Consider the following 64,719-nt stretch of genomic DNA (forward strand, 5'->3'; position numbering starts at 1 on the left):
TTTTAGATTTGTGTGTGACGTTTATTTAGCTAAACTATTATACATTATTGTTGAGGGACCATCTACCCCCCACCTTTTTTTACGGATGCGGTCTTATATCGATTCGCTCAGTGTATTGATGGCTGTGTTCTGCTCTCAATACCTCCACACATTTGAAGGGCCTTTTCAAAAATAACCATCTTTACACAACTTCAAAACTACCATGAACGAAAAAAACAAACCTATCACATATCATTTCGTCTTAGTAGAGTGATGCATCAATAAGTAAGTAAGTAAGTAATGACTTTATTTAAAGAGGGTGACTCAATTAGCTTTCGCTAATCTACCTTGAGGCCCTCAATCTATGATCAAATCCACAAAAAGAGGGAAAAAGCCGGCTTCTGTTGAACTTGACCATGTTGAAGAAAAAACCAAGACAACGTGACCAGTGGTCTCGGCCAGTGGTAGATTCAGAACTTTTCATAAAGTGGGGGGGGGGGGGGGCACGCCCGCTCCAATCATGCTTCAGTGATTCCTTGTATAAGCAACCAATTTTAATACACGAAAAAGGGACGGCCCCACCCCCTTTGGTCCGTCTATATACAAATATATCACTATAAATACTAGAACTGTGACCGTGAGATGATTACAGTAAAGTTTCTTCTTCATGATTTTAATGTATATTTCAACAAAATACTTTATCCACAGATTTTATAGGTTTTCATATGGACACCAATAGCTCACCTTTAATAGCAGTCTTATTCTTAGAAGTATTTTTTTTCCTAAGTTGTTATTGGATTTTAACTTCTGCTGTCAGTAACTGCGAGTATTCCCATACTTGTACTTTGCCAGTGACAGTGTCAGTTTTTGTTGTGTAATTTATGCTGAATATCCATGATATAATGTCCATCTGATATAACGAATTGTGTCATTTGGTCTCTTGTGAAGAGTTGTCTCATTGCAGAAACCCGGCATACCGTGACTTATTATTATAATGTGTAATAATGTTACGAATCATGGAACATATGATGCTTTAATTAATCAACCATTCTGAAAATTATTCTGGGGAAAAATTATAATCTGGGACAGAAATTCATGTCTTTTTTTCTTCTTTTTTATATAGATTTTGTCCCTTTAGTTTCAAACATGATATCCATTAATAAATTATCAGTATTACATTAGTTTTGATATGGCAAAGAAAAAAGACTCACTGGGTGACTTCAATTTTGACAAAAGATATTTTCCCCGGAAAGACAACGTGTCTCATTCCAATAATGTTTTTTAGTAACTGGTACCCATAGTAGATATTAGTTGAACCAGTTGTTATAAAGTCAATTATTTTTTACAGAATACAGAATTATTTTTTAAAATATTATTTTGTAACTATGTAAAATACTTAATTTTTTTTTCAATATTTGTCTGGCTCAAAATAATCCGTTTTGTGAAGATAAGGGAAAACTGGTAAACTTTCAAATCTCGCGAGATGCAATATGGCGGCTAGGTTTCAAAATTTGGCAAATCAATAATGTATAATTAATATTTATTGAAACAATAAATTCCCAGAATGTCCAAACAGGTACAGAGATACCTATGATGATAAAATACCAATAGTCTATACGTAGAGTCTTAAATTGATGTTAAATAAATAACATTTCCATCAAAATACACCTTTCTGCTGACCTGTCTGTTTGTTTACATTTTGACAGTTCAAAACATGTTGTAACATGTTGCCCGCCGACCGCTAGTAAAATGTCTTACATACCTGGAAAATAAGGTTAATTATTTAAGCATGTTTTGATTATGTTTGGTAAGATCGTATACAATTAATTTATTTTTATGTGCCATCATGGGCATCACTGTCATTTGACTTATTAATTTGTAGAAAAATATACTAAACTCACAGAAGAAATTATTAAGTAGATTAGTAAATAATGAATTGGACACTTTGATAATCTTTAGCAAAACAAATGGCCTGACCCAGTGTCCGGATGCATGGCTGTCAAGTGTTTATGAAGCAAAAGCATGATATTTTGCTTAAATTGTAAAGATCAAAGAGAAAAAAACAATAGATCAAAGGGAAATGCTGCCAAATAAGCATGAAAATGTGTGAGACTTTTTTTTACTAAAATTGTAAAAAAAAGCTTAAACACTGTCATGACTGTAATGCTTTGAAACATTACTTTCCCAAATTGTAAATTAGCAGAACAAATACATGTTACAAAATCATCAAGGTGCATGTACATTTGATGTCTGTTCCTCAAATCTACATCCATATATAAATATTGTCTATTGTCTATAAAAATGTGTATCTGCATACCCTGGGAAAGATTGATGTCTTGTCTCTATCAAATATAATCTGTGTCCAATGTAAATTCACATTCTTATATCAATGTTTGATAATGTTATTCTTTGAATCCAAGATAAATCACCCCACATCTAATCGCCCCACTTTTTCACAAACTGGCCTCACTCTTGTTTACCAACTCGCCCCACTTATATGCAAAAGAGTAAACTCCCATTGCAAATAGGTAGATGTATGATAGCATGTCCCACATAAATGAAAAGGTTTAAAATCCTGCTGAAATACAGTATGTCAACCCGCCCCTCTCATGTCACTCATGACAACTACATGTAGATAAATCAAGAGGAATTTATTAGTGCCAACTTGCCCCACTTATAAAAAGATGCAATCCCGTTGTATATCTATGTCCCTGCCCCATGTCAATACTTTAGTTATGAAAACCTTAGTCATGTTAGTGAAGTGCTTTAAAATCAAATAATTGAAATCCTTCAATTGTATGATTATGATACATTTGTACAATTAACAGGTTTCTTTTCAATTGTTATACAAATAACTAAGCTTACATGTATAAAGTTATTCTCCAAAAATGTATTTGCAATTTTATTTTAAGACTGTTAAAAAGGTTAAATGAATTTCTTGTTTTTTTTGTGTATTCTGTGTAGATTAGTTTTCATTTAAGTGCGGCTAGTTGGTGGAGCTGACAAATTATATATAGAAGTAGATTTTACCTTTTTTCAATAAATGGGGTGAGTTGACAGGGGACAATTAATTGGATTTAACCTTTTTCACAAATGAGGCGATTTTTTTAAAAAGTGGAGGAGTTGGTTAACCAGTTTAGGGTGATTTTTTGGGGAAAGACGGCTTCAAGCCGTCAATCCCCTATGGGATTGACCAGAGTGACACTCCCTCACATCATTCATTTTGATTTTATACATGTTATAGTGTGGAAAAACCCCCAACAAATCTTACTTAGATTGAAGAGAAGGAGACCCAGAAATGAATAGTTTGACTTTAAACACTTTTTTACACATTTCCCTTCTGTTTCTCACAAAATTATCGTATCTTGAACTCTCTTTTACACTATAAACGCTTATTTTACAATCCGGAAAAATTAGTATGACGAGATATTCTAAATATATCCAACCTACATTGCATTTTATAGTGACGTCATTCTTGGAAGAAGCAGGGATATCCTTCACCAGTTCACTGGTTTAATATTTCAATCATTTTTAGAGATCGTGCACTAATTACAAATTTGTATTTGTTAAATCTAAACATAATATTGTTTACTGTAGATGATTTAAACATCAACATACAATACTTTAATTTGTAGGTCAACAACTTTCAAAATCAACAAAGATCGTTGGGTTACATGAGACACGGGAAAGAAACGATTTTATTACTTTTTTTCGAGTCCTACTAATCAGAGACAAGTAGCGTCAAAAAGCGACAAGAAGCGTCAAGAAGACTATTTAGCGACAAGAAAAAAATATTCTTCTTGTCGCTTCTTGTCGCTAAAATTCTTCTTGTCGCTAATTAGTGAGACCACTTTTTCTGTAAAAATTCTGAGAATCTTCCTCCAATTCAGGAGCACCTCAATTGATGAGTAATTATCCACTAAAATAAAAGTTAATGTATTTAAACACTTCAAATGTAACATTTCATTGGATAAGTAGTCTTCTATTAAAACTAAATTTTTGTGTACCTACATTATCATTGTAATGGTAAAAAAAAAAATAATAAAAATTTGCATTTTGTAGTTTAAACATATTTATTATTTACAAATATTTCAAAATTAAGATTTGGAAACAAGCTTCACACAGTTTACATCTCTCATATTGTTTTTTTTTATTAGTACCTGATTCCCTGTGATGAGAGTTATAACTCCGAACTTCATAAAATTCATTGGAAATTTAAAACTGAATAGATTTTTCAGTCCACACTTTCTAAAGAAAAAACCTAAAAATCCAAGAGAACTGTCACAAAAAATGGAAAATGGCCCGAGCCTGCAGTTCAGTAGTACATAATCAAGATTTCAGAAAATATTGTAGTTGTTGTGAAATGACAGAATTCAGTTGAGTTTTATAATTAGCTATCAACTTTAATCAAATGTTTAGATTTAGAAGATGCAGATCTCTTTCATTGGTCCAAATTGAATCCTAAACTAAGGAAATGAAATTACATAAACAACAATTGATTTCAATATTGTCAACCTTTCTACATGTTCTAGCTGTTCTCTTTTTCATTCTTCATATGAAAACTATCAAAAGATACCCCCCCTTTCCAAAAACATAATTAAATAGAAACAAGGGCCGTCTTTCCCCTCAGAGCTATTCAGCTCTTTGATTTAATAGTGGGGCGAGTTGGTGAATAAGTGTGGCGATTTGTTGTGGGACGTTTTGTCAGTAGGCCGATTTGTCCTGCTTCCTTACCCTTTATCACTGTCCAATATGATGTCATGTTATACCAAAAGGAGGTCTAATTTAATAGAAGGCTCCTCTCATTCATTGTCATTAATGTCCTATAACATTCATTTATTTATCAATTACGGTATATTGTTTTATTCCTTTCATATATATTCATAAAAAATAATGTAGATATATGACAATGAGGCAACAACTCAACGATAATGATAATCAAACAGTATCTTTTGGGCAATATACATCATTGTTCATACAGTCTCAAACCATTCAAACGGGCTTTTGACATTTAAATTATATCCTTGTTTTAAAAATTCCCATAGGGAACATAGATATAGGAAGATGTGGTGTGAGTGCCAATGAGACAACTCTCCATCAAAATAACAATTTAAAAAAAAAGTAATCCATTTATATAGGTCAATGTACGGCCTTCAACACAGAGCCTTGGCTCACACCGAACAACAAGCTAAAAAGGGCCCCATACTTTACATTATTGTAGTATTAAACCAATTTTTAAGACATTTTGGCCATTGGCCTTCTTCAGTTTCTTTAGTTTTCTTCTCAACTACATGGCGTACATTTTTTGCCCCTTAATCTGTCCCTGAATAAAATAACCAACTAGCATCTTAAAACATGTAAGAACAATAAATTTTGATTTGCATGTACAAAATGTATGATTTAAAATGTTTTAAATTCATTGTGATACAAATGTTGAAGGAACCTGCATGACCTGCTTAAATTTATAAATAATCATGGTAATGGAGAACATACATGACATATGTGTATCCATATGTGTATCATGTGTAAATCTGTCAATTGTCATGATCGTGTTATGAACTGATATTCAAACACATTATTTTCATCATATGAGACATTCAGTAGATTTTAAAAGAATATTAATGTTTCCTATAACCATGATAACAGGTTTTGTAAATATATTTTTTATGTGAAATATTTATATTCAAATTAATATTTTTACATATTGACTTGTACTACCCATTTTGATCATCAATTTTTTGTGTTTGCTATATTTTCGTGTGTTTAACTTTGGCACTTTCATATTGGAGGCACTAAATAAACCAAAAATAAAACTACCACCAAAATTACCCAACTTACGGTATATCACCATGATCACAGAAAATAATATAGAAAATTTCTTTTAAACAGAAATTTTAAGTGTCAGTTGTATGTAATATTTGTTAAAATTTATGCCATCATATCTACATTAAATGTTACTTGACCTTTTGATTATTTTTACCTTTGCAGGTCTGGTTTCTTTTACCTGAACAGGAAACATTAGAAGATGATCTAACGACTGTAACTTCATTCTCACTTCAATCACAAGAAAGCATGTCTGACAATAGTCCACAAAATAGTCAAGTTGTTCCAAGGCTAGACCTCAATAATCAAGTAGGTACAAGTATTTTTGATAAATTACTGTAAATTCAGAAATTATTGCAAGGTTTTTATTATTGCGAATAATGCGACTGAGTTGTAAACGCAATAATTAAAACTCGCATTTTGTAATATTTTAACTGAATTAAGCATGACTTTTCTCAAAATCGTAAAAATTAAAATCGCATTCAAGTGTAAAATGACAAAATCGCAATAATAAAATCACGCAATATATTCTAAATTTACAGTATTCATGTGTTTTATCATTCCTTTGCAATATAGACAGCATTGGTGTGGAAATTCTAGGCTCAATTTTTAATATTTAAAGAGCTCTCATGCTATAACAATTATGTATTGAGTTCATAAACATTCACATGTATGATGTGTATATGAAAAGTAAGTGTAGACATGCATTATGTCAGAAGTTAGAAATTCAAAAAAAAATTCTAAGTGATGCCCTTGGAAATATAAAAAATAGTCACAATGTGTAAAATGTAAACAATTATAGGTCAAAGAACACCTTCAACATGCGCACACTAGACACGTCACAGCAAGATATAAAGGGCCCCAACATGACTAGTGTAAAACAATTTATACAAGAAAAACCAAGTCAAATCTATATAAGAAATGAGAAACACTTATGAACCACTTCAACAAATGATACTGTTTACTTTGTTCCAGATAACAAATCATGTATATGTGTGCCATTTTAAGTACATGTATAAAATATTGATGGAAAACAAACGTTTGTGAAACTAGAAAAGAATCTCTTATTTAACATTTTGGCATGTTGTTCCCAACCATCTTAAGGCAGAACAATAAGAGATTTAACCCCAAATAATCTGTTTTGTATAAAAAATTACATCACCATTTTATCAACATGATAACATGGATAATGAGTTGGCTTATGGATCGATGAAAAAAAATGTTCAAAGACACTGATTTGACAGTAATACTTTATACAAATGCATGGTTATATGAAACAATGATTTAAAGTGTATCTTTGAAAATTGACATCCTTTCCTACAACATATACTTTATAACATACACTTGATTTGCATTTTTTACAATTTTTTATCATCAACATTTCATTTGATCAGCATACAGTTGTGCATTGTACATTTATTTCACATGTCATTCCATGTAAATTATGTTTACTTTAGAATTTGTCCTAATCTGATACATGTAGATAGACCAAATGTGTATGTGCTAATTATTTTTTAATTAAATAATGTAAAATTGAATACTTTCAGTGGTAATCAAGTAGGCAATATACTGGACCATTGATTTCTATAAGAACTATTAAGATGGTTAAAAAGATTAACATTGTTATTCATATGTTGAAAAAACATTTATATCAAATTTATTCATATTGAAAAAGCATCAATTAACCTTTTTGATTTGATATTTCGGATTCAGGACTGTCAGTTATAAATTGGTTTACACAATAACTGTTGACAACACTATTATAACACATATTTTCTTTACAGATATAAGAGGGGGGATAGGACCTTTATCGGGACTCCGGGTTCCAGTGTTTTTAAGCTCCAGATTTTTGGATTGACCCTTTCGGAATCCAGGAATTCTTAATTTCGAATTTCTGGCCTTCAGAATATCATGTTTTAAAGCCCGGCATTTCAGGATCAGGACCCCTCCTACCCCCTCTCATATAAGTTATGTCTGTCATGCCTTATGTAGATGCTAATTTTTTTCAGACAAATTCTCCAAGTGATAGTAGAGAGTCTACACAAAATGACATCTCCTCCCCATCCATGCACAGAGGATTTTCTTCTGATGATAATTCTGGTTGGAAGTCGGAAACCACAGAAACTTCAGAAGGTAATTTTTATTGTTCATAATTTTATTAGGATCTAGTTTTTATGATTCTATTTTACAAATGTACTTTGAATTATGATATTAAAATTGAGACTCAGTCTTGCTAAGTTTTGAAAAAAAGATGGATAATTTAAAAATTTAAAGCTATGAGCCATTTCAATATTAAAAAAGAATTTCACTTCCAACTTTAGATTAATGCATGTTCTTCAAAGAATTTGAAATGTACATTTTCTTATAGACATATATATATACATGATGTTTTTGCAGGAAACTTGAGTTTGTCTCAGTACCCGTTAGATGATCCATCATGTGGTGAGGAGTCTCCTCAAGAGAATAATAGTCTTCATGAGGAAGCTTTGACATCAGCAATAACAGAGGTTTCCAAAGATTTTATTTCTGGCAATTTTTCTCCTGGAAAATATCCACCAGTAGAAAGTGACAGTTCTGACGGGGATCATCATTTAGATGGACATACTGGAGCTGTTTACGCCAGATATCCAGAGTCAGCTACTGGAATGTCAGATTGTGAATGGAATCCCTATGGCACAGATAATGATAACGAGACACCTAGGTCTTCTGCTAGTGATTCAGAGTTTAGAAATATTCAGGCTTTTACTGCAACAAGCTCAATGAGACAAAAAGACTCTGAGATAAGGATACCAACAGCTTCTATGAATAATGGGGAATTAAATAGAATGATTTCAAACCCCACAGTAACAAGGGATTTTGTCAGGATACCAACTGACACAGTAAATGAAGATAAAACGAGGGATACAAATGTTGAAGATATCAATAGAGATTTTATGAGGATATCCATTGATAAAGATGGTATACCCACTATGAGTTCATTGGAAGGGAGACAATTCAATAGATATGAAATTCCTTCTACCTCTGATAACAGAGAAAATGCACAATATAGACCAGCGGGTATTTCAAAATCAGAAGGACAGCAAAGTAAAACTAATAAGGAGACATCTAATGTCCTTCCTGCTTCACGTAGACTAGCAGCTGATATTGTCAAAGATTCCTATGCAATGTATTCACCAGAAAAAGAATTTGATGCAAGATCGTCTGTAAAGACAGACAAGACATCTACAACATCTAGTACCTTACTAGGATCAGGTGACAGGACATCCCAGCTAACAGCTAACCAGTATATACCAGGTAGTCATAGAGAAATGTATGGTACACAATCCTACAACCAGCTCTCTCGAAACACTGAATCAATGCCCAAAGCATCTACCTCTGAAATAAAAGGAAATGTTTTGTCAGGTAGTTCAAGCACTACAATTGTTCCTGATAGTCAGGACACAGTAGAAACTTTGGTATCTAGCAGCATGTCTTCAGTTGACACTGCTAGAAGAGAAAGTGCAAGTAAATATGGTTCTTCAAGTTCTTCTAAACCTTCTGAGGCTCCTTATGTGCCTGTTGGTGATAGAGCCAAACTTTTAGGACTACCTGAAGATTTCTTGGATCAGCCTAAACCTTCTGCATCTTCAGATTTTGCTGTGCCCAGGATAAGAGACCTCCCTCTGCTATCCAGGGTTCAGATTCCAGAGAAGGATACAGATTTACCCAGCAACTCAAAACAAGAAAGCATGTCTCAAAGAGTTTCTAAACTTTTAGAAGATGCAAGTAATTTAGGAACCACTCTTCATCATCATCTATACAGCAGAGAAGCACTGGGACTTGAAGGTGATAGAGAACCTACAGTTCTAAGATCTTACTCACCCTTGAGAAAAAGTGACAATTTTGTACAAAAGTCAGCAGAAACTCTAAGGTCTCCAGGATCTGCTCTTCTCATTAAATCTGGTGAACAGAGTGTAAGGTCTTCACTAGGTGATGAGGTTGCTAAATTAATGACCAAAAGTAATGAAGGAACTGTAAATGATTTAACAAATGTCCCATCAAATTCATCTTATGTTCCTTTGAAAATCAATACCATTTCATCAAGTGAGAGCATGAATGTAATAAGTGCACAGTCTTATCCATCACTTGCTACTGCTACTGTAGGAGGGGGACCTGGTTCTACTGATAGTCAAGAATCCGCAGACTCTTTAAGTCAGAGAGTCAAGAAAATCTTATCTGACACTGCATATGCTGATAGAAGTAGGCAGAGTACAGCAGCACCAGTTGGTTCAGTACCAACCAATTTTGATTACTCCCGTCTTCAAAGAGATCTACAAGAAATTCAGAGCAACTTAGATCCTGGAATTGATTACAATATGAGAATTTCAAATCCATCTCCAGACTTTTCAAAAGCAAGTGATAAATCTACTGAAAGTTCTAAAGCCCATAAACTTCTATGGGACCATGGGGCTGATTTAGGATACGATGATAGTTTATCAGGGAGATTTTTTGGGACGATGAAAACTGACACAGAAACAGAATGTGACAGTACATACTCTGGAAAGGGCTACAATGGGTTATCAGATACATTAGAGCTGGTTAACAAACCTCAAAAGGATACTGCAGAAGTTGTGTCAGATCAAGTAGAGTCTGACTTCGAAGACAGATCTTTGAAAGTCGCACCAGATGTGGAAGAGATTATTCGTAGGTATCAAACAGAGAAACCAGATAAGTTGATGGATTCAGGAGATAGTTCTGGTTTAGCATCAAAAGTAATGAAAATTCTATCACAGGAACCTCCCAGAAAACAGGCAATCAGTATTTTAAAATCTGCAAAACAGGAAGAGCGAGAAATGATAAAACGTATGGCTGACAAGCCAAAGCTAGAGACAAGTTATGATAGTAGCCAAGAATCAACTAACAGCAGCTTTGTCATTCAAGATAAAGATGTAAGAAAGCAGCTAGAATGGTCTCAAATGAGTGGAATAGACAAGTCCATTAATAATTCTTATCTTAGTGGACTTAAAACAGAACCATTCAGTGCTCTTGGTAATGCTAAAACATTCTTATCTTCTCAACTGGCTAAGAATGCAGATCGGACATTCAACCATAGCATTGACATAAAGACACCTTATAGACATGTACTTGACTGTTATCCTGTTTATGGTGTAGAGCGTACCAGGGGAGCTGCAGAGGTGGACCAGTTTGGTAGGACAGAGCCTGATGGAGTAAAAGAAGCATGGGCTGATGGTGCCTCTAGTCAGGAGGTTCCAGCAGAATTACTGTTTGGTGCAACAAGGTATTTAAATCTATAGCATTTCTGTTTTTAAATATACACTTGGTACATACATGTTCAGCAGTGTTTAGCTAAGATTTTTTTAGGGCAAAGGGACACAGTTTTCAGATGAAGGACATGTTAACACAAATTCTATTTGGGAAAGGGGCAACTTGATTATTTCAATAGATTTTTTAAGTAAACATATTTGATTCCGCCTTTTAACATGTAAATTTTCTAAATTATGCTAAAATGAAAATGTCATTGCGATTAATTCTAATATGCCTTTTAATACTGTGAACTAATTTATGGAGATCAATGGAAAATTAAAAAAAAAAACAAGAAAATAATGTGTTGATAATTGATGAAGAAATATTTATCTTTGATTGACTGAAATAATAAATTCACATTATTTTCCATTTATAATATCTGCACAGTCGCATGTTTCTTACTTTCAGTTCTGACACAGCTAATGTGAGACCAGGGTCCAGAGATCATCAGAGGACCTATAGTGATCCAAGAGAACTATCTCCTGAGGCAAGAACTGACAGGTAAATATATAGTTTATCACAAGTTGAAATAAGATATGTCTTTTGTTTCTGACACTTTAATATATCTATACATTTTACTGCAGCTTTTTTAAAAAAGACATTAAATTGTTTCAGAAAAAAGTACTTTGCCTTTGTACCCTCTTTTATCCAATATAATAGGAACAATAGATATATTTTACTCTAGTAAGAATGTAAGATTATTTCCAGGAACATGTATACTCAGATGTCTGGTGTGTGGTTTATAAAACTTGACACATTTTCTTTACTTATACACACAAACATCTATTCTATAAACTTAGTTATTATAGATTCCCTCTGTCCTATCATTATGTAACTAGGTCTTTTCAAATCATTTAATGGATTTAATTAAGAACTTTACATGAAATTTTACACTGTAAATAAATGTGCATGAGCCAAACATTTATAGAAGTTAGCCAAGACACAATGAAGGGGAGATAATTATAGAGATATTTGAATGTCATATGTTATTCACCTGTATGTGCAAGTTCACTGTATGTAATGGATTGTAGTGAAACTTCAAATGAAGATTCAAGTTGAATATATGATTTCTTACAAGTGGAGATAACTGCATATACATAGTTTTATAATTCATCAAATAATATTAATGTTGAGAGAAAAAAATCTCCTTATTCCATAGTCTTCGGACATTTGAAATTTTACAACACGATAGATAATCATTTTGTTAACTTGCTCTCAGACAGTACCTCAAGTTTGTACTCATTTATATTTTTTTTTAAATCAATCAACCAAATTATATTTCGTTTAAAGATAATATTCCAGCTGAATTTTTTGTGTGGAATGGAAATCTTTTTAGATAAGATTAAAGTAACAGTTTTTATTTGACAGCAAAAAAATTTGTGGGATCATATAATGGTATGATGTTGTCATCTGTGTTGTCTGAAGACACATTGGTTTCCTGACAATTACTTTAGTTTACGTGAATGAATCTCTTTGAAATTTAATAAGAAGCTTCAATACCACAAAAGGAAGGTTGGATTGTTTTAGGGGATGATGGTCTCAACTGTTTAGGAATACAGTACAAAAGGGGTCCAAAACAAGCATTTTTCCTTTCAGGATAATAACTTGAGTATAAATATTTCAATTGCTCTAAAATTGTTCCACAATACAAGTAGAAGGTTTGGATTCATATTGGGGGTTATGGTGCCAATAGGTTAGGAATTCCGGGCCAAAAAGGGGCCAAAAACAAGCATTTTTGTAGTTTCTGGACAGTAACTTGTATGTAAGAGTATGGATCTATCTGACATTGTACCACAAGGTTCCATTTCTCAAAAGGAAGGCAGGGATCGAGTTTGGGGGAAATTGCTCCAAGGGGGGATTCAAAAAGTTTTGGGGTTCCAATTTTTTTTCAAAATATTTAAGAAGAAATCTTTAATTGCACAGTATTGCCCAATAGATTTGTAAGATCTTGATATTTGTTTTGTGTTAGAAACCTTTATTATGTCAAAAATTTGATAACAATCCAAATTCAGGCAGTACCAAGCTTGAATATTGTGTCCAAATTTGGCCCAACTGTTCAGAGTTCAACCTCTGTGGTCGTATCAGGCTGCACTCAGTGAAGCATTTTATTTCTGCATGTTATACTATATATTCATTTATAACATAAGATATCATACATAATTATTGAAATTGATCATTTTCAATTGGATCATTTTCAATATGCCTTAAGGCTTTAAATAAATATACGCAGTACAAATATACTTGCAATGCTAATAGAAGAGAAAGTCTCATTCAGAAAGCCTGTTTGATTCCCAATACTTTAACATTTTCTATAGCTTTAATCAAAATACTTTCTGTTATAATTACACACTGGTATATTTTGAATCATTTACTTTATTAATGTAGCGCTCCTGTTGTGACTGTGGAAGTTGCTACAGAAACTGAGTAAGTGACCTCAGTGTTATGGTATCATGGTCACTCACATTAAATATTGTGTGTTGTTAATGTATTAACTATTTGTGATAGCAGAACACTCAGTGCATCCTTTGCACCCCTCACATGTTTGTAATAGACTTATCAAATTTATTCGTTCTTTGTGTAATCATACGTTTTTTGATTGAGTTAAGTCTGCTAATTGATATTTTATCGTATGTTTTTATATGTTGTGATGTTATGCTATTGTTTCAGAAAAAGGGAGACGGTTTGGGCCCATTAAAACGTTTAATCCCGCTGCAAATGTTTGCACCTGTCCTAAGTCAGGAATCTGATGTACAGTAGTTGTCGTTTGTTTATGTAATATATACGTGTTTCTCGTTTCTCGTTTTGTTTATATAGATTAGACCGTTGGTTTTCCCGTTTGAATGGTTTTACACTAGTAATTTTGGGGCCCTTTATAGCTTGTTGTTCGGTGTGAGCCAAGGCTCCGTGTTGAAGGCCGTACTTTAACCTATAATGGTTTAATTTTTAAATTGTTATTTGGATGGAGAGTTGTCTCATTGGCACTCACACCACATCTTCCTATATCTATTAACAATGGGAAATATGAAAAGATAAAATATTTCAGATTGAAAATGTATCACCCTTATACATATTTTTCTTGCAAAGGGTTATAATTCTTTTCTAATTTAGGAAATAATTACAATAATTTCATTTCTTATCATGACTTATACAATGCACTGAAACTCTGATTTTGACATTTGATTAGGAACTTGCCTTGTTTGAATTTTCCTCAGAGTTCAGTATTATGTGATTTCACTTTTTCTGATACCTTTATAGTTAGCTCATAATTTTATTTATTGACAATTTCAAATTCAGCAGATATTAAAAGTGTTCTATTGAAGCCTGAATTAAATTAAAAAGGTCTAAACCAGATGCAAAATATATATGTATTGTTTGAGTTTTTGCACTGTAATTTGATGTGACAATCATTTGGAATGTATACACATATGTTATACACACTTCCCTAACTCATTTGTAAGTTAAAAAGTTGCTATTACTGTATTTTCATTTGTAAATGTCCATGTGCATATTAGGGTAAGTGAATGTATAATATACTGCATTCTCCATTGAAGATAAAAATTCTGCTTTCAGATAAAAAAAAAAGTTGCAAGTAGAATGACAATTCTGATTTAAAGTTCAAATTGTGCAAGTACACCAAAAGTCTGCAATAAAGATAAAATAATCTGCTTTATAGATTAAAATTGTCTGCATGGAAGATTAAAAATTCTGCATAAAAGATCAAATTTGTGCACCAAAATTCTGCATTGAGGATGAAACATCTGCATTAAAGATGAAAATTCTGCCAAAATGATGAACTTTAGAATAAGAAATGAAAAGTAATAACATGTTTGTTTTCATCAAAGACTTTAAAGATTAAAAATGTTCAATATGAATTCACAATTTAAATAGAAAAATTATTGTCTATAATATTTCAGACCTTGACCTTAAAAATGTCTGTGTATTTAAAAAGAAATTAAAAATCCCAGCTTTTACATTTATAGAATATTTAATTGTCATAGATTTCATTTTATATTAAAAATAACCTATTGTCATGAATCTTAAGATTGGTGGGAAACAAAAAAACATGTTTGTGCAAGAAAATTGAAAACTACAAATGATAAAATTTAAATGCCTTATTTTTAAAGTTATCTGAAATTTAAGTTGACTTTGAATCATAATGGAATAATTTGTAACAGAATTATCAGTGTAAATGATTTACATGTACATTTTTAATGATTTTTGTTGACATTGCGACTTATTGAATAGAATGTTTAATATGTGTATTTCATGTTTGTGCCTGACTTAGAGGAAAGTGTTATACATTGTGATAAAGAAATGATAAAGTTTTATGTATTGAAATTGAAATGGATAACTCTCAAAATGGCCTTCTAAACAGGTATTTTAATGCTATATTGTTAAATAAGATGTTTTTTTGGTTGCAAAAAAAAATTTGAAGCCTGAGATGAAAGTTTCGAATTTAAACATAAGAAAATAAAACTTGTTGACATTTTAAAGATAAATGCAAATATGTTGCCTTGGATATGATAGTATGTCATGTATTACTATTTATTATATTAACAATTGCACAGTTATTAATGACCCGTCTTACTTGCTTATAAGATCAATGTCAAGACAAAACACCTAATTTACAAAAAGAAAAATACCCATGTCTAAATTTTTACCATTAAACAGGATCTAGATATATAGAATTCTTTTATCTGATTATCATAACTGTAACTATGCACCAACAACTTATTGATCATTCAATTCCAATATAAAAAAAATCTAATAAGGTATTGATAAAAGTGCTAAAAAATTTCACACCAAAAATTAACCCTTACTGGTACTTTCTTTCATAAAATAAAAACACAAAAATTTCTTTATACCAAAATATCCTGATATTTGTATTTGAATGTAGAATATTCAAATTAAGTAAAAGTCTTTACTTGTAATGATATGATATGAGTCAGAGGAACTTTTCTATGGTTTTATCCTAAGGTGCATTTGTTCAATTATTAAAGTTGATGCATATGTATGTATTTTTGTATGTATCAACACTGTATTTTCAGAGATGGGCACACAAGAAGCAAATCTGAGGAGCCTAGATATGGGGAGGAGTTACCTAGAGATAGATTTTATAACTTAGAACCAGCTGTTTCTGCTACAGACAGAAGAGCAGCATCATCACCTCATGGGTAAGTTCAAAGTGTAAATAAAATGATAAAATCTAAACTTACAACATTAGATATTTTCCCCAAGTTTCCCGTACAAAATTGGCATCCTCCCCCTCCCCCAAAATAAAAAAATAAAAAAGAGAAAAATTTAAAAAAAAAATAAAAAAAATCATTTAATATATTTTATTTATTGATAAAAATCATTTAAACAGTAAAATGTAGGAAATATAAAAAATTTAAAATCTGGAATTGATAAAAACCTATACCATTGAAACAAACATTATATAGTAAACAGTAAGTCAATTTATCATTCTTGCAATTGTAGGGACGAGAGAGAAAAAGAGAAGTTATTGGATGTCAGAAAAAAGGAAACCATTACTACACCACCTTCAGGTAAAAAAAGTCTTATGTAATATTGAGACGCTCTGGGTCCTCCACCAATAACAATTGACCACCACAAAATAGCACCAAATTGCTTAAAATGTGTTAAACACCAATCAATCAATCAGTGTAATATTGAGAGATATCAATACAAACAAAAATAACAGTGAAAATGTAATGATCAATATAGAAAAAACTGAATATTGTAATGTGGTATTGTTGATTTAAAAAATCATAATCAGCTAATTTTTTTCAGGAGGTAATTTTTCGATATATAATTTTCTATGCAAATTACTACATATGCAAATTCTTATTTGATGTAGAATTAATCTTCTCAATACAAGCTTATTTATACAAATGCAGTAAACCTTTAGTTTTCTTGTACTTATTGAAAAATTAAATGAGTGCAAAAACACACAAAATAACCAAAAAATACACATGACAGATATTTGCTTCATATGGAATAAAAAAAAACACAAACAAGAATCTAAAAAAAAGTGAACAATATAACACACAACTCCAACATCTGCAGCAAATATTCATATTCTACAAACAAATATTGTGTGGCTACCCCAGTAAAAATTTACATAAACAATTATTTTTGCCATTACATACCATATGTAATGAGACATAAGTAATCATATGCGGTAAGATTCAAACATATTCAATGTTATACTCACAATTTAGTTCAAATCTTGGACTCCTGTTTTTATTATTATTATATATTATAATGGTTAACCACTACTATGTGCAATATACAAATTCTTGAATATGGATTTCAGTATTTAGACGACCTCGTTTAAAAAATTACCACAGTTTTACTAGATTCTATAGAGGAGGTATATTATGTGATTGCAGTGAATATATAACTTGCTTATGTAATTGTTGCATCATTTTTATTTTTAGAAACATAAACTTCATTTAAAAGGCTTTCTTACAGTGTACTTGTACATTTTGTAGATACATGTATAATGGTTTTTTTTTCAACAGATTTTCTAATACATTTACTAACATAAAACTCATAAAACATCATGGCTTCTGTGTTGTATAGAAATAATATGTTAAACGTGCATTCATAATTGATTGAAAATGGTGAATTGAAATGTAATACTTAGGAGAAGTCTCATTTGTGAAACAATTTAAGTGGTAACATCAAATTTATTGCTGCACCATATAACTTCATCCAAACACTGTAATTTGATCAAAAATCATATATATATATTTAAATGCCACTGGTGGTCAAGTTTGTCATATATGACTCTATATGAAACGTTGATTTAAAGAAGTTAAATAATTGAATGCTTTCTATTAAAAGAAACAATTCATTTCACTAGATATTGTGGTACAATATACAATTATGGCCTTTTGAGGAGGTGAATATTTAAAATTGTCAACCAGTGTAAATCTGAGTAAGGGAGTTTCAATAAGGCCTTGTGACATATTCTACTTGCATTGATGGTGTTGTCACAATATGAGAGGATTTAATTTTTGATATGTAAATACTTATATTCTGAGAATTTATATAAATTTATTTTATTCATATATTCTGAGAATTTATATAAATTTATTTTATCAATGAATATTCCCCTGACTTTTCAGATTCCAGTCCCAGCTCAGTAGGACAACTGTCAGATTCAGACAACAGTTCTAGAAGGAGAGATGCTGCAAGACTGAGACCTTACAGGTTTGTATTGGTGTTTTACTTGCTCTGGTTCTATAACTACTAGTCCATGTACAAAGTTATTTAGATAGTCCATCGAGTGTTATCTTTTATTAGTTTCCCAAAATTAGCAGTTCAGTAGAAAATAGTAGAAATTGGATGTTAATAATTCAATGAGTTTTATTTACAAGTCTGAATAAAGAAAAGAGTTTATACTAATTCCTTTGTTGCAAAGTGAAACTATGAAGAAACATTAATTTCTTTATCATTACTAGTTTCTTATTTTGTAAAGATAAAAAATGTATATTTTAAGTGCAGGTACTTGATAAATGATTAAAATTTTTATAAGATTTAAAAAAATGTGTTTTTATTTTTTTAAGTATTGTTAGACGTGTTGATTAAGAAGGGTTTATTGTAGATACACTTTTATTTCGTTAGCTCAACTTGATAATGTCTATGAAGAAGTAACATAAAAAATTTGGTGCACTCTGAATAACGCGTGTAGCACCAATTTTTTTGTTAATTCGAATAGACAGAAAAAATATTACAGTCATTTCTTAAAATTTAATTCTAAATGTTATTTTAAACCATAGAAAACTATGAAAAAACGTTGATGACGTGACAATCACATGACTAAATTATGTCTATGGGCTGATAACAAAATAACGTCAGCCAATCAAGAGATGCGTTACATCCAAAATTAAATTATATAGTATTATATTATAGACCACATGGTAGTCGTGAGTTGTATTACACAGAAGATGGAGAAGATTCCTTGGCAGAGAGTATCACCACGGTAGAGAGTAATCATACAGGTATTAACAATTTATACCATATATATAGTCATTAACATTACTCTTTCCTTATTTTGAAAATTACTTTTTCTTAAAACAAATATTTATGTTGAGAACTAAGAGAGTAATCATACAAGTTTTCAAATTTAAACAATAAATAGTCATTAAAATTACAAGTTTTGAAAGGACGTATGATCATGTCCCAGTACTTTTTCATATACATGTATTGATATTTTGACATTTACAACCAATTTCATTGAGTTTGTCATCAAAGGTAATATCTTTGGTTAGCTTGCTTGTTAGCTGAACTGTTAAGTCATTATTAGTTCAGGTATACTACCCTCCTTTCGAAGTAGCCTAGTCCAAAAGACAGACTGATAGATTGGTTATCTGTCGGACTAGTTTACTATTATAGTAGGGTAGTTTACCTAAAGTTTACCTAACCTAACAATGACTTTACAGTTCAGTTAACAAGCAAGCTTACCAAAGATATTATCTTTGGCTGCACACTCAATGAAATCGGCTGTAAAATATGTTCACAAATAGGTATAATTCTTGGCCATGGAAAAAAAAATAAGCCTGTAAGAAGTTTGCTCTTTGTTGAACATTTATATTCATGGTTTACTATATGAAAAAAATCTATGATAATTGAGGGGCAGAAGAACCCTTTTCAGGCCATCAGGATTTGGCCTTAATTTTTGTAGGAATACAGGGTTTACAGCAAAAGGGACTCAGGAATTAATGATTATTTTTTGGGGATCCAGGAAAGAATAGCTTGTTTTTTTTGGGGGGGGGGGGGATTCAGGATTAACCCTCCTACTACCCCTCATAATTGGTATCCCATAATTAATTCACAGTAACACAATTACAATGATTTCAGTGGGAGGTAATTCAACCATGGAAAGTACACACTCAGGTGAATTATTTTTGTTGTTCAAAATTTTTTATTATTTAATATGGTGTAGATTTCACTGTTTAGAAGTTATTTTTGTTGTACACTGTAGATTTCACTATAATATTGTTCATTCAGAATAGCAATTATTTATTTATAATAGTTTTTTACTTTTTAAATATTTGCTTTTCTTAAATTATTTGTAGAGGTAAATTATTGTTTCAACAAAGGGTTATGATAAAAAGTTTAATTAAATCTGTTATGGATGTCAGACAAAAATATCTAATGGGACGTAGTCGATTACACCTATAATACATTTGAGTTTTGGTTTTCAGCACAAAGAAGGGTTACATGGAACCCTAGCACATATTACCTAGGTAACAAACAGCTGGTGCTTTATTGCTGTATATTTGTATTCATTTAACAGTTTGTTACAATTATGGAATGATTTGAATTTTTTGATTTATTTTTAAATATTTTTGTCTTCCATTTATGAAATTTGGTTACTTTTATTGACTGATACATACTTCCATGTTATTTTCAATGAGTCATTTGGGTTATAAGTTTTAAAATTTCAGAGATTTAAATTTTTTTTAATAAGTGTACATTATAGTCAAAACATTTAGCATTTAAGAAATAGAAATTCTGTTAAAAAATTCTCCAAATATCTTGATCACAAAAGTTAAGTAATCATTATTGAAATATAAACATTTAGTACAGAAATAAGAATTATTCAAATACAATATTTTGTTTTTAAAGTGTTTCTTACAAATTTCAAAATTTCAGTTTAAAAATTTATACTATTTGATTAAAGTTTTAGGAATTAATAGTTAGCTTTTTAATGCAAGCTATGCGCATTATGGCTATATTGGAATTGTACATGTTTTATAAGAAATAAGCATGGATTTTTATACGACCGCAAATTTTGAAAAAATTTTCGTCGTATATTGCTATCACGTTGTCGTCGTCGTCGTCGTCGTCGTCGTCGTCGTCGTCGTCCGAATACTTTTAGTTTTCGCACTCTAACTTTAGTAAAAGTGAATAGAAATCTATGAAATTTTGACACAAGGTTTATGACCATAAAAGGAAGGCTGGTATTGATTTTGGGAGTTTTGGTCCCAACATTTTAGAAATTAGGGGCCAAAAAGGGCCCAAATAAGCATTTTCTTGGTTTTCGCACTATAACTTTAGTTTAAGTCAATAGAAATCTATGAAATTTTGACACAAGGTTTATGACCACAAAAGAAAGGTTGGGAATGATTTTGGGAGTTTTGGTTTCAACAGTTTAGGAATTAGGGGCCAAAAAAGGGCCAAAATAAGCATTATTCTTGGTTTTCGCACAATAACTTTAGTTAAAGTAAATAGAAATCAATGAAATATAAACACAATGTTTATGACCACAAAAGGAAGGTTGGTATTGATTTTGGGAGTTTCGGTCCCAACAGTTTAGGAATTAGGGGCCAAAAAGGGACCCAAATAAGCATTTTTCTTGGTTTCCGCACTATAACTTTAGTTTAAGTCAATAGAAATCTATGAAATTTTGACACAAGGTTTATGACTATAAAAGAAAGGTTGGTATTGATTTTGGGAGTTTTGGTCCCAACAGTTAAGGAAAAAGGGGCCCAAAGGGTCCAAAATTAAACTTTGTTTGATTTCATCAAAATTGAATAATTGGGTTCTTAAATATGCCGAATCTAACTGTGAATGTAGATTCTTAATTTTTGGTCCCGTTTTCAAATTGGTCTACATTAAGGTCCAAAGGGTCCAAAATTAAACTTAGTTTGATTTTAACAAAAATTGAAACCTTGGGGTTCTTTGATATGCTGAATCTAAATATGTACTTAGATTTTTGATTATTGGCCCAGTTTTCAAGTTGGCCCAAATCGAGGTCCAAAATTAAACATTGTTTGATTTCATCAAAAATTGAATAATTGGGGTTCTTTGATATGCCAAATCTAACTGTGTATGTAGATTCTTCATTTTTGGTCCCGTTTTCAAATTGGTCTAAATTAAAGTGCAAAGGGTCCAAAATTAAACTAAGTTTGATTTTAACAAAAATTAAATTCTTGGGCGTCTTTGATATGCTGAATCTAAACATGTACTTAGATTTTTGATTATGGGCCCAGTTTTCAAGTTGGTCCAAATCAGGATCTAAAATTATTATATTCAGTATTGAGCAATAGCAAGTCTTTTCAATTGCACAGTATTGTGCAATGGCAAGAAATATCTAATTTCACAATATTGTGAAATAGCAAATTTTTTTTTAATTAAGAGTTATCTTTCTTTGTCCAGTATAGTAAGCAAGAAATATCTGCAAGAATTTTTTTTAATTGGAGTTATCTTTCTTTGCCCAGAATCAACTTAAATCTTTGTTATATACAATATACAATGTATATTCACTTTTTACTACCAACTGATAAATTTAAATAATCTTTACCATTCAGTGATAACAAGCAGTTTCTTTTACATCTTAATATTTTATGATGTATTTAAATGAGTAGTAATTGTTGCAAACTCCATTAGAATATTTTAATTGAAATTAGTTTTGGAATAAGGGAAAGCGGGATGTGATTAAAAAATTGGGTTCAATTTTTATACGACCGCAAATTTTAAAAAAATTTTCGTCGTATATTGCTATCACGTTGGCGTCGTCGTCGTCGTCGTCGTACGAATACTTTTAGTTTTCGCACTCTAACTTTAGTAAAAGTGAATAGAAATCTATGAAATTTTAACACAAGGTTTATAACCATAAAAGGAAGGTTGGTATTGATTTTGGGAGTTTTGGTCCCAATATTTTAGGAATTAGGGGCCAAAAAGGGCCCAAATAAGCATTTTCTTGGTTTTCGCACTATAACTTTAGTTTAAGTTAATAGAAATCTATGAAATTTTGACACAAGGTTTATGACCACAAAAGAAAGGTTGGGATTGATTTTGGGAGTTTTGGTTTCAACAGTGTAGGAATTAGGGGCCAAGAAAGGGTCAAAATAAGCATTATTCTTGGTTTTTGCACAATAACTTTAGTTTAAGTAAATAGAAATCAATGAAATTTAAACACAATGTTTATGACCACAAAAGGAAGATTGGTATTGATTTTGGGAGTTAAGGTCCCAACAGTTTAGGAAAAAGGGGCCCAAAGGGTCCAAAATTAAACTTTGTTTGATTTCATCAAAATTGAATAATTGGGGTTCTTTGATATGCCGAATCTAACTGTGTATGTAGATTCTTAACTTTTGGTCCCGTTTTCAAATTGGTCTACATTAAGGTCCAAAGGGTCCAAAATTAAACTTCGTTTGATTTTGACAAAAAATGAATTGGTTGGGTTCTTTGATATGTTGAATCTAAAAATGTACTTAGATTCTTGATTATTGGCCCAGTTTTCAAGTTGGTCCAAATCTGGGTCCAAAATTAAACTTTATTTGATTTCAACAAAAATTGAATAAATGGGGTTCTTTGATATGCCAAATCTAACTGTGTATGTAGATTCTTCATTTTTGGTCCCGTTTTCAAATTGGCCTACATTAAGGTCCAAAGGGTCTAAAATTAAACTAAGTTTGATTTTAAATTAAAAATTAAATTCTTGGGCCTCTTTGATATGCTGAATCTAAACATGTACTTAGATTTTTGATTATGGGCCCGGTTTTCAAGTTGGTCCAAATCAGGATCTAAAATTATTATATTAAGTATTGTGCAATAGCAAGTCTTTTCAATTGCACAGTATTGTGCAATGGCAAGAAATATCTAATTTCACAATATTGTGAAATAGCAAATTTTTTTTTAATTAGAGTTATCTTTCTTTGTCCAGAATAGTAAGCAAGAAATATCTTATTGCAAGATTTTTTTTTAATTGGAGTTATCTTTCTTTGTCCAGAATCAACTTAATTCTTTGTTATATACAATATACAATGTATATTCACTTTTTACTACCAACTGATAAATTTAAATAATAATCTTTACCATTCAGTGATAACAAGCAGTTTTTTTTACATCTTAATATTTTATGATGTATTTAAATGAGTAGTAATTGTTGCAAACTCCATTAGAATATTTTAATTGAAATTAGTTTTGGAATAAGGGAAAGGGGGATGTGATTAAAAAATTGGGTTCAATTTTTATACGACCGCAAATTTAAAAAAAATTTTCGTCGTATATTGCTATCACGTTGGCGTCGTCGTCATCGTCGTCGTCCGAATACTTTTAGTTTTCGCACTCTAACTTTAGTAAAAGTGAATAGAAATCTATGAAATTTTAACACAAGGTTTATAACCATAAAAGGAAGGTTGGTATTGATTTTGGGAGTTTTGGTCCCAATATTTTAGGAATTAGGGGCCAAAAAGGGCCCAAATAAGCATTTTCTTGGTTTTCGCACTATAACTTTAGTTTAAGTTAATAGAAATCTATGAAATTTTGACACAAGGTTTATGACCACAAAAGAAAGGTTGGGATTGATTTTGGGAGTTTTGGTTTCAACAGTGTAGGAATTAGGGGCCAAGAAAGGGTCAAAATAAGCATTATTCTTGGTTTTTGCACAATAACTTTAGTTTAAGTAAATAGAAATCAATGAAATTTAAACACAATGTTTATGACCACAAAAGGAAGATTGGTATTGATTTTGGGAGTTAAGGTCCCAACAGTTTAGGAAAAAGGGGCCCAAAGGGTCCAAAATTAAACTTTGTTTGATTTCATCAAAATTGAATAATTGGGGTTCTTTGATATGCCGAATCTAACTGTGTATGTAGATTCTTAACTTTTGGTCCCGTTTTCAAATTGGTCTACATTAAGGTCCAAAGGGTCCAAAATTAAACTTCGTTTGATTTTGACAAAAAATGAATTGGTTGGGTTCTTTGATATGTTGAATCTAAAAATGTACTTAGATTCTTGATTATTGGCCCAGTTTTCAAGTTGGTCCAAATCTGGGTCCAAAATTAAACTTTATTTGATTTCAACAAAAATTGAATAAATGGGGTTCTTTGATATGCCAAATCTAACTGTGTATGTAGATTCTTCATTTTTGGTCCCGTTTTCAAATTGGCCTACATTAAGGTCCAAAGGGTCTAAAATTAAACTAAGTTTGATTTTAAATTAAAAATTAAATTCTTGGGCCTCTTTGATAAGCTGAATCTAAACATGTACTTAGATTTTTGATTATGGGCCCAGTTTTCAAGTTGGTCCAAATCAGGATCTAAAATTATTATATTAAGTATTGTGCAATAGCAAGTCTTTTCAATTGCACAGTATTGTGCAATGGCAAGAAATATCTAATTTCACAATATTGTGAAATAGCAAATTTTTTTTTAATTAGAGTTATCTTTCTTTGTCCAGAATAGTAAGCAAGAAATATCTTATTGCAAGATTTTTTTTTAATTGGAGTTATCTTTCTTTGTCCAGAATCAACTTAATTCTTTGTTATATACAATATACAATGTATATTCACTTTTTACTACCAACTGATAAATTTAAATAATAATCTTTACCATTCAGTGATAACAAGCAGTTTTTTTTACATCTTAATATTTTATGATGTATTTAAATGAGTAGTAATTGTTGCAAACTCCATTAGAATATTTTAATTGAAATTAGTTTTGGAATAAGGGAAAGGGGGATGTGATTAAAAAATTGGGTTCAATTTTTATACGACTGCAAATTTTAAAAAAATTTTCGTCGTATATTGCTATCACGTTGGCGTCGTCGTCATCGTCGTCGTCGTCGTCCGAATACTTTTAGTTTTCGCACTCTAACTTTAGTAAAAGTGAATAGAAATCTATGAAATTTTAACACAAGGTTTATAACCATAAAAGGAAGGTTGGTATTGATTTTGGGAGTTTTGGTCCCAATATTTTAGGAATTAGGGGCCAAAAAGGGCCCAAATAAGCATTTTCTTGGTTTTCGCACTATAACTTTAGTTTAAGTTAATAGAAATCTATGAAATTTTGACACAAGGTTTATGACCACAAAAGAAAGGTTGGGATTGATTTTGGGAGTTTTGGTTTCAACAGTGTAGGAATTAGGGGCCAAGAAAGGGTCAAAATAAGCATTATTCTTGGTTTTTGCACAATAACTTTAGTTTAAGTAAATAGAAATCAATGAAATTTAAACACAATGTTTATGACCACAAAAGGAAGATTGGTATTGATTTTGGGAGTTAAGGTCCCAACAGTTTAGGAAAAAGGGGCCCAAAGGGTCCAAAATTAAACTTTGTTTGATTTCATCAAAATTGAATAATTGGGGTTCTTTGATATGCCGAATCTAACTGTGTATGTAGATTCTTAACTTTTGGTCCCGTTTTCAAATTGGTCTACATTAAGGTCCAAAGGGTCCAAAATTAAACTTCGTTTGATTTTGACAAAAAATGAATTGGTTGGGTTCTTTGATATGTTGAATCTAAAAATGTACTTAGATTCTTGATTATTGGCCCAGTTTTCAAGTTGGTCCAAATCTGGGTCCAAAATTAAACTTCGTTTGATTTTGACAAAAAATGAATTGGTTGGGTTCTTTGATATGTTGAATCTAAAAATGTACTTAGATTCTTGATTATTGGCCCAGTTTTCAAGTTGGTCCAAATCTGGGTCCAAAATTAAACTTTATTTGATTTCAACAAAAATTGAATAAATGGGGTTCTTTGATATGCCAAATCTAACTGTGTATGTAGATTCTTCATTTTTGGTCCCGTTTTCAAATTGGCCTACATTAAGGTCCAAAGGGTCTAAAATTAAACTAAGTTTGATTTTAAATTAAAAATTAAATTCTTGGGCCTCTTTGATATGCTGAATCTAAACATGTACTTAGATTTTTGATTATGGGCCCAGTTTTCAAGTTGGTCCAAATCAGGATCTAAAATTATTATATTAAGTATTGTGCAATAGCAAGTCTTTTCAATTGCACAGTATTGTGCAATGGCAAGAAATATCTAATTTCAGCAAATTTTTTTTTAATTAGAGTTATCTTTCTTTGTCCAGAATAGTAAGCAAGAAATATCTTATTGCAAGATTTTTTTTTAATTGGAGTTATCTTTCTTTGTCCAGAATCAACTTAATTCTTTGTTATATACAATATACAATGTATATTCACTTTTTACTACCAACTGATAAATTTAAATAATAATCTTTACCATTCAGTGATAACAAGCAGTTTTTTTTACATCTTAATATTTTATGATGTATTTAAATGAGTAGTTATTGTTGCAAACTCCATTAGAATATTTTAATTGAGATTAGTTTTGGAATAAGGGAAAGGGGGATGTGATTAAAAAATTGGGTTAAATTTTTCTCATTTGAAATTTCACAAATAAAAAGAAAATTTCTTCAAACATTTTTTTGAGAGGATTAATATTCAACAGCATAGTGAATTGCTCTAAGAGAAAACAAAAATTTTAAGTTCATTAGAACACATTCATTCTGTGTCAGAAACCTATGCTGTGTCACTATTAAATCACAATCCAAATTTAGAGCTGAATCCAGCTTGAATGTTGTGTCCATACTTGCCCCAACCGTTTAGGGTTCAACCTCTGCGGTCGTATAAAGCTACGCCCTGCGGAGCATCTGGTTTTATTTTAAAATCAGTGAATCTGTCACTGTATTATTTTTTTTAAATGCATATCGAAAATATAGGATCCAATGAACTTGGAATAACATTATACAGAAAGTTTTTTTTTGCTCAAACTAAAATTGAAATTTTGCATGTTAATTAATATGACCAACTTGCATGAATTGTGATATTGTAACATGACCAACATCTAGTGTTACTGACTATGTTTTAAGAAAGACATGGAAGTTAAGATTTATCAATTAAAAAAAGATGTGGTATGATTGCTTATGAAACAACTCCCCACAAGAGTCCAAATGTCACTGAAGTTTATAACTATAAATCGCCGTACAGCCTTCAACAATGAGCAAATCCCATACCACATAGTCGGCTAAAAAAGGTCTAGAAATGACAAATGAAAACATTGATATGAGAAAACTGAAAGCCTAATTTATGTACAAATTAATGAATGATAAAGTCAATAAACATATATGTTACACACCAACAAACGACAACAGGAATTACAGGACAGGCATATTCATACAGAATGTGTCAGGTTTAAACTTATTTGAAGGCACCATCCCTCCCCCTAAACTCGGACAGTGGTGTAATAGTACAACATATGAACAAACTATAAAAATTAGTTGAAAAGGGCAGATGGATACAAATACAAAAAAAATTTCAACATATGTAGAGATAGTTATCGAGGGAGACAATCTTATTTAAACTACTTCTATGGAAAATGATCTACAGTATTTCAGATATCCATTTTTTGCCTAAACATCTTTAGGTGCTACAGATTTCATCATTGATGCTTGGCAGGATTTTAAAAATGACATGTTTTTCTTTTAAAATAAATGAGATTGACTGTTATTACATCCAATCATCAGCCAAAGGAAAAAATAAAAACGATGTGGCATGCATGAACTAATTTTGCTGTTGTATTTAAAATTATTTTCATATTGAATTGCTTATCTACAATCTAAACTAAAATATATGTATAATAACTTTATCTGATTTTCAAATATTTAGTTTAATTTATTTATTTATTTTTACATTGCATTGTCAAGTGGACATATACTGTCCCCATGCAATAATTTTGTTGTAAAAATCTCAATTAATGTACAGTTTGGACATATACACTCTTTTGCAACATTTTGATTTATGATACAAATAGTCAAAATTGAATTGCTTTTTTTACCAGGGAAAATTTAACATGTATTCAATATGATGTTTGGTTTTATTGTTTTAGGTTCTGATGATGCCACTGCTCCATCATTCCCATCACAATACCTAGGATCCAGGAAAGATGTTCCTTCTACTTCAGGAATTTATGGCACCAAGAATCCAGATAAAAAAGACACTTTGTCTACAATTGATGAAAAATCTTTAGCTGTAAGTCTGTAAAAGCATTGTGAAATTCCATGCTGTTAATTGATAGGAAAGTGAATTATGATTTATGAATTCATTTAAGTTCACATTGAAAGGTTGTTATTACAAGAAAATGTACACTTGTCTCTTATATTTAAAATATTTATGTTCTTGAGACAATACAAATGAAAACAACCAGCATATCTTTATTTTTCTTTCTAAATTTCATATTTTATGCTTCCCTATACCTATACAATACCGTATAGAGGGTTATTTTCGCGGGGTGTAAATTTTCGCTTATTTTCGCGGATAGAAGAAAATCGCCAAAATAAATTCCGCCAAATTAAAGGTGTACATGCAAAGGTATTAATAAAAGTTTTCATCCGCCAAAAAAATAACCGCTAAAATATTTCGTATACCTTTTTCAATGAAAATCGCGAAATTTTACACCCGCGAAAATAACCCGCTATACGGTAGTAAACATATATTTGTTTTTCTAAATTTCACCTTTATGCTGTACCAATACAATAGTAAATATATATATATGTGCTTATTTTGTAGGATGACAAGGAAAGATCTGGTACAGACAGTGGAGTAGATAATCCACGAAGTGACCTGGCCAGTTCTCATGGTAGTAACTTGTCCTCATATAGACGTGACATGGGAAACAGGGAAGATTTTACTTCCAGCAGGGTACCAGGTCAATACGAAGAAAGGTTAACTCTCAGTACTAGGTCTGATCCAGGGGACCAGTATGCTACTCCCAAACGTTCAACCAGACATCATGAACATTCTGATCCCAGAAGTGATAGTCGTGTATACAAGGACACTTTCGAAAGAGAACAATATGAACCAAAACCAACAAAATCTAGATCAGAAACTGACTTAGCAACACTGCCTGATGTTGATCATAAATATTCCTCTCCAATGTATGGAGATCGTTTTATGGAACTGTCTAGCCAGCCATCTCCGATCTATTCCCACCACACTTCAATGGCATCACCAGCTGTCCTAGCAAATGTTGCCAACAGAGGAAGAATTGTTGACGAAAAGCTAATGGAAGACATTTTAAATGTCAAACCATTAGAAAAAGGACCAAATTTCATAACCAGACAAGAGGAAACTAGTTATGATAGAATGGCTGAGTTTTCTCAGAGAGAACTTGGGGATGGTATAAACAAAGATGATAAACCGGGTTCTACTCCTTATAATAAGGCTTACGATAGACCTGGGGATGATAGCTTCCCAATGAGAACTATAGCATGGAGAGATACACAACATGATAGATCAGAACCTAGAAGTTCAGGTCTAGAACCAGGCAGTAGAGAACCAATTAGATCTTTGGAATCTGGAAATCCCGAAATGGAGTTAAGCAGAGAACCAGTTGTACCTAGTGACAGGGGACAAGACTATAGACCAAGAGCAAGCTCTTCAGAATCTAGCCTTAGAGAAGTAGTCAGACCTTTAGACAGAGGTTCTGATTTCACATCAGATAGACAACCATCAGAAGAAAATGTTAGACCTCTTGACCCGGGACCAGCACATCCAGCAGGTTTAGACCCAGGTCCACATTTAGACACAATTAACCCAGGTTATAGACAAACTGACAGAGTTATTGACTATGTGAGGGACGAAAGGCTTCTCAACAGAGGACCAGATACTGAGCCACCTAAAGAGAGAAGAACACTAGAAAAGGGACAGAATTATTATGATATGTATAGACCCCGTAAGGAACCTCCCACTAGGACGGGTATGACTCATCACCAAGTGTTGATTGATGATGATACAGAAGAACTAGAATTCAGAGAATTACCAAGGGTAGGTTTATTACTAGCATCCAAAAATAATTCTATGTTAGACAGGAATAGAAATGATCATAATAGAGATTATTCTGTACAGATTTAATTTGGAAATATAAATACTGGTTATTATTATTTAAAGTTTGTTAAGAGAGAGAACAAATTTTGTCTGTATAGATATAACAAAGATTTTTTTCTTTACATGAAAAAATTAGATTAAACTTTCTGAAAACTAACAAATAAATAATTTTTGATTTATGCTGCTTTTCATGAAGTTTTAAACTACTTTTCAATGTATCAGCTAAATCTGAAATAGTATTGTAAAATAAGCATTACATTTACAGCGCTGTAGTACACCTTACAATGTAAGTCTTCATGTGTCTACATTGGTTCACATTTGTCACATAAATCTTGTTATGTGGTCTTTATAATGCATTTCACCTTGACTTGACATTGTATTGTACAATTTTATTGTTATTTTTATTCTCACTGAATGTTATTAAAATAAAAGTCTTTATTGGCTCACAAACAAAATTAACACTTGGGGACAACTTGTTCACATTACAACAACTTTCCCAATGCAACTATCTCAGGCATGGAAATCACTTATAATGTCACTGGCAAATATTGTACAGTTATTCACCTTACTTGAATTTATGGTCAATTGTCTTGAACTAGCTCAATATTTAATAAAATATAATTATTGGCATTTTTAATATGACTCGTTTAACGAGATGTTGGATATGAAAGTATAAACTTTTAATTTTAATTGTGTGAGTTTTTGACTGAAAATTTGATTTACAGCCGTTTGACAGACGAAGAAGGACTAAAGTAATTATTATGTTCTAGTTTTCACAATCATGTAACAAAAGTATATTTGGTTGTTATATTTTTGCATCTAACTCAATTTCTGGAAATATAGTTTTATTACAATAGATTTTTTAAATCTTACTTTATTATTTTGTTTTCATAAAAAATTAAATCTTGTGACATTATGCAATGTGAGATTTTGACCTTGTGTTGTATAAAATGATTTTGGTTGAAGTCCTTTAATAGCAGTTATTATTGTGTTTTTAGTGTCCTGACCAAGATTTCGAAGAAATGGTGAAAGAAGAAAAGGCAAAAATTCAAATTGAATACGAATTACAAAGAAGGTAAAATCTGTTTATTTAGATAAAAAATTGAGGACATATACTGGTACATTGTTGATATGTTCCAGACCGTATGAGTATTTGGACTGTACGCGTACGGTCTGGACCGTATGTGTACTTTTTCAAAATACTCATATGGTCGGACTTATATTAAAAAGTTGGTAAAGTTTATAAGATACAAATGCATATAGTAGATCAACATAACTTAACTATCAAATTAATATAAAAAAGTTCAATTGTAATTGAAACAAAAACTTTATGTTTTAACTTTTTTTTAAACTTCGCGCTAATTAAATCTGTTAATCTCTTGTATTAAGCATGTCGATCAGTAGTACATTAATTGAACTATGATCACTGAAATTGAAGATATCTGAAGTAAACATAATATGGGAGGGCATTTGTTTTAGAATATTTAGCAACTTTACCAAAACATGCAAATGCACAGGAACATGCATAACTGCATACATGAAAATGTGAAAAAAAATACGTTACTTGAGTTGTGTCACCTTGGGTGAACGGTCCAAATACTCATATGGTCTGGAACAGATATATAACGGTACATCAATTGCTAAATGTATTTAGAATTTCTTCAATAATTCTACTAGAAAGAATGAATAAACTATTTTTTTGGCAAATTGTTTTCAGTGATTTCAGATTGTAAAATGACACTGTAATTGAAGAAACACTAAGCCTTTTCTAGCAATTTTCTCAACTTGTTGATTTACATGTTTTATGATTGGCAATGAGAAATCTATCAACTAGGGTTCAAATGACATACATGCAATCAACTATAGGTTACCATGCAGTCCTTAAAAAAAAAAAATACCACAGCTATAAAAGGCCTGGACATGACAAAATTTTAAATATTGAAAAAATGTAAAATATTTCAAAGTAAAAATGAGAATGGGAATGGGGAATGTGTCAAAGAGACAACAACCAGACCATAGAACAGACAACAGCAGAAGGTCACCAACAGGTCTTCAATGCATATAGTTCTGATTGCTTTAATGCTTCATCGTTTTCTCCTTACAGATTGAAACAGAAAGGATATTTACAGAATTCCACTGATGAAAAAGAATTTGGTGCCGAGTATGATCACGTGCCTCCAAATGAAAGGGCAAAGTCACTACAAAGAAAACTTGAACAGGAATCACACAGAGAACTTCCTCCAAATATTAACGATTTGTGGCTGAAATTCCAGGAAATGAATCAAAATGAAAGTACAAGCACAATAAACTCATCTAGAATGGAAGCCATCACTGATCTGTTGAAAAATCCAACGAAACATATCGTTCAAAAAATTACTGATGAGAGAACTTATGAAAAAGCTAAAGAACGTAGAATTATGCAAGAATTGGGAGAAAAGTCTCGTCAAGAACAAAGGAAAGACTCAAGAAGTGAAAGAAAGAGACAGGAACTACAGAATTTACGAAGATTAAGTGAGGAAGAAAGTAACGGAAGTTATGCTGACATTCTACATGAGCAACAGAAGAAAAAACTACATGGAAAACATAAGAAAGAAAGCAGAAATCCTGATTCAAGTTTTGAAGGAAAACAGAAAAAAGAAATGGAAAATCAAAAGAAAGGTTCTAAGAAGGCAAAGGTTGATATTCCAGTTCATGGTGACAGTATTGACACCCTATATTCAATAGCAGAGGATGCAAGTTTTGAGGCTACTCCAAGTAAAGCCGAGGATTCAAACCAAGGAAAATCTAAAAAGTCACGGCAAAGACATGTGATTGATCCACTCATGAATAAACTCAAGGACAAAATTGAAAGTCAAAGAATAAAAATTGACAAAGAGAGAAGAAAAGAAATTAAAAGACTAGACAAATTGAAAAAACTGGAAATGCTGCTTACTGCTAAGAAGAAAGGAAAATTATCTGATCAGGCTATTGATGTTGAGTTAAATTATGTCTCTACAACATCTGCAGCAGCTAGTTCAGAGTCATCTACGTTATTTGGAAGTGAAACTACTATGAGTGCGGAATCAATAGATAACAATAAGGATTCATTTGACTCTGTTGCTTATAATGGTGATACTACATCAACTAAGGACAGCAGTATTGAAATTCAAAAAGTTCGAACAAAAAAGGTAAAGCATGGTGGAATGTTAGATGCCTATATGGCTTCCATTGGACAGGGAGGAAAAGCAGATGAATCTGAAGCTTCCACTGAAGATTTACAAGTTGTTCGTAAAGTAAGAAGTTCGAAACCAGGGAAATCAGATAAAAAGAAAACAAAAGATCAGCAAAATCAAATGAAAACTGACTATGTTGACAAAGAAACACTAAGAAGAGAAAGATCGAAGTCTCCAAAATCAAGAAGATTGAAAGATGCTTCCACTAATGTGCCATCCCCAATAATAAAAAGTCCTGTAAGTAAGCGAAAAGTTCGGGATGTCTATGTACGATCAGAAGCAGTCCAGACAAGTCCATGTAGATCATGGTCACCCCCAAGGGAGGATCAGGGCGTAATATCTGTCGCTTCAATGTCATCATCTTTCAAACGCAGTGTCAAAACTTTCGATTCAAAGCAGCAAAGACAAAGATCATATTCACCAATTGATTCCTTTTCTTCTACTTCTCCTGACAGAACATTAACAAATAGGTCTATATCACCACCTCAACGCCAAAAGAAAGCAGCACCTGGACGTAAGACGAAAAGATCAAAGTCACCACCAAAACCTCGTATCTGCCTTCCAGAGTCTGATGAAGAGACAAAACAAATGAAAGTGTCACCTCCACCTAAATCTCGAATGTTTACACCTGAAACTCCAGATGATGATTTAGCAGGAAAACTCCAAGACAGTCCGAATGGTAAGATATCATAATGTCTATTTATAGAGATACATGGAGTGAAGTGTTTTGCTTCTAATTTCTTGCTGTGTTGTGTGTGTGTTTAACTGTTTCTTTTTTTTACTCTTTCGTCATGAATTACTGAACTCCCGCACACAAGTGTTCCCTTGTCCCCTGTAAAAATAATTAGTGTTAGAAATTTTTTATTAAATTTCAAATACATGTACATTTATTCTGTCTTTTAAAGTTAAATTTGTTTTATTGACAAAGTCCAAATTAATTTGTAAAATTTCAAAACCGGTGTGTAATAATACATGTAATTAACATTTTTATCTTGATAGATACACTCAACGTGATATTTTGAAATTAAATTTATTATAAACAACATTTTTATGTTAGTTTTTAGAAGTTTTCTAAATTTAAAAAGTCTTTGTAACAAGTTATCAATCTACATTATGATTTATTGTTTTAAAGCTGAAAATGCACTATTAAAATTTAAAAAAAAAAAGAATTTCTAAAGTGTGCTATTCTTTCATTGTCTTTATTATTACTATTTGATGTGCTATAGATAAAAAACAAAGGTTGAAAAGGAAAGGATTTCGTACGGGTAAGACACAAACAGGTGTAGGTTTTAGTTTAAAATGATCAAGAATTCTTAATATTTGAAAGAAGATTATATTATATTATCAACGTATAAAATTGATTTCCTTGATGGTTCACTGTGCACTTCATTTTCTGATTGACTTCCACAAACACAACATTAAGTAATTTCTGGCTTTAAAAAAAGATACAGAAATCTTGATCATTTTCCAGTTTCAAAACAGTTTAGAGGCATGATTATTTATTTTATTTAGTCATTTTGTCATTTATTCATTTTATATCTTCTTTTTCTATTCTTTATGAATTATTTATTCTTTAGTTTACTGTAGTTTCAGTCATATTTATATAAATATTTTGTTATATACAAATGTACTACCCAGTTCAAGCAGTTGTGGTGTTATCCATGGGAAAGTTTATCAAAATTAATTATAAATTAAAGCAGTCTCCAAACAGTTGAATGTTAGCTTAATGCCTTTGAAACCTTGTTGTCAGTGACACCATACAAAGCTAATAAAATTGAGAATAGAAATGGGGAATGTGTTTAAGATACAATAATTCGCCCATAGAACAGACAACAGCAGTAGGTCACCAACAGGTGTTCAATGCAGTGAGAAATTCTCGCACCCAGAGGCGTCCTTCAGCTGGCCCCTAAACAAATGTATATACTAGTTCAGAGATAATGAACGCCATACTAAACTCCAAATTGTACACAAGAACTTAGAATTTAGAATAATACAAGACTAACAAGAGCAAAGTCTCCTGACTTGGGAACAGGCGCAAAAATGCTGTACCATGTGTACAGCTGAAAAGATTCATATTAAAACCATTATCACTACACCTGCTGGTTCTAAACTTCTTCATAGGCGGATCCTGGAAAAATGTTGTTGGTTACATTACTTGAGACCCCCCCCCCCCCTTTTAGGTCAGTTAGTAGGCCCCACCTTATGAAAAGTTCTTGATCCTCCACTTTTCTTTAAAACTAATAATGATTAGGGAACATTATGTACTTTCACTAAACCATATTGTACAGAAGTGCAATTAAGTTGTATTTGAGATAATTTTCATAACACCTTGAACATTCAACATTCACATGAAATAACTATTAATATGAAGAGATGACCTTCTGCCGGTTTTTATATATGTCTGTTTTTTTCATAGTCATAGTTTCTGCAGATTTAAAAATATGTGGTAAATTGTTTATGCTCCTTTGTGATGTTTTTAAATTCGTAAAAGGAAAGAAAACAGGAAAAAAGATTAATCGCCTGCCAAGTAGTTAAAGGACTTTTAGCATATCAGTGAAACAACTGTTTTTAACCTTGTATCATTGATACGCCCTTTGATTGGAAATTAATGAAGTTTTTCATTGAAAGAAGCGGATTGTCACTTTTATATTAAAATTGACGTTGAAAAAAGTTCATCAAATATATATATCACACATGTACACTTCCTGAATACTTGCATGTAACATTTCTTCAAATATACACAATTATATTTTCCATTGTATTAGAAAAGAAATCTGCCGTTATAACATTTCTTATTAGTTTACTAATCTATTTGTCATGTGTACCCAGTAGAATTTTCAAACCAACATCAGAATAATTTTATATTCTTTTTTTACCTGAGAGTCGGGGAAAGAAAACTCAAGATATAATAGATATAGCAAACTTTTTTGAAATACATATAAACTTTAGTATATTTATGTACATGTAATATTGACTGACAATTTTCCATCAACATCTTTTGAAATATTGCTTTTGTATTATAAAAACTAGTGTCTGTACAGTGATATATACTGGTGAAGTCTGTTTTCAACTTTAACATTATAAACTTTTAAAATTTGTATAGCCCTAAGTGTGCTAAATTAAAGCCTCTAAAATTTGTACAAAAAATGAAGGTGTCAGTAATGTAGAAAAAAAACTCTACTTTCAAAGATCCAAATGCATATATGTATAAAGAAACCTGACATAATGAAAACAATAGTGTATTAAAGTTAAAATGTATAAATATGTACTTCAATATAGTTTGGTTATTTTAAGGTGGTCTTACTTGGTTTGTTCCAATGGGCCAGGCCAAACCATGGAGGCAACCATTGAAAGAAAGACAAGCTTTTGCTGTCAGTCAAGAACCATGGCAACCAAAGTCTGTTTCCTCTACTGCATGGAAGGATATTGTTGCTGATAATCCAGTCAATAAATCTATAGGGGAGAGTTCTAAATTTGACCTTGACACAACAGGTCATTATAAAGAACTGGATGAAGAAAGATCTGATGAAGAGAACTTTGACCCTAAACCTTTGGCAAGGTTAACTCTACAGGTGAGTTACAGTGTTATTGGAATTTATTTCTATTTCAATCCAATTTATTTTTAAAAGACAAAGCACAATATACATGAAAAATGGTGCTGCTATGGTAACAATTACTCTAACATAGAAATAATCAGCATTATAATGAACAGTAACAGTTTTATTTAATAAATGAAATAAATTTAACCTCTTTCTGAGTTCAAGACTAAAAATACTGGTCGTATTTCGATAGGATATCCTGTAGTTGAACATTCTGGTATACATCTGTGGATTGTCCCCATTTTTCTCAAGATCTACAAATCAGAGTTTCTTGAAATTTGGTATCAAGCTTTATGTTAATATTATTTTCTGAGTACTGTGTTTACACATCAATTGTATATCAACTTGTTGTTTTAACCAATACTTATATACTTTTAAACAAAATAGCCATGTATGTAACTTTTGTAGAATTTTCGCAGAAAACACATATCTGACTTCCATGAAATTTGGAAAAAAAGCATTATTTGAGCATGCTTTACCGTGAGATGGGTTTTCACATCCTTTGTTCATCATCTCCATATTTACCAAATACTTATGTGGGGTGTTATAAATGAGGGATAGCTCACAATACATCTTGTTTTATTTATAGTCTCTAAATTTCATATTTCTTTTGTATTTCAGGAAGCGTTTGAAACCTACAAACAAGATGCCATTTCCAAGTTAAGAGCCAGACAAAAGAGAGTTGCATTAGCTTCAAAGGAAAGAACATTACAGGATATGCTAGAAAAAGAAAGAAATAGATTGTTTGCAGAGGAAAAGAGAAGGAAAGAGGCAAATCCTGAGGCACATCCATTAAGTGGTATGATTATAGAGACTATTTGTTGACAAATTAAGAATTACAATTATTCCTTAAATCATAGAAGGGCAATTTTAGAGGAAAAAAAAGTTGTATTGAGGGGGAAGGGACACTTAAAGTGACTACAGAATGTGGTAAAGGTTTTAGTGGAAGATACAATGACCTGAAACGAAAAATTTTGGAATAATTTTATTGTTTTATTCAGTGCTATAAAAAAAAAATTGATGCATTGGCCCAAGACAAGGTTGAATGGAAAAGAATGGATATTTTGAACATTGTTGCATTGTTGCTCATCTTGATAGTGGCTGGCTGGTCTTTGCTTATTGAATATTCTCGAATTATCATCAATTTTAAATCATTTCTTTTAAGATTTGATCTTCTGTTAAGTTTTGGTTTAGCTTTTAATAGTCAAGACAAACTTTACTAAATGGACACATATATTTACTATTTATTTAAAAAAAATATAGAATAAAGGTATATAACAGCATAAAATGATAGTGATTGATTTTATGTTTATTTTGCAGAGAACCTTCATAAACCCAAAAGACGGGCAATCTCAAAAGGGGAAATGATAGAACAAACTCAAAAGTAAGTATTCACGATTGGAGATTAAACCATTGGAAGTCAGTAGCTAAGTCAGGCCATCATTCTTTTCTTACCAACTGGGCAAGACTCATGGGTTGTCAAGGTTGTCAAAAACCAGCATCACCATCATTCTTTTCTTCAATAATTTTCCTACCAAAAATTCAACCATTGTCTCATTTTTAATTGTGATGCATGTTTCATTGTGTTGTCACACATAATCAAACATCTGCTTACAGAGGAGAGGTGTTTACAAGGTGTTATGTGATTGTTATAGTTAAAATACAGAACTAAATACAGTAAAGTGCAGAAATTTGTTTTGGATTTGTATACAAATTTTCCATTAAGACAGTCATATTATACTTGAAAATTAACTGGATTTAGATAAAAACAGTAGTGAAACACAAGATAATAATTAAATTCAGTGCATGTTAGGCCACGGTTTTTTAAATTGTTGGTTTACAGATTTTCCCCATGAAAAAGTCCGGTCGGTGGGTCGGGGGAAAAAAAAAAAAAAATTATCTTTCAAGACAGAAAAAAAAGGCAAAATAAATATACATTTCACCTTTCTAACAAAATGTTTTTTATGTTATTTTGTCATCATTTCAAATTGTAGTTCGATGAAATATTCTTGCTCAGCTTTCATAAATATTGCATGACATTGTCTAATGATTTGCCATAAAAAAGGGGGGTGTTCACAGACAAAGACGACATTAAATCATCTTTTCACAAACAAGAAAAACAAATTCGCGTAGCTCTTAATCAATTCCAGAAAACTTGGTGAATAATGATCTTCAAAAACGAAAACTTATAAAGAAAAAAATGTAAAAACGTCGTACGAAAACAAGTTTCAACACACGTGTCAAAAACGTAATAGACTCGTCCACGGAAAATACGAGAATATCGGGTTAATCTAGTGTCATGCATTCCCGTTTTTAATCCAAATGGACAATATTTTTTTTTTTATTATCCATGAAACAAGAAAATTCTAAATGACTTGTTGATATTCAGAACTTTTACTTCCAAGGTGCTTTCCACCTGTCCACATTTGGACAAGTCTATTTCTATGAGATTATGCATCTTACAGACTGATGACAAATAAGGGAAACGATCGTATTGTGTAATGGGTTTTAAACACAGATTTCATTCCGCAAAATTATTTGCGTAAACAACATTTCAAGGTCACTTATAATTGATTTGTCTTTTTTTAGAAACGTAACTGGAAGTTTTATTTTTTCACAATAGAGAGTGCTATCAATTTTGTTAGTGATTCATTCATTTCATTTTATAAAAAAAGAAGAATTTAATTATTTTTCAGAGATAATGTATTTGTTTGGGTCGGCGGGAATAAAAAAGCATGAAAAGTCAATTTTATTTTTATTCTAGGAATCGGCAAAATCGGGAAATTTGTGAAATTCCATAGCTAATACATAAACCTTGACAAAATCACTTAAAACCTGAAAATTTTGTAAGGGACAATTGAACACAGTTGGAATAAGATTTCCAGTTATAATTTCTTTAACCCTGTCGTTTGTTATAGGCAGAAACATAAATGTTTATGTGCACATTTTCTTGGTTTTTCTTTGTAATATGTACTGATTTTATTTTTTAGGCTTTATAAAAAGCTGCCAGAAGTGCAAAATCAGAAACTTCAGGAGAAAAGAATGGAAGATTATTCATTAAACAGACTGAGAGCCAAAGTTTTTAATAGGGTAATTATAAGTTCACTGAATGTTTATTCATTTGATTAGAAAGTAAATTCAATTCATGATTTACATTAAATATTTTGATTTTGAATTTAGAACTTCAATGAACATTTTGATATAAAAAAAAAAAGAAGATGTTGTATGATTGCCCTATGAGACAACTCTCCACAAGAGACCAAATGACACAGAAATTTTAAAACAACTATAGGTCATCGCAAGACCTTCAACGATGAGCAAAGCCAATACCGCATTATAGTCAGCTATAAAAGACCCCAAAATTACAATGTAAAACAATTTAAATGAGAAAAATTAACGGCCTAATTTATGTACAAAAAATAAATGAAAAACAAATATGTAACACATAAACCTATGACAACCACTAAATGACAGGCTTGTGACTTGGGACAGGAACACACATACAGAATGTGGTGGGGTTGAACATATTAGCGGGGTCCCAACCCTCCCCCAGCTGGGACAGTGGTGCAACTGTACAACATGAGAGCAAACAATAAAAATCAGTTGAAAAGGGGTTATCTCATAACTTCCTTTTTTTTAAATATCTTATTTACTCTATAAAAAAAATCTAATTCTTAGCACTAAAAACGTTACTTACTCTTTAAAGAACATTCTATGATATTTGAAAAAATAATTGGTCATAAAAAAAGGTTATGGATAAAGACTATTTTTTATCCATAATATTGCAAACCCAAAAGTTAAAAATTCAATCCTGACAAGCTTTTAATTAGTTTAAAAGTTATTCTACTTGTTTATTGTTTCAATGGTTAAATGCAGGTATTTTATAATTAACTTCTTGTTATTTCAGAGAATACAAAGAGATACTCTGAAGAAATGTGAAAACAGAGGAAAGCGATCTCCTTCTAAAAATATTCACTAGTAGTGCTATTTATTTATTTATTTATTTGACAGTATTATGTACTAGACTGTGATATAATGTAGATGGAAAGGATTTATTATATATATGTAGATCTGAAAGGATTTATTATATATATGTAGATCTGAAAGGATTTATTATATTATGTAGATCTGAAAGGATTTATTATATATATGTAGATCTGAAAGGATTTATTATATATACATGATATATGTAGATCTGAAAGGATTTATTATATATATGTAGATCTGAAAGGATTTATTATATATATGTAGATCTGAAAGGATTTATTATATATATGTAGATCTGAAAGGATTTATTATATATACATGATATATGTAGATCTGAAAGGATTTATTATATATATGTAGATCTGAAAGGATTTATTATATATATGTAGATCTGAAAGGATTTATTATATATATGTAGATCTGAAAGGATTTATTATATATATGTAGATCTGAGACGATTTATTATATATATGTAGATCTGAAAGGATTTATTATATATATGTAGATCTGAGACGATTTATTATATATATGTAGATCTGAAAGCATTTATTATATATATGTAGATCTGAAAGGATTTATTATATATATGTAGATCTGAGATGATTTTAATGATACATATGAAGACCGGAGACGATTTATTATATATGTAGGTCTGAGATGATTTATTGCATATGTAGATCAGAGACAATTTTAATAATACCTATGTAGATCGGAGACGATTTATTGTATATGTAGATCATTCAAACTTGAAAGAAAGTATAATCTTATAACATTGTTGTTTCACTGCACAAAACAGTTTTATGTATGCCATAGTTTCATTTTAAGAATACTCATACAAATTCCTCCTTATTTCATCTTTTCACATATATTAAGGCAGTAGACCTATGATAAGGGGAATAACTCTTAAAATCATCATTATGTTTGTGTCAACCATTTTCATAAATATATTCTAAACTTCTAGGTTACATAGATTATTTTCAATCTTTTTCAGGTAAGGGCTTCAAATTCATTAATGAAACTTGACTTTTGCAAACACATTATCGATTTAAAGAGTTATCTCCCTGAACTAAGGTCTACTTCCTTAAGCTGTGTTGAATATCATCTTCTGAGTCATAGTGTGCCAAAATTATAATGATCACTGTTAAATTATCACTTAGTGTTTATTACAAATCTGTATTATTTTCTCAAAGTTGTTGTAAAATATATTTGGTATAAAGGTTGTCAATGTTTGTTAAGTTTTATTAACTCTCAATAATTGTTTTGTTTAAAATCTTAACACAATTTAAACTAAGTTTTAACTAAATTTTAACTTGTTTGTTTGTTTTTCATTATTGTAACTTCATTTTTTGTAATTAGAAAATTTACATGTATTATATTTTTTTTTAGAAAAAGATTAAAACTAAAGTATGAACAGAATAATTTTTATGGGAATTTTAACAGTTTTATCACTTTTGAAAAGAAGTAACTGCTATCTGTAAAATGTAGCATGTTTTCATTTGATTCAGAATGACATCTATATATTGCTATTACTTATATATTTAGGGTTTTTGTATTAAAATATTTTGTAGTAAGGGTGTAATGGTAAATTTCAATAGGTAACTAGAAATTTATGGTATTTTGAGAATTTCTTGCCACCATAATTGTCCAATATATGTATGCTGGCTGTAAGGCCTTAGATGGCATTTATATTTTGTAATAAAATATGTATACTTGGATTTGAATGTCTTCTTATTGTTTGTGGGAATCTTGATAGTTCCTAAGTACCATATAACATTTTTGCTTTTCAACCTATGACATCTAATTAGCACATTATCCATAAAGTTAACTTTTGTTCTTTTTACCCTTCGCTGTGTGTCCATCTTCTGACAGTCATCTTTTGTCATCCTTGTTTGTTAATTTAAAAAAAAAATCTTCTATGATAAAAAGTAAAATCACTAAAATACTGAACTTAGAGGAAAATCAATGGGGAAAGTCAATAATCATATGGCAAAATCAAATAACTAAAAGCATCAAAAACAAATGGACAAGAACTGTCATATACCTGACTTGGTACAGGCGTTTTCAAATGTAGAAAATGGTGGATTAAACCTGGTTTTAGAGCGCTAACCGTCTTACTGGACCATTTAGCTACATCATTTGGATATGTTGTTTTCAAATGTGTCTAATGGCACCTGCACACTAAAAAGGCTTAAAATACAATGTAGGGTTAAAATACAGGTTTTACTTATCATGTAGAAACTGCTACATACAGAGAAAATCAGACATGAAAAAAAATCAGAACACGAGATCTCCCTACCGTCTACTTACATTAAAACTGTCCAAAGACTTCTTATAGTTGTTAAAACTATTTATCAGCAAGACAAGATGAATAATTAAAATGACCCAATGCGTCAATCGACTCTTAATTGGAATTACATGTATTGCCCTTAACATCATGATGAATTTTAACAATTTTTATGCACGGTACAAATTTTAATATGTTTTTAATTTCCTGGTACAACCAATCAACAACCTACAAGATAGCCAAGTCATTAGTCATGCAGTGAAACTATTTGTATTCTATAACCTACTATTAAGGGAAATAAACAGCACATCACAGCTAATGAGAAAACTCAACTTATATAAAAAGACACTTAAGGTGGTATGGGAGTCTAAAATAAAAATGATAGAATTTATTCATGCTTTGTCAAAATGTAGTATCTATTGATACATGTTCAAAAATGTTATAAAAATGATAGGCCACCGCGCATTTTCTCAAGCTACAGGTTGTGACAAAATGATAAATTTTGTATGGATTATACAGGAAAAAGCACCATTTTGTGAATAGAAACTAAACAAAATGATAGAATCGTATAATAAATTAGAAAAAGATAGCTTTCAGACAATGCTTTTAGAATATCAAAAGAAAAGATAGGGTCACCGTACGTTTTTTCCGGCTAAAAGACATAATAGGAAAATTTCATGTAGAGTCCTTCAGAAAATGCACTGTTTTAGAGTTACCTCCCCTTAAAATACCAATTTGAAAATATTCAAAAAACAACCAAAAATAATCTACACTACTAAAAATTTAATATTTCTAAGCTATATTCTTATAAATTGGTTCTTTTAAATGAAAATTCACATTAAATATTGCATTCCTGCATCAAATTTTGCTAACTTGATAGAAAATATGGACCTTAGATTCTCTGTTTTTTACAATCCAAGATGGCGGAAGACACTCATACCACCTTAATAACTACTGAAAGGAGGGTTTGATTCAACGCAAAAACAGTTGAATTATTTACATAAAATAACATTCATATTTATCAACTAGGTCAAGCTTACCTATAAGTCCAACTTTCCAGGGGTTGGAAACCCCCTTTTTTTTGGACGATCAATGTATTTGAATGGGGACATGTAGTTAGAACCCCTATTGTCCTCGGTTAGGACCCCCTTTTTTTAAATGGCTGGATCTGCCCCCTACTAGCACTAAATTTTATTTCTTAAAATACACTGATGTTGGTGTGGAAACAGCGTTTTCAGACATGCTCACTATTCAAACATTACGGAGCAGATAAATCCATATTGGATCAAAAGTAAAGCCAACATAGGACAACACAAGAACTTTACTTTAAAATATAAAAATAAAGAGATGTGGTATGATTGACAATGAGACATATTTGCATCAAAGTTCAAAGAAATTTGATCTAAGCCATAATAGGCGATGGAATGGCTTTTCAACCATTAGAAAAAAAACCTGAAACTGCACAGTTTGCTATAAAAGCCCTCGCAGGAAAAATATAAAGCATTTCGAATTGAGAAAAATAATAGCTTTAAATTTAGCACTTTGTAAAAAAAACTCAGTAAAAATAAATTCAAAATTTTACTTAGAAAATGTATCAAAACTGATTTTTTAACATATTGGAGCCATCAAAAAGACTTTATTAAAAAAGATGATCACAGTAAATTGAGCAACTACTTTAAATTTAAACATAATTTCACTTTTGAAGAATACTTCAATATTAAAAACAGAGACAAGAGAGTCATACTAACTAGATTTAGAATAAGTAATCATTGTCTCCGCATACAGAGAGGCCGTTACGAACGAAAAATTGATGACCATGGAAAAAATATTACACTGCCAAGATCAGAGAGAACATGCCAGTTTTGTTCAATGAACTCGGTTGAAGACGAAGAACATTTTTTATTTAAATGTACCCTTTATAATAAGAAAAGAAAAACCTTTCTGGATGAACTCTTGCAAAATACCCATATCTATCCCAAATATCTAATAGTAATCTGCTTATTTGGTTTATGTCAAAGGATAGCCTTCATTTTAACTCTAAATTATGTGAATTGCTATCCTCATTTTACACATTGAGAAACTAAGTATTTGCTTAACTGAAACTTATTAAACTTATTTCTAGTCTTCACCAGTTCATTGTAACATTATATAGATTAGGAAATAAAATATCTTTATCTTATCTTATCTTATTTATAACTAAATTCACAAACAAACAAATGATGGACATGAACCATCAACAAGTGTTGATCTACAGGCTTCTGACTTGGGACAGACACAAATCATGGTGTTGAGTTCATTGTACTCTATATGTTGGTATATGTGCAAATGACACTCTCTCACATTGTAGACGAGGTTCTATAAAGAGCGAGTCTACCAGCTATATTAACAAAATTTGACTTGATCAAAAATCTTGCCTTGCTGATCTCGTTATACTACGTTACTTATCTAATTAAAATGAATAATACATTGCATGTAGATCTCCGATTTCGTTATACATGTACTATGTTTATACTACATATGAGCTCAAATGTAGTAAGGGGACTACCATTTCATATTGTGTGTGTGTGTGTGTGTGGGGGGGGGGGGGGGGGTTAATAAATAAATACCTCAGCATTAATCATAAAAAAAAATGGTTTGTTCTGTGGTAATTTGAAAATAAATTACCTGACTTGCAATGTATTGAAAATAAATAACTCCCCAGGTCTAATCGAAAGTATGAGATGGCACCAGATTCTTCATGAATTCATCTTTTTTCCAAAAAAAAATCGGAAAACACTTCCCAAATATTTTAATAATAAAATTATAAATATTATTTAAATATACCGTTTTAGAAATGTCTTAAAAAGGGTTTCATTTAATTTGAGGTAAATTGTCTCAGGAACACTTACCTCACTTTTATTGCAGGGCCTTAACTACATTGAGGCAAATGCCTCATATTGCAAATTTCAAAGCCAAACGCTTGTCTTCACAACAAATTGTGCTCACGGCGAATGCCTTGCAAGAAGCAAGTTATGTTCTCCCTCAGATAAGGCCTCTGATTTTTCGGGATGAATGTTTCTTGTTTAATATTTGTCTTTTGCTCATTGATTGCCCTTCTGTATTCTATTAGTGTTGTATTCTTTTTGTAATTAAGAAATTTTGTTATTAACTTGATCATTGCATGAGTATAAAAAACACAGGCCACATTTTGCTTTACCATGCATATTGGTCTTTTGATGTTGTCTTTAGAAACGTAGGTCTTACACTGAATCTATACATTTTGCTATAAGACCAAAATTGTCAAAAAATTATTAAAACAGAACTTGCATTTTCAGATTAAGAAAGCCGGTCTGGGGAACACCCAGAAAGCATCATTTTGCATCATTTTTTTCTATCGCTTCTTGGGCCTTCAATGGCTCCAAAAACCTTTAAAAAAAGATTTGCCAGTACTTATAAAAAGGCTAGATAAAACTAATAGTCTAGTTCATCATTTTTGCCTATTCTTGTATTTATTTCTGTCTATCTATGATAAATTTTAACATATTAAAAAAAAAAACTCGCAAAAATTGTTAAAAGTCGTCCATCAAAGGACAACAAATCTATAAATAAGGCAGCAACCATTTGATTTTCTGGGGGGCCGGGCTATGGTTTTTTTTTGGAAAAAAAAGTTTGTTTCCAATCTTTGGTGAAAAAAAAAATTTGTTTTTCGCCAAAAAAAATAGATTGTTCTTCGCCGAAGGCGAAAAAAAAGTTTGCACAGAAAAAAAAACATAGCCCCCCCCCCCCCCCCCCCCCCAGAAAATCAAATGGTTGCTGCCTAAGGATTTGACTGACGATTACGATCATGAAAAATGAAAAAAAATCTTGCTAGTCATTTTTGCACTTTAAGTATCTCTTTCTCTTTTTTTTTGTTTTCAAGGTATAATTATAGACGTCACAACCATTTAAAGATTGTAAAATTTGTCATTTTAAGACATAACTCCTGTCAGAAGTCGTATGCCAGTTTTGACATAAATGAACAATTAGTAGGGCCGTAATATGCCTGCCCTGTAAACATGAAACGTTGGACCCGTTCTATGCAGAACATGATCTTTTTTCGGGCCTTTCCATAAATGCAACGTATCTCCCCAGAATCTGTCCACTTGTTTAATGTTTGTTATATTTCAACAAATAAGCACCTGGATTATTATATTGAAAACAGTTATAAACCAGAGTTTGACGGTAAAGTAAGATGTTGTTGCGCTTAATCCTGCTTTATGACTCTTCAATATCAATTTTTATTAAGTTTCGGAGAAGCGATTGGCAAATTTAAAATGAAAAGCCCACTGAAGTTTTTTTTGTGGTTCATCCTGGTTTTTTTTTTTGCTGTCCCTGTCGAGCTATTTTGATAAAGACAATTTGTCTTGATCTCTGATTAGTATAATGTAATCAGAGATCAATATTTTAATTACTTGTAGATTGTTTTAGTCTTTATAGCACTTTTATGCATTCAATATTTTCAACATTAATGTCACCTCTTTGTATGTGTAGCCATAGACATATACAGTATAAAGGGAGGGGGCAATAGATTAACATGTTATCAACACCTCGATTTTGACAAAAAGAATTAACAAACAAGGCAAAAATGCTGATAACAGTTAACAAAGTGGGTTGAAAACATTTAACAGCTTAAATTGATCTCAGATAACAGTTAACAACACCTTAAAGGGCCAAAATAGGTTAACATAAACAGGTATTGCTCCCCTCCATATATAATACAAGCAGACAGTTTTCCGAAGATCACTGCATATGAAAAAAGTGTACGGCGAAGAATAGCAGAACATTAATGAAGATATTGATAATATAAAGGACTTTCTGTTGGAAGAAAGTTAACATACACTTGTTTAATAGTAAAATCAGGTAAAACTTAGCCATTATATAAAGAATATAAAACATAGTCATGAGTCAAGTTATTATAATCAACTTTCATTTTTTTTTAAAGTTTCATATGACTTTACAGTAAAGACACAGATTATACCGTGGTATAACGCACATCTGATATTTATCATACTAAACCACTGGCATCGAAAAAGTGTGCTATTGAAAAAGTTTCACTGTACCACTTGAAACGTCGATAGCAAAATGTACACTGAAGCATTTCCCATTTCCTTTCTCAATTTATCTTATTTCTTTTTAGAAAATAACAAAAATGTATATAACTTAATAAGCTAGCTAATAACTAATCAATATAACTACGAGAGATTATAGACAACTTAGTAAAATGAATTATTTTTTACGGCCTCGCTCGCTCACCTCAATAATTTTTAAATCCGGAATTTTATCATATCCGATCTGTTCCGTCATTTACACATCAAATATAAGGGAAGTAAGCAAGTAAGTAATCCAAGGTTAGTTTGGTTTGTAAACTTTTATGTACAGTTAACTCTCGTTGTCTCGAACTCGGTTGACTCGAAATTTCGGATGAGTCGAAGTTTTCACGTGGTCCCGAACTTTGTTCCATATAAATGTATGTAATTCGACTCTGATGAGTCGAAATTGGATGTGTCGAAATTTCGGTTGAGTCGAACTAAATTTACTATCCCAAGGTTAACAAAAGCATTCAAAATTCATTATTTATCTCGAACTAATACACATATGTCAAAACATGACCTCCGGCATTTAAATGGATTGAAGAGTTAATCTGACAATACACGTGTAATTAAATTTCCAGTCACTGACCACTGTATTGATTTATGACATGCTGTTTCCACGAGTGTTTACCTAAGATTATCTTTTATAGAATTTTTATAAATAATTAGTGATACATTGTTTATGTTCATGAAAAAGTATTTAAAATGTTTACAAAACAATTAATTGTGATTTACACTAATGAGCTTGGGTGTGTATAAAGTAAGGATTATGACTTCCGTTGATGATCACCTAAAAATTACTCAATCGGCGTCTTTAATCTTGTATTTTCTTTTATTAAAAGAAAGAGTGAGATAAGACAAAATGAAGAGGAATTTAAATTTTTTAAAGTCTTTTGTATCCAAAAATAAACAATTTTGTCAACTTTAAACAACCTGAATAACGGAACTATCGATTGGAAATTACTCTCTCGGATAAAAGCCATAGGAAACAATTGTAACTGAAACAATTGAATAAGTAAAACAATGTTATTATAATAACGAAAGACCATGACATACAAATATATCGATCTGATACCAGAATATCGATCCCCTTCCCATATTCAACCTGATTTATTTTAGCTTTACCATGCTAAGCAAGAGTTGTGTCCCTTGTTCAGTCAAACTTCTGGTTTTCGTTTGAGTCGAACTATGTGTATCTCGAAATATTTCTCAGGTCCGGCTGACTTCGAGATAACGAGAGTCGACTGTACTCAGTAACTCTTCTAATATTCTATGAACTGAAGCATAAGAACTTATTTCTTTCAATTGGTATTTACTATTTACACTTGTAAGAAAAATTAGGTTCAAGTGTGGATAGTAAAACTCATTATTCGTTGACAGAAACAAGTGAAATGTCTGTGATCTGAAGACGGCACAAAGCACAGGCACTTGTTTCTATCCATTGGAAGAACCACTATCAACGTATATTTACGAGAAGGTACCCAACTCCTTTTTTCACCTCTCCGACATCTCTTCGTAAATATACGTTGATAGTGGTTCTTCCAATGGATAGAAACAAGTGCCTGTGGCACAAAGGAATCCGGGTCCGTACGCCCTGATTCACGTTCGCCCTAGTACCTGTTCGCCCTGATACCTGTTCGCCCAGGGTCCATTTGCCCTGATTATTATTTTTTTCTAATTATTGTCTAGTGGCATAATATTAAGTATTTGAACAAAATATGTCGAAGTTTGTTCAAAAATTCACCGAATATTTATATTGCCGCAATCAATTTCATCATTTTCCCTTTGATTACAGTAGAATACTGGAATACAATGTATTTATCTTTGTTGATATTTGTTAACAAAATAATTGTATTCAGTCATTCACTAATGTATGCAGTATAACTGAGACTAGTCTCAGAGAATTATAATGAATGAACTTGTAAATCTGTTTTACAGTTCGTACATTTTTTTAAAATTAATTTCAAGCTGAATATATTATCAAAACAAATTTGTTGTTATAATATTATTAATCCATCAAAAGACAGGTATCACAATAAGCAGTGATCTGAATTATTTTGTCATAAAACAATAAATTAATGATCCTTAACAAGCCATAAACTTTTAGATATTTCCATGTTTCCATAAATTTCAAGAATATATATCTGCTTAAGTTTATTCAACTTCAATGCCTGAATATTAATATTTTTTAGTAGGGCGAACGGACTCTAAGGGCGAACGAACTCAGGGCAAACGGACCCAGGGCAAACATGTTACTAGGGCGAACGGTCCCGATACCGGCACAAAGTATGCACCTGAAGTTTCTTGTTTTGATCTTGTTCTTCTTCTTCCGATAAATTGCATACCACGGTGCACCTATGGTGTATTATTTCTTCTTGCTACTCACTTAAACCTTGTCTTTCCAAGGAAAAATTTCAATAAGGATCAGATGTAGAGTGCAATAACCCTTTATTGCATTTGATCCAATCATGACCAATGTTCAGATTTTATTTAAGCAAACTGATTTTTCATTAGGCTTTATGGCATCTGTTTTTATAGACAGTAAATATTTGACAAGATAAAGTATTAACTGAAAGTCTAAGACTAGATTTGTACCACAATACTTTTCACTGTTCGCTTTTATAAGGTCACTGTGCACACAAACTGCTATCCACATATTAATTTATGTGTGTTAGTCATATTGTTTTTAAGGTACCTACAATCACAAGTCCATAACAACAGATATTATTTTTTTCTTTTTTTAGGAAAAAAGCCACGCCACTTTAAATGGGTATAATAAATCAAAGCATATGTCTTTTATGTCATGGAATGAAAACACCAACAAAACAGTTATTAAACAAAACCTCACAAGCACAAATGTATTCATTGTATAAGGCTAAGCAGGCCATTCCTTGTTTAAATCTCATCCCAAAAAGACTGATGTCATCAAAGTTTAAAAAAGATAATGAGACTGTCCATAGGAAAGATGCTGCATGTATTGGTGAAGGTGACAAGATGTATGAGCCACAGTCACCATACAGGGAACATTGGCCAAGACATTATGGATGGGAAAATAAGTTGTTTGGAGGAGGTAGGCTTCATTGTTATACCCTAGTTTTTGAAATTAACTTCAGTCTTATGATATATTTAATCAAAGGAATGATAAGGGCCTAATTTCTTGAATTTTTACAGGTAACTACATTTATAATGCAAAATAAATTTACTGGTACATCTTGAGTTTTAAATTATTATTTTCTCTGGTTTCACAGTAATCCAAATTATGATTATGTTTATTTTTTGGTTTTTGCAAAAAAGATTTTAACAAGAATGTGTCCATAGTACACAGATGCCCCACTCACACTATCATTTTCTATGCTCAGTGAACCGTGAAATTGAGGTCAAAACTCTAATTTGGCATTAAAATTAGAAAAATCATATCATAGGGAACATGTGTACTTAGTTTCAAGTTAATTGGACTTCAACTTCATCAAAAACTACCATGACTAAAAACTTTAACCTGAAGCGGCACAAAGGACGGAGGGACAAACAGACCCACAGACCAGAAAAAATAATGCCCCTCTACTATCATAGGTGGGGCATAAAAATGGAGATCTAAATGCTCTTTTGTATAATATATCTAATGTATCATATATGATTATTAAAGAACAATAGATTAACAGCAGTCACTAAGTGAATCACTGTAATTAATGTACATACAATGTAAATAAATAAAATCTGCATTAGTACATTTTGTACTGTTTATGCTTTCAATTATCTATTGAAGGGCAGATAACAAGTGAACAAGAATTATCAGTTTGCGAATAAATTGTATTTTAGGATTCCATTATTAAGGGGCTGGGTATTCTTTTGACTTAAGTTGATACAATGTACATGTATGTAATATGTATCTGATTGAAGGTGCTTTGCCGAAGTTGGATGAACCATTGAAGTTTGCATTGAAACAGAAGGATAAGGACTATTGGGACAAGGAACATGCTTTATTTGGACAGAATGATTATATTGGTAAATATTTAAAGGAAAACTCCAATTTAAAACTCAAACAGGTTGTTTCCAAATCTTTTGTTTTGTTGTTTGAAAGACAATATAAATGGTCATGACACTTGTTAACAGAGAATTATGTACATGATGTAAGTAGGATTAAATGCTAGTAGAAAAAAAGTGATTTTTAGAAATAATCAAATCAGAGGAATCTCACAGAGATTAAAAATAGAAATATTAAAGCATATCAGAATCAATTTCTTCTACAAATGTATAGAACAGTATAACAGTATAAAGGGTTTTCAATTATTGACATGATTTCAGATCCACAAACTATAGGAGGACAGTCCATGCATATATATGGTAGGGTTAATGGTAATTCTCTTAAAAAATTTACCTTACAAGTTGGTTTTCACATTGCTTACATAGAGGTAAATTAAAACAGATATATTAGTATATTATAAACTTTTTTTTTCTTCAGATATATTAGGGGATGGAAATGTTAGACCAGTGGATTTAATGAAGGGCCCATCATGGATTCGTGGATTTAAAGGAAATGAAATGCAGCGTATAATCCGTAGACTACAGTTTGATGGACACAAACTCCAACAACTATATCCGACAAAGTTTCATATGATACAAAAAAGATTGGATTATCTGTACAAACATTATAACCTACGGCGTTCTAACGCTATAGGAAAAGGAATAAAAAGAGTTCAGAAATAAAAAATATTTCTTGCCTTTAGGAAATTCAAAGAATTTTTTACTTGATTTGTTTTGTTTTAGAACAATTCAAGCTGACTTTCAAGGTCCAATGAAGTACCATGGTCACTTCACATTCATCATGTTCATTATACACTACCATCAGAAACCAAACCACTTTCACAAATGGACCAAATGTGGCTACTAAAAAAAAGAGACGACATGGTATCATTGCCTTTGAGAAAAATATCCACCAAAGATCAAATGACATAGCTGATGGGTAAACTACTAAAAGCCAATGTCCAAACAAAACTTAAACATTCTATTTGACAGCAAACTGGGTTTAATATTGTGTAAAGACAATTGTTGGGCTTGATAATAAAGCAAACAATGTGTTTTGAACCTGCTAGGATTAAGGACAAAAACAAAAATACTGAACTCCAAGGTGATTTTCATAAAACAGACATAATCAAACACTATTAATCAAGAAAATGAGTGAGAGAAAAAAACCTGTCATATTCTTAATTCCGTACAGCGTTATTGATGTATTAAACCTAGTTTTATAGCTAACATAACTTCCAATTTGTGTGACAGTTGTGTTTAGTTAAGTAAGGTACATAAATAAATAGATTCTATACCACAGTGGCACTATATGTACATCTACAGACAATTTGTTGTCACTCATGAGTCTTAAAGCAAATGACATTAAGTGCCATTTTACTAAAAAAAACTCATGGACCATAACTACTGAACAACAAAAATGAAAAACGTAAATGTAAAACTTTTCCTACATAATGTCATAAACAATATCTTAAAATTTAAAAATCATTGGTTGATGCACAAAAACCGTTGAAGCTTCCAGCCAGTCCATGTGCTGTACAACCAAAAATTAATGACAGAAAATCTGTTTCAGTTATAGTGTTTATACCCCCTCCGTAATGGAGTGGGCATTAAAGAAAATTACATAAGTTATCTTGTTAAAGGTACAGGTATCTAATATCTGAGTATTCTGAATATTCTGAAGTAATCTTTAAAATTTTAGTTATCTTCCTTTGTATATAATTGTTGGTGAATCAGTTTTGTATGTTGTGTTTTAGTGTACTATTGTTAATCTTTTTAGCCATTGCGTTGTCAGTTTATTTTGAGTTGGAATATCCCTCTGGTACCTTTCAACCAATGCTTTATTCAGTGCAATGGTTTAAATTCACTTCAAGCAACCTTTACTCTTTACTTCCTTCAAGCACTTTTATTAAATTTTGTCTGACACATGTCCATTGTTCCTGGCTTCATTTTCGTAGATATAATTGATTGTCTGGCAGTCTTAATCTGTCCTTGACCTCATTGCATGGTTCATTGGTCAATTTTACTATATAAGGTATGTTTATCTGATTCTGTAAGTAATAGGTCAACCATATTTCACAGAAATTAAGTTTAAATAAACAGTGCTATACCCTAATAAGTTTTAACATGAGCATCTACACGAATAACAATGCCATTCATTCCTTGGTCGTTGAAGTCTCTTGAATTGTGAAAATCTGTCTACAGAGAAGCAGCTGCAAATCTTAAACTGTTGTAACCGAGCTATGTTGATATGATATATTATAATGTCTGATACAATATTTACAATATCTTACAATCAAAAGATCGTTTAACCACATCGGTGCTAATTTGTAACTTAATAAAAAGTTTCATTTACTATTGACCTCATGTCGACTGACAGGAATTATCTGACCTTTACCTCGATCGTTGTACTGGTTTGTGCCTTCAACAATGAGCAAAGCCCATACCGCATAGTCAGTTATAAAAGACCCCGATAAGACGGTGTAAAACAATTCAAACGAGAAAACTAACGGCCTTATTTATGTAAAAAAAAATGAACGAAAAACAAATATGTAACACATAAACAAACGACAACCACTGAATTACAGGCTCCTGACTTGGGACAGGCACATACATAAATAATGTGGCGGGATCCCAACCCTCCCCCTAACCTGGGACAGTGGTATAACAGTACAACATAAGAACGAACTATATAAAATTCAGTTGAAAAAGGCTTAACTCATCAGATCGACAAAATATACAAGTTTGGTTGAAGCTGATGTTGTACTTTTAAAGGACAAAACCTTTACAAAATCTATTATATAACAAACGAAGGGTATATCCAATGATTTCGACTAGTTGTTTACCATCTACGAGATCTTTTAATGCTGTTCATGTTTGCTGTTTATCCTTCCTTATACATGTATAATACTATTTTAAAAGGTAAATCTGAGACACTGATCTGACCAAAAATCTCTTTAGAAACGAATGGTATTTTGTGGAAGCTTTCTCCTCAACTTAAAAATATAGTTTTCGAATAAATACACAAATTATTAAAATTACCAAAAATCGTCTTCAAGTTAAGAGAAAATGTCATTTGATAATTTTGTTGAAAAAAAGAAATTTTTTTTCTTTTTAAAATTTATTTATTTCCATCAGTTGTTTGTTAATACATTGTCTTCAACAAGCCCAAGATCCTTGTGAAGAATTAGTATAAATTTCAATCCTATTATATTAATAAATAAAACATCAATTTAATAAATGTTTTTTGAAATTAAGCAGATTAATGACCCACATGCACTTCTCTTTAAAATTACATTACCTATATACTTTAATATAAATCATAAATTTGTGTTAGGTGACACGTGTCTGTGACTTGTCCTGAGGGAGTAGGAACCGCACTTAATTATTATATATTAATTTATTACGCGATCATTTAACATGTTTAATAAAAGTGTGTTAGTATGTTATATAATTCATGTCAGAATGAAGACGTAATATGTGTTCAGTGAACTAACCCGAATAATAATCACGTCTTGAGAGGCTGTCTTTTTCTTTGTTTTTTTGCGCTATGACGTACACATGACTTATGTGTCACAGCATAAAATTAAAACTTAGCCTTTGGAGACGTCATGTATTTATTTTATTATTATTTTGACTACATCTTTGTCTAAACACGTTTGCTGATCATTTAAGATGTTAATATAAGTTGTATTGTATAACTACACATAATACTTATAACACAGTTTTTTAAGATCAAACTATCAATCAGATTGACAAAATGTCTTTATATAGACAGCCTTTATATATAACTTCCGTTTGTTCAGTTTAACTTGACTCAATTGTGCATATAATTAACATACATATACTATTCCAATTGTCATATTAATTAGGTCAACCATGCATTGTTATATGGAATATTACTTTTACAGGATCGACACCTTCACATTTAGTGGTGCTTTAGCGATAAATTTTCTAAAAATTGTTAAATATTTCACAGTCACTATGGTATCTTACCATTGCTTTGTTTAAACTTTTTTATTTACTTTTGACCTTAAATAGTTATCCCTAATAATGTTGTTAACTATGTATTTGCATTCATGTATCGCATATCAAATTATATATTCGTTCGTATTGTGTTAATTTACGTTTTTTGATTGAGTTAACCCTTCCAATTGATATTTTATCATGTGTTTTTCTATGTTGTGATGTTATTCTATCGTTTCAGAAAAAGGGAGAAGGTTTGGTACCATTAAAGCGTTTAATCCCGCTGCAAATGTTTGCACCTGTCCTAAGTCAGGAATCTGATGTTACAGTAGCAGATGTACAGCAGAACTTTGTCGTTGGTTTATGTAATTTATACGTGTTTCTCATTTTTTTTTTTTTTTTTTTTTTTACCTATAATGGTTTACTTTTATAAATTGTTATTTGGATGGAGAGTTTTCTCATTGGCACTCATATCACATCTTCCTATATCTATATATTAAAAGATCTTAAAATACTTATAAGCTTCAGCATTACTTCAAATACAGCAAGCCGAAATTCATTTTAATGACCGTGTACATCTGTAATGGTCCTTGATATTTAGCTTCAGATTTAGAGAGTGCTCAGGTACCATCCTTTTATTATATTTTAAAGATTTATATACAAATATGGCTAATGCAAAGTCGTTTTATTATTCATATTCCCTCCTTCTTCCCCAACCAATGACCTTGGTCTATATACCAAATGAAAGAAGATGGGATATAAGTATCATTAAGACAACTCTCAAAGCGATTCCCAAAGTATAATTAGTTAACAATTAATTATAGGTCAAAGTACGGTTTATTTTAAATAAAAATCGAGAGAAACACCTATGAACCACACGAAAAAAACCCGTATAGTTGAAAATACTTTAAAAAAAAGTGGATACATTACTCTGGTGTTAGATCAAACAGTTCGGGAAGATATCCTAATCTAAGTACAGTGGGCCAGGCAACCACAGTCACTGAGTTTTTGAAATTAGGCAGCTATGTCGTAATATCATTATGTGAAGGCATGTATCTAGCTACTTGATATTTATACAAGCTTTTAGTAAACGGATATTGGTTTAGCAGTTTCATTGATACAAAAACTCGTCCTTATCCTGACAGTGTCCTGTAGAACACCCATCGTGCAACATGAACTCTTATGATCTCTTATGGAGCAACCATTTAGCTACAGGGGGAGCGGGGTTATGTTTTTATTTGTCTGAGTCATATTTTTGTTTTGTTTGTTCGACGCTATCAATCATATTTTTTTTCTTCAAAATTCAACACTTTTTAAAGGTAAAAGGAACTTTTTATTCGGAATGTTCTTTTTATTATCATCTGCTTGACCGCATTTTTTTACCCTAACAAATGATCACAAATTGATGGGGATTCGAATAATTTTTTGAAAGGTTAAAAAACATACCCCTGAAAGGTAAAAAAAAACATACCCTCCTCGAAGATTAATGATTGTTCCCTTAAACATGCATATAAAAGTTTGGAACCTGATGTTAAGTTGTTGTCTTTTGTTTCTGGTTTTTATGTATATTAGACCGTTGGTTTTCCTTCTTGCTGAATGGTTTAACACTAGTTATTTTTGAACCCTTCACAATTTGCTGTTCGGTGTGAACCAATGCTTCGTGTTGGAGGTCGTACTGTGACCTTTACTTGTTTACTTTTACAAATTGTGAAATGGATGGCGAATTGTCTCATTGGCGCTCATACCACATCTTCTTATATCAATGTTAAACCCCATTTACAAATTTTATTCATCATGATCATATGCTTTTAAAAAGTTGTCTTTGCCTTCGTCTTGACAATTCACAAAAACCTTGCCATATGGCATTTCGATTTAAGTAACACCAAACATACTGCAGATTGAAAGCTGATGATAATTCCAAATGCGAAGTAAAACGTGTGTTGTACCTTGTCTGTTGCACTGCCATAACCTTTCTTCTCTCATTATCCTATTTTGTTCACTCTTGATCAACATACACAAAAAAAAATTATTTTGTAACAGCGACAGTATGAAACAGGAAAGCTGTATTCCTTTTTTTCCACACACAACTGTTACTGCTATTGCTGCTACCGAATTGATGACGAAGAAGGAATCGGAAGAAGGCGTCGATCATTGTGCTACCGCTTGAAACACAGACTAAAAATTGACTATAAAGGACAATAACTCCTTAGGGGGTCAATTGACCATTTTGGTCATGTTGACTTATTTGTAAATCTTACTTTGCTGAACATTATTGCTGTTTACAGTTTATCTCTATCTATATAATATTCAAGAAAATAACCAAAAACAGCAAAATTTCTCTAAAATTACAGATTCAGGGGCAGCAACCCAACAACGAGTTGTCCGATTCATCTGAAAATTTCAGGGCAGGTAGATCTTGACCTGATTAACAATTTTGTCCCATGTCAGATTTGCTCTTAATGCTTTGGTTTTTGAGTTATAAGCCAAAAACTGCATTTTACCCCATTGTTCTATTTTTAGCCATGGCGGCCATCTTGTTTGGTTTGGCGGGTCACGCCACACATTTTTTAAACTAGATACCCCAATGATGATTGTGGCCAAGTTTGGTTTCATTTGGCCCAGTAGTTTCAGAGGAGAAGATTTTTGTAAAAGTTAACGACGACGGACGACGACGACGGACGCCGGACGACGGACGACGACGCCGGACGACGGACGACGACGCCGGACGCCGGACGCCAAGTGATGGGAAAAGCTCACTTGGCCCTTCGGGCCAGGTGAGCTAAAAATGAAGATTCTTTTTACTTCATGCAGTAAGTATGTAACAACATTTACGTCGTGGCACGAAAGTCTTCAAAAGAATGGGAAAAACTTATCCGTAACGTTGCTGCGCTACTCGGTTGAATAAGATGCCGCCTATTACATATATATATGGTCTTGAAATATTTGTAAATTGATGTATAGTAATAAAAATAAATCAATATTTAGAATGAAATCGTGTAATGCATAGATATATAATTTATAGACTTTATGAGTCAAATTGGTTTTACCTATTCAATGAGGCAACAGCAATCGCTCAGTACATACAGATCTTCAAATTGTGCAACTTCAAATACAATATAATCACTTGAGAAATGTTGTTTCACAGAAAGTATGTTCGCATATTGACGTTATGCACTTACTTGATAATACAATTGATCAGAACTGGTATCAATTTGGTCTAATATTTAGAATTTAGTACTTTTACAGTAAAATTATACAAAGAAGTCAAAAGGCAAAAACTCTCAATTGACCTTTTTAGAAGTTATTGCCGTTGACTACCATTTTTACGCATAAAAAGCGCAACAATATTATAGCATAAAAGTTCAAGAAAGTGATATCCACAAATAAAAAGTTGAAATCTTAAATGCTTTAATACGAACCAGAAACTTGATCATTCAGAGGAGTCATTGCTCTTGAAAGATGTATTTTCATATTTGCAATTTTTGCACATACAATGCTTGAGCAAACATTAAAAAATACATAAAAATAATGCATAAAGGAGGCATTGCAGGGTTTTTCAGATAGGTAGAACATACTAGTGGTCGTAGCCAACTCGTACATGAGGCGAAGACCGGAAAGAAGAATTTGGCAGTTGTATGACCTTGCAAACGTATATGGATCAGTACCACACAAATTGATAGATATGTTAATAAATCACTACCACGTTCTAGATTACATCAAGAAGATAGTCCAAAAGTATTTTGGTGGAATACAACTGCAATTTACTGTAGATAACAAGACAACAGCATGCGGACAGAAGTTAGAAGAAGGAATAGTTACGGGTTATGCTATCTCATCGATACTATTCATTATGATTCATTATGAGTACGAATATCATCATTAAGGTAGCACAATACAAAGATTTTTTTACTTCCAATCACTAATCTTTAAAATGCTGTAACTTTCTTATGAAAGCATAGAAAATAATAAATTAGGTATATATAGATAGACAAAAGATTAATCTTATAAATAAATGCAATATTTTTATTATGCAATCATTATGTAATTAGTGGCAAAATCTGGGTAGGTTCACTGGAATGAATTTAGCTCTATCATCTCTCTAACTATACAGAAAATTTTAACGAAATCTTAATCAACACATCATGGGTTTCAAAAGGGTGTCTCAGATTGTCTCTATGGTATTCCATTCTCTCATAAATCTCTAATTAGTGTAAACATCATAACCACATAAAAGAAGATAATGTTTAATTAGGTGTAAAATTTGTTCTATACATTCTATCTGAAATTTGAGACACCCTTTTGTAGATAATGGCCATAGGAACAACATATAATAAAATCAACCCTCTAGGGATACCTATGCAGAAGCTAAATTCATTTGAAAGTGGAAATTTGGTGAAAAATATTTTAGACACAGTTGACATTATAATTGGTTACATAATTGATGCAATGAACTAACAATGCATTAATTAAAAAGAGTAATCTGTTAGCTATTCAAAACTACCACTTTTATAAATTTTCAAGCATTATTAGGAAAGTTACAGCATTTTAAAACTTGGGAGTTGGAGTTGTAAAATCTTTGTATTGTGCTACCTTAAGCAAGCAGAAAGAGAAACAAGAGGCATAAATACAGATTCAGTAACAACGAATTACATCATACCATATTCAAGCAAGATGGATACTGTTTTAATAGATATAGGAAGATGTGGTGTGAGTGCCAATGAGACAACTCTCCATCCAAATAACAATTTAAAAATTAAACCATTATAGGTTAAAGTACGGCCTTTAACACTGGAAGAGGTATTCACTTGGGACAGGGTGAAATTTAAGCCAAGGCAGTCAAGATGAATGATGCTAAGAAAGGGTCAGATAACAACGAAGTTCCAACTAAGAATCATATTGCTACTAGCGAGACAGTGGCGGGTCCAGAAATTTTCATAAGAGGAGCCCACTGACTGGCAAAGAGGGGACCTGCTCCGGTCATGCTTCAGTGATTTTTCATGTAATCAACCAATTTTTTCCTAGAAAAGGCGGGACCGGGCTCCCTGGGCCCATCTAAATTCGACTTTGCGAGAGTAGCATTGTCGGATAAATTTATTCTATTAAATTTGGTTAATAGACAGAAAATGTTTGGTTCCAGTCGAAATAAAATGCTTTAATCTCTCAATTACTTACATTTTACATAGTATGGATACTTCTTTACAAATCTTTGTACAGAGGCCTTGACAGGAGCTTCTCACACCTAGAACTACGTAGATCCTAGATTTATATAGTTTTAATTTGTAAATAATAATAACTGTAAATAGTTACTACTGGTTTTGATAATTGAGGAGGGAATGCCTCATTATTTTACGAGAAAGTCATATTTTACACAAGAAGAGTCCGACTGTATTGAAAGACGAAGAAGAAGAAGAAGAAGAATAATTAAGAGATAATTCCTTCATGTCATGCTCTATGCTCATTTTAACATGGGTAGGCATTATATTTGTCGATATTTTACACTGAGCGTCATGACACGAAGGAATTATTTCGATTCTAATAGGACAAATACAGTATTTTTATTGGTCGAAGCGTACGAAACTACAATAAAAATGTTAAGCTTTTCCCGTTTCCTCCCCGAGGAGTCTGTGCATTACATTTCATATTTGATAAGTTTAAAAACTAGGAGCAGGGTAAATATATGTTGATTTCAAACTAGATGGAGGTTGAGCGCTCACAAACATGTTTTACCATGCCAAATCTTCAGGTGATTGTCCCAATGGTCAATGTCGTTTTGATTGCTGTCTTGGTGCATCTGTTATCCGCTTTGTAATTAATTTGATACATAGGAAGATGAAATATGATTGCAATGAGAAAACTCTCCATCCAAGTTACAATTAATAAAAGTAAACCATTATTGGTCAAGGTACGGTCTTCAATACGGATCCTTGATATTTCAATCACAAATACACAAATGTTATTCAATATAGGGAAACTGTTATAACTTTCTATTAGATAGTTTACTAAAACTTCAACAGATGGCAGCAAGAATGATTTTAAACGACGAAGATTACCAGAAGCGGATCCAGGAATTTGGAAAAGGGGGGTGGGGGGGGGGGGGGGGGGGGGGGTGGGGTGGGCTGGTCGGCGTGCGTTGCGAGGCGAACAAAATTTGGGACCTTTTTGGGCTAAAAACACAAAATAAGGGTAAAATGCACTTTTTAAACTGTTCCTGGCGTGGGGCATGTATAATATATTGGGTTGGACACTTTTTATGATGTATTCTCCCTATTGATTGTCTATCATAAAATGATAGTATGGCCAAAGCTATGTACTGATATATTTGATGAGAGACTTTTCCGTAAAAAAAATGACACGGAAAATTCTCGTTTGTTGTATGTTAAGTTAGCAAAACCTCACAGATTTCTTGTTGTAATAAAAAAATACGCCGGGCTTTTGGATGAAATTTACAATACGACCGACACGAGTTAAAAAAGTCAAACAAGCAATTTTATCCAAATCTTTGGTTGATATGTTTCACCAAACAAAAGTAAGGGGGTGAGGGGTTCCAAATCAACCAAGGCTACGAATGAGTCTGAAATGACAATGAATTTATAAATGACAGTAAAATGAAGACAGAAAGGCCACACTCAGCAGTCAGGTTGCAGTCTGGTCTTAAAAAAAGTATTCAATATATCAGTTCGGCGAAACAGACATTCCGGTCAGACATACAAATCCCGGCCTAAAAAAATACGCACGTTTTTTATTCGTTATGTTCATTTAATGCCAAAATTATTCGTTTCTATTAGCAAAAAAGTGGACAAGATTATAGTTTTTAATCCAGATACGGCCAGACTTTTTTTTAATGCAAAAAATCAGTCAGATTATTTTTTTCTCAAATAACTTATTCATTACAAATAATGCGGTATGGGCTTTGCTCATTGCTGAAAGTCGTACGGTGACCTATAGTTGTTAATGTCTGTCATTTTGGTCTCTTGTGGACAATTGCTTCATTGGCAATCATACCACATCTTCTTTTTTATGATAAGTTAGACTGCCTCCTCAAATTAAATGGTTCGTACCTTAGACTTTATAAATCTAGCTAGAGCTAATACTGACTGGGGATCGTTATTCAGCTATCATGTTATTTTAAAATAGGCTGGGGCGTTTGGGGTTAAATATGTTTTCGTAGGTAAATAATATTGCTGTGATTTTTTTTTTCATGAGAGTGTAATATAGTACCGGTATTCTGTTTGGTTGAAACTGTGAAATAGACGTCACTACGTTCTTGTTCAATCCTTTGTCGCTTTGAAGGTATCACGATTGTCATTCCCAGTCTAAGCAATGTGTAACTGTAATTTGAATTTCAAAATGACTGAGTGAAGTTTTTTTGACGCACTGGTCAACTCCACCATTATAGCGAATCACATGACTTGGGACATAATCAGTAAATACCAGAAAAATATCTTTATAATTAAAGAATTGTCGCATTTAATTAAATACACGGGAAATGGTAAAGTTCACGAAGTCTAGTCTGATTAATCATTTTACCAAAAAAAGTCCAAGCAAAGGGGGTACGCCCTCTCCGCCCCCTCTGGATCCGCCAATGATTACACTAATCCTTCAAGCGAATTATTTTACGAAGTTAAAATCATTTGCCGATTACACAAATAATACATTATCATAGATCATTACTAATGTATAAGGCAAAACATGGCTCTAGATTATATGTCCAGCCTTATTTTATCAGTTTCTGCAAATTAAAAATACAATACGAGGTTTTCGTCTTCAGATAATTTTATAATTCCAAAACT

General features: G+C 31.7%; 2 protein-coding genes across 10 annotated transcripts; both read left to right on the forward strand.

Moving 5' to 3' along the window:
• The first annotated feature begins 1,456 nt into the window (after positions 1–1,456).
• LOC134715732 (uncharacterized) lies at positions 1,457–43,266 on the forward strand. Of its 9 annotated transcripts, none has more exons than XM_063578105.1 (22): positions 1,457–1,555; positions 5,968–6,111; positions 7,812–7,935; positions 8,200–11,080; positions 11,515–11,607; positions 13,492–13,530; positions 16,155–16,280; positions 16,585–16,652; positions 18,240–18,324; positions 19,027–19,115; positions 19,975–20,010; positions 28,757–28,899; positions 29,437–30,693; positions 31,019–31,039; positions 31,752–31,828; positions 32,858–34,644; positions 35,192–35,230; positions 37,260–37,537; positions 38,186–38,363; positions 38,885–38,948; positions 40,555–40,654; positions 41,472–43,266. In XM_063578105.1, exons 1-22 carry the CDS (start codon positions 1,544–1,546, stop codon positions 41,541–41,543), a joined length of 7,713 nt encoding a protein of 2,570 aa, XP_063434175.1. In that variant the 5' UTR covers positions 1,457–1,543; the 3' UTR covers positions 41,544–43,266. The 9 variants fall into 9 exon arrangements, with proteins under 9 accessions (XP_063434175.1, XP_063434174.1, XP_063434177.1 ...); XM_063578104.1 differs by lacking the exon at positions 19,975–20,010 and adding an exon at positions 20,322–20,363; XM_063578112.1 differs by lacking the exon at positions 19,975–20,010 and adding an exon at positions 20,322–20,363 and having other exon boundaries at positions 1,469–1,506.
• Positions 43,267–51,688: 8,422 nt separating this feature from the next.
• On the forward strand, positions 51,689–53,692 carry LOC134715734 (large ribosomal subunit protein mL51-like). Its single transcript, XM_063578114.1, has 3 exons — positions 51,689–52,013; positions 52,841–52,945; positions 53,403–53,692. The coding sequence occupies exons 1-3, from the start codon at positions 51,710–51,712 to the stop codon at positions 53,645–53,647; spliced, it is 654 nt and encodes a 217-aa protein (XP_063434184.1). The 5' UTR covers positions 51,689–51,709; the 3' UTR covers positions 53,648–53,692.
• Positions 53,693–64,719: the final 11,027 nt, after the last annotated feature.

Source organism: Mytilus trossulus, chromosome 4 (assembly GCF_036588685.1).
Source record: "Mytilus trossulus isolate FHL-02 chromosome 4, PNRI_Mtr1.1.1.hap1, whole genome shotgun sequence".
Taxonomy (NCBI): Eukaryota; Metazoa; Mollusca; class Bivalvia; order Mytilida; family Mytilidae; genus Mytilus; species Mytilus trossulus.

What these genes read in the sequence shown, in the direction of transcription:
- LOC134715734 (XM_063578114.1), top strand. Translation starts at nt 51,710, where the DNA reads ATGGGTATAATAAATCAAAGCATATGTCTTTTATGTCATGGAATGAAA. An exon ending in AAATAAGTTGTTTGGAGGAG is followed by an intron (nt 52,014 to 52,840) that starts GTAGGCTTCATT and finishes ATCTGATTGAAG; the next exon opens with GTGCTTTGCCGAAGTTGGAT. An exon ending in TGGACAGAATGATTATATTG is followed by an intron (nt 52,946 to 53,402) that starts GTAAATATTTAA and finishes TTTTTTCTTCAG; the next exon opens with ATATATTAGGGGATGGAAAT.
- LOC134715732 (XM_063578104.1), top strand. An exon ending in GCAGCATCATCACCTCATGG is followed by an intron (nt 16,281 to 16,584) that starts GTAAGTTCAAAG and finishes TTGCAATTGTAG; the next exon opens with GGACGAGAGAGAAAAAGAGA. An exon ending in ATGATAGAACAAACTCAAAA is followed by an intron (nt 38,949 to 40,554) that starts GTAAGTATTCAC and finishes TTTATTTTTTAG; the next exon opens with GCTTTATAAAAAGCTGCCAG.